Source organism: Temnothorax nylanderi, unplaced genomic scaffold (genome assembly GCF_030848795.1).
Source record: "Temnothorax nylanderi isolate EJ_2023f unplaced genomic scaffold, tnyl_v1.0 TNYL_tig0774_pilon, whole genome shotgun sequence".
Classification (NCBI taxonomy): Eukaryota; Metazoa; Arthropoda; class Insecta; order Hymenoptera; family Formicidae; genus Temnothorax; species Temnothorax nylanderi.
The window spans coordinates 1-69,395 of NW_027249836.1; the positions used below are offsets into that span (position 1 = coordinate 1).

General features: G+C 39.0%; 2 long non-coding RNA genes and 2 pseudogenes across 9 annotated transcripts; all 4 read right to left on the reverse strand.

The window, feature by feature from the left end:
• Positions 1–17,798: 17,798 nt before the first annotated feature.
• LOC139785299 (uncharacterized) lies at positions 17,799–23,373 on the reverse strand (annotated as a pseudogene).
• Positions 23,374–27,751: 4,378 nt separating this feature from the next.
• Positions 27,752–31,761, reverse strand: LOC139785300 (uncharacterized; annotated as a pseudogene).
• Positions 31,762–36,783: 5,022 nt separating this feature from the next.
• LOC139785302 (uncharacterized) lies at positions 36,784–43,157 on the reverse strand. The gene is made up of 2 exons (XR_011721887.1): positions 41,825–43,157; positions 36,784–39,787 (listed from the first exon to the last, which is right to left on the reverse strand). It is a non-coding gene; the product is annotated as an uncharacterized lncRNA (long non-coding RNA).
• A 1,664-nt stretch (positions 43,158–44,821) lies between these two features.
• Positions 44,822–49,115, reverse strand: LOC139785301 (uncharacterized). Of its 8 annotated transcripts, none has more exons than XR_011721880.1 (6): positions 48,862–49,112; positions 48,417–48,641; positions 47,909–48,289; positions 47,661–47,806; positions 47,365–47,579; positions 44,822–47,196 (listed from the first exon to the last, which is right to left on the reverse strand). It is a non-coding gene; the product is annotated as an uncharacterized lncRNA (long non-coding RNA). The 8 variants fall into 8 exon arrangements; XR_011721881.1 differs by having other exon boundaries at positions 48,417–48,601; positions 48,862–49,108; XR_011721883.1 differs by having other exon boundaries at positions 48,417–48,536; positions 48,862–49,102.
• Between the last annotated feature and the right edge of the window lie 20,280 nt (positions 49,116–69,395).

The following is a 69,395-nucleotide window of genomic DNA, read 5'->3' on the forward strand; positions in this document are numbered from 1 at the left end:
TAACATCTGATACGTGACAACGCGAACCTACTGATCCTGTTCAAACAGGATGGTACCAATCTGAAACACGTGTACAACGATCACGTAAATACCGACATGTCATACGATGAATTTTGTGCGTTGTGCCACGATTGTTGGCAACGCAAATACGGGTTCGTAGTGATAGACAAGGACAGCGCGCTTTCGAACGGCCGATACAGAAAAAAATTTAACTTGTTTGCGATACCGCAAAAGCGGTCAGTCGATGTCGATACCTCGTCGAGTTAAAACGTGAGATTAACAGTCTGCTTTTTTCCCGCGATGGCCACGATCGACAGGAGCGAGAATATTCGCGAGCGTGAGAAGATTGTGAAGGAGATTGCGAAAACGAGTGATTCGATTCGTAAGAAACTTCGCGCTTTGAAGACCGGTAAGATCGTGAAGGACATTGAGTTGGACACACACTTTAAGCCTCTCATCGGACCATTGCAAAAGATCGCAAACAACTCGATCTCGGTGAAGAAAGAGGAGCCGACGGAGAGCGACGCTGACGTGAGGATCGAAACGTTACCCTTTCAGCAGCGCAAGAAGGAGGAGAAGGAGGAGGAGGAGGAGGAGGAGGAGGAGGAGGAGGAGGAGGAGGAGGATAAGGAGGATTGGGAAGATGCGGCGTCGAAAAAGAGGAAGCGATCAGAATCCCGGTTGGATCTCTCATCGACACCGCATAAATCTGATCAATCGAAACGATCGAAAGTACTACCGATAACCTCCACACCGTCCACGACGGCGAGAACCGTGCAAGATACAATTCCCAAATTCCTCACAAGCGCGAATGTTTTTGAAACCACGGACGACTCGATCGCGACATCCGTACAAGAGCAGTTGGAAACGTCGAAGGGACGAGAAACGTTTCTACAATCGTTACAAGATCACTTGGGTCCACTGGGTCGAGAGTACATTGGGGCTTTTCTGAGCGCCGATCGAAGTATAGACCCCGTATACGGCGTTTATTTCGGCAAGGACGGAATGATGTTCGGTAATAAACGTTTTGACGTGAACAAGGAGGATATAATAATTATCAATGGCGTACGATATATCGGTACACCCGGTCTTTATGAGTTGATCTTCAAGAGAATTCCCGATGACGAGATCTACACGGAGGGAGATATGAAAAAGTATAAGAGCCTGCTGTTGGAAACGAGTGCTCATAAATTCAAGCATGATCCTCGCGAGCGAGTAAAGAGCAACAGGGGACACAAGTATACACAGGTAATCGCATCGTTGTTCCCTCCCGAATCCAGGAAGAAAAAATCTGGAAAGGGATTATGCATGCCTCACGCGATGACGGTAACAAACAATAAGGTTGACTATGTGCACTGGGACGACCCAACGAGCTGGTGGATCGTCTCCGATTGCTCGACGCTTCGCGCCAAGCGGGTCACAACGGTCACGACAACGAGATCCTATCGATCATCGAGGAACTTCGCGAAGCTGGGCTTATTATAAATTAAACCATACGTCGACGAACCATTCAATCAGCATTGAAATGCCGATCAACAAGTTTGGCATATCACTCGGACGAGGCGAGACGCAGCCGAACTATCAATGCAATGGATTAGTCAGAAATTACGTGCGGGATAACGCTCTTTGCATGGTTGCCGCCAACTTTGATGCAAAGTCGCGCAAGATTCGACGCGTGGCGCAACCGGAAGCTGATGATGATGCGGTTAACAAACTATATGCGGATCAGTGCTTTAAAATGTCGAGCACTCGACAGAAAGAGTTAGACGAGAAGCTGACTGCATTCGAGAAGGATCTGCAAGCGTTACGGATTGCGATACACGAGCTTCGACATTTGACGACCGCTGAGTCAGAAACGAGCAACAACAATGGCTAGCAACAAATGGAATGGCTATGAACGATTAATGGACGACGACGATGAACGACAACGACGAACGGTTCAGGAACGGCTCAGGAATAGCTATCAAGCGGCTAACGAACGACTCAGAAACAGCTATGAACAGCTAGCGAATGGCTATGAACGGCTAGCGAATGGCTATAAACGGTTAGTGGACAAAGAACGGCCAGCAGACAAAGAATGGCTATTGAAGGACAATGAACGGAAATAAACACTATTGAATTGTTTAAAAAAGTTTGAGATATAAATCATAATATAATTTCTTTGTGCATATTATTACACACTGCTAAAAAACATGACATCCGATAGACATAAAAATATCGAGAAGCAACGACTCGTCGAAGAACTGCATGCTCCGGCGAGAAGAAATTTTCCACGAAGACACGTCATAGTTCGGGGATACGACGACCTGTGGCAGGCTGACATTGTCGAGATGCGTCCATACTCACGTTTCAACAAAGGTTACCATTATATACTCACCATCATCGATGTGCTGAGCAAGTATGCGTGGGCTGTACCGCTCAAGAGTAAAGGTGGAAGCGAGACAGCTGAAGTTATCGCCAAGATAATTCGAGAGAGCGGGAGATGTCCGAAAAACTTACAAACCGATATGGGGAAGGAATTTTACAACACCGACGTGCAACGTCTCGTGAGGAAACACAACATCAATCATTATTCCACATATTCGGTGTTGAAGGCGTCGGTCGTCGAGCGATTCAATCGCACGTTAAAGAATAACATGTGGAAGATGTTTACATTCAATGGAACTTACAAGTGGATCGACGAGCTACCGCGTCTCGTCGCGGAGTACAACGCGCGCAAGCATCGAACGATCGGCATGCGGCCCGTCGACGTTACTCCTGCAATCGCTGAAAGACTCTTAACCACGGTGTACAGCGCGATCAAGATCGCGGGTTTGACAAAGTTTAAAGTAGGCGATCGGGTACGCGTTAGCAAGCACAAGACAATTTTCGAGAAGGGTTACACGCCAAATTGGAGCACCGAGGTGTTTAAGATCGTTAAAGTGCAACACACTAATCCTGCAACCTATCTGCTGGAGGACTATCGCGGAAAATCTATCACTGGAGCGTTCTACGAGCATGAGTTACATCGCGCGGCTTACCCGGACACGTATCTCGTGGAGAAAGTACTGCGCAGGAGGGGAGACGAGGTCTACGTGAAATGGCTGGGATTCGATGGCTCGCACAACTCATGGATACACAAGGACAATGTTATTTAATTCATGCAGATTGTATTTTAAAACATATGAAAAAATAAACTATGTAAGAAATATTAAATACATACATGTACAATATTTTTATTAATATCCTTCTAACAATATAATATACGTTATATTACCTTACCTTATATTACATTACGTTACGTTACTATACATACGTATATACATATATACATACCTACGTACATACCTACATACATACATACATACATACATACATACATACATCACATTACATTACGTTACGTTATACTATTACATTACGTTACGTTATACTATTACATTTTATACATACAATACACTACGTTTTTGGAGGGGGTATTTGATAATGCCCCCACGGTAACGTATCGATCGAATCGGGTATAATGTATCGCTTATCGTCGTACGGACTCAGAGCGATCTTCGTCTCGCGGATGGTGTTCACATCATGCAATTTTGATCTTATAGAGAACTGCTGTCGCGTCATTTCAATTTTGTCGCACAGACACCGCGTGTAATCGTCGAACGTTATAGTACGCGCTACGACGTTACTCTTAACGCCTTTTGCTTTTTTTGTATCTTTCTTACCGTCCACTCGCAAGGCGTACATCTTCGCTCTGAGTCCAACAAATTCCGTCATTATCGCGCCATTGTTTTCGTCTTTCATTAAGCCCGGCACCTTCTTGTTCGCAAGCGGTATACCGTACGCATTATCTACCGGATAATCGCTTGTGTCGAATCTGTCGATGTCGCGTTTCATCGTCTCGTACACGTCGTCGCACTCGATGTGGTATATAAGGCTGTCCGTATCAGTGTACATAATTTTACATTTGTCGCGATACAACGGTAACATGTACTCGTGATGAAATTCATACAAACATATCTTGGATATATCGAGGATGCACATACCAACGTAGATTGGTTTGTTGAACTTTACCTCGAGTTTTCGCAATTCGACGGCTACCAGATCTTCCGAAAACACGCTCCTGCTGTGGAAATTCGGTCGCGCGATCATTGCCTCCGCGCCGTATCGTCCGTCCCACGTCGTCAGTAATTTTACATCGACATGATTGCGTACATTTTCCATCGTTTTTTCCGAAAACCGCGTTATTCATTAATTTATATAAATTTTTCTCGAACTCATTTTTGGCCAGTGTTCTAAATTTTGTATTGAGTTCGATGTAAGCGCGGAGCCACGCAGATTGAGCGAATTGCAATACGCGATGTATCTTTGTGACGCGAAGGCCGTGGCGCGTGCACTGCTGTAGGTTGCGATAATGAATGACATAACGCTCCTTATTGTATAAAGTCGCGAGAAGTTTGTTCTCTCGCTTGCCGGGCGGTTTATCGCTCGTTGGACAGAACGGTAGATCAGCGTGCGCGTCGTGTTTATTCTGCGGATACTCTAGATCGACCTCGAGAATATAACCCGTGGACGAATCCAAAGCGATTGCGCTAAAGTTGAAATTCGAAACGTCTTCGACCCATCGAAAATCTGCGTAGGGCAATGCTTCACACATCGCCCAGCCGTACAAGTTGTTTACATCGAAATACATCAGGTATGACGATGGTTTCACCTGATCGTGAGATTGCATGTACTTGTTATTAGCTTGCGCGTATCTACCGGAACATTGACTGAGACCGCCGCGAATACCACGTTCGATAAACATTATCATATTAATGTCTGTGAGCAGTTCGAAATTAATACGTGTATGTTTTGACATAGCGTCCCACGTGAAACCCGGTAGAGTGTAATAATGCGCTGGATCGAGTCCGTAACTCGCGACGCAGCTATCGCGAAAATTTTCAAACACGTCGGCCAACAGCAAGACATCGGTTTTCAGGTATAGATCACTGTATTCACCCAGGGTTCGAACGGAGAATCGCTGCCATACGTTCGCGGCGTGCGCGTAATCGCTCTCGGATACGGTGTCACCGGTCAAGGAACTGTAAAATGAATCGCGCGGTGGTAAACACGTATCCTCCAGCTTTTCGACACAATCAATGTACTCATACGGAAAGACACCTTTTCGCGTCAATAATTCAAAATCGTTGTCGGATAACGTGGAAAATTTTGAACGTATAATTTTTAATTTATCATTATCTAGGAAGGATGACAATTTTGCGAGACTCGCGCTCAGAAATTTATATGAGTCGATAAATCTTAACTTTATATTGTTTCGCGAATCAGATCTTTCCGTGGTGTCTTTCACGTGTTTAGTAAATGAGATGTACTTTTCCTTTGTTATAGGCAGTACATCGATCTTGCCTTCGAACGCGGTAGCTATCTCCTTGATAATGAAATGCGCGTCATAGCCCGACAGATTGTGGAATATTACTGGGATGAAGTGAGAATCCTTATAATTCAAATTGCATGTCGAATGTGCGGGACCTCGGTACCTACCGGTTAAATGACAGTGATCGCGTACCCGCGTGTCGTCTGGCGCGAACGATTTCTCGCACACGTGACATTGCGTCGCACTGTTAAATTTTTTCCACTCGTCTTGCGTGAAATCCGCCATGGGTATATTAGTGGACAAGATAGTCTTTACGTCGTGTGCTAAACGTCTTAGTTCCTCGGCGAACCACGCGACGCAATCCTTATCGCGACGAAATCGATACGCGGATAACGAGTCGTCGTACGAGCACCGCACGTAGTATCCTATGCTAAATACCTCATGGCGTTGGTATATGCCGGGCGTTTCAGGATCCGCTGCCGTCTTCTCCAGGGTACATTCCAGGTCTGCGTATACGATAAACGGAACTCGTTCTTTCCTGCCGTAGTTGTTGAATTGCAGCCACTTGTCGTTATCGCTCGGTAACTTGATCGCGCAGTCGTTCATCTTCCGACAGTCGATGGTGTGGGCTTCCAATTTCTCGCTCGTGTAGAAATAGTGCAAACATCTGTAAATAATGAAATTTTTTATATATTTTTTTCATAAAATTATTTTTATTTTTATTTTTTATTTTTATTAGGATGTATACTCACCGATCGCAAAAGTATTTTTTGTTCCTATTCTTGCTCAATTGTGAGCTAATGAGACGCGATAGGTTCTTGATCCATGCAAAATGTCCCACATTGTTGTCATTCACGTACAGCAGATTTACATGTTTGTCCATCTTTCGGTCGGTGAGTCGTATTGGCAGGATAGCAAGTTTCTTGTTTTTTTTCTGGATGGTATATACATTGATTGAAATGTCGACGTTGAGATCTTCAAATTTTTTAATTTGACGCAACGACTTTGGAAATTCAATGCCTTGTAAATTCAATAGTTTTATAATCAGGGTATGAAGATTTTCTATATGTATGTTCCACGACTGGATACAGCGCGGCGACCACCGACCACGCGAAACATGCATTGTCCGTAGATTGCACGTTAATCACCGCTTTCTTTAATTTAATTTCTTGCGGTAAATCGATGTAACACCCCGCGTGCAATGGATTGTACTTATTTATGTTTAGCATTAAATTATGTATACGTGATAACGCCCACCCGCTATCGCGTTCCTGGAATTCCTCCAGCGTTGCTAAAGTGGGCTCGATAACACGCAACTTATACCACTCTTCCAAATCGGACTCGCGAAGGAGTTCACAGTTTCCCGTATTGACACTTTTATTTGCGCGTTTATCGCCCGCCACAAACTCGCCGTTGAACATTGTGTTTATTTTTACACTGTTATGTTCTTGTATGACGTTCCGCACATGATTGAATACAATGTTTCCCGCGTCCTCGAGAAATTTTTGCGGTTCAATGTAATCGGTATTGATTACCGCACCAGTCAATATGCGGCTTTCGAAAGCTGTATCTATCTCGCGCCATCTGAGTCCTGTCTCACCCGCACCGTATCCGGCACCCACATGCACGAAACGTTGACGTACTGAATCTTTTTTACTTTCGATTTGTGCGATTTGAGCCACCAATGACTGTTGGTCGCTGATTGATAATCGACGCCGTTTATTTCCGCTTTGTTCTTCCAACACTTCGAGATATTGATTGCATCGCTGCTCCCACGCACTAAATTCTTTGATCGAATTCAGTTGATCGGCTTGCTCCAACAACTCTTGCTCCATACTTTCGTTTCCTTCGATCCAAAGATTCTAAAGACTGCTCGCTCGCTTAGCTTGAGAATACTAAGATTTTAACACTATTTTCCGTCGTTTTTATACTTTTCTTCTATCGCTTTTTCTCTTTTCTTAATCATTTCTTCTTCTTCTACTTTTACGTCACAGAGACGCGACATTCCTTAGACCCTTTGGGTCTCAATAAGCAAATAAGCTATTTGCTTATTAGTAAAAAAATTTCATCTGAATGGTAACATAACCCGACCATGTCCCGACACGTAGCTCATCAAAGGACTAGACAATTGTAGGTCATAAATTATGCCTGCCATTCTATAACATTTGCATAAAAAACTCTTCGATACAAAATTTCTTGGAACGCAAACATACTCAGCTATGTATGTAATATAATATCCTATGACTATTACCTGCCATGACTACTATCCCATATCAAAAAGACTAAATTTAATCACTCTAGAGAACGGGAGATTAATTTTTGACCTAATATAATTTTTAAAATATTAAACAATTTTATCGATAGTTCTGACCTATTAAAAAAATATTTATTTAAATATTCCAATCAGGGACCTAAGACAATCTCCCTTCTTTTATGTTGAATATCATCGTACTTTATATGGCGTAAACTTATGTTTGAATAGGATGATCATCTCGGCAAATAATTATACCAACTTAGTTGATTTCTTCGGTGGCAATGTGTCTACATTTAAGTGGAAACTTATTTGTTTACTCTCTTAACATTACTTATTGTTTTCTGATTGTATTTTTATCTATTTTATTTAATTTTATAAACTACATTCTCTCGTGTATATACTAAAGGGTTTTCCGAGTAAATACTAATGGAAGGGAATATTAATCACACATTTGTATTTTATATTTTTAATATTTATTCATTATATAATTTTACAAAAGTTTACCATTTATTATTTCCCTAAACATTTTGTTTCTAAAGTATGGCATGTCGTCCTGCGTAAATGTTATCTCCCTGTTTGCACAGACGTGCTCGGCGAACATGCAAGAGAATACACCACAATCGCTACCATTCGTCTGTTGCGGAATGTTCTTGGCGGAATAAAATTTCCAATCACTCATATCATAAGGTTGTTTCTTTTTGTCAAGACTCTCATTTTGTAAATATAGTTTTAGCGCAGCCAGACATTTCGGATTATCACTGCCCATACTGTCGTAATAAATAATCGTTTTATCGCGGAAATCTACTATTGACATACACCAGTGAACATTGAGATGTATAGGGATAATAATAAGATCATGCGCAAATATGTCCACCTTCCTGGTCCATCGCTTCAGAGACGAGTGGCCGCCCGACAGAAGTTTCGAATAAAAATACGTGTTCATCGCATGTACTTTCGGATACTTGTTCGAAGATGTGCTTCTGGCGATCAGCAGATTCATATAAAAATTAATCACTTCGTCGTTCAGCCAATTTGAGTCAGCCAGCGTATAAAGATCCTTCTGCGTGAGCCTCAGGCCGAATCCTTCCACCGCCTCCATACTGTGGAAACCCTTGACACAAAATTATGATGTTACAAATTTATGTTGCAAAATTATATCACATCACACTCCATTATTTTTTAATATTAATTTGTATATTTACCTTAATAACTTGATTGCATCGCTGCTCATTTAATTCTTCCCACGTATTTAATTCTTCCCACGCATTTAATTGTTCCCACACACTTAATTCTTCCATTGAATTCGGCTGATTGGATTGCACTATATTTTGAAGTTGCTCGCTTGCTTGCTTGAGCATACTATGATTCTAACGCTCTTCTTCATCGTTTTCTTCAATCACTTTTTCTCTTTTCTCTATCATTTCATCCTCTTCTACTTCTACGTCACAGAGACGTGATTTTCCTTAGACCCTTTGGGTACCAGTTGTAAGCTATTTGCTTATCTCGAACTCTTCAAAGAATGTGACAATTGTAGGTCATAAATTATAGCTACCTGCCATCGACGCTCAATTCCATAACATTTGTATGGCTCTTTCATGAATAATTTTCGGCCGGGTATACCTCTACGGGAAAAAAACAAAGAATTTGTTCGTCCCTGTTTTTTTTTTATTATCATTTTAAGAAATATCCCCACCAATCAAAGTATATCTACACATCAGATGAAGCAAATCTAAAAAAATCTTGGATACTTGCTCTCGTGCATTCGTGCGTAAAGGTCTCGTGCTGCGTGTGTATTTGGTGCGAAACACTATCGTGTCTGATATTTTTGTGTCATCAAGTTCATTTTTATACTATAATACATTAAAATGGCCGATCATTTTGATGACATTGTGGCTGATGGAGAAGAAGAACACGCACTGCTGGGTGAAGAAGAAGAAGAAGAAGAAGAAGAAGAACACGCGCTGTCAGACGACGGCGCGTACGAAAGTGCGGATAGTGATGATGACTGTAGAGAAGTCGTTTTTAGAGCCCTGTATCGTCCCGAAATTTTGGCACGGAATGGGCGCACAAAGTATTGCGCCATTTATTTATATTATACGGCCGGTTCGGGTTCAGGACACAAGGATTGTGCGTTATGTATGAATTCATACGCGGACGCTGAAGCCGATCCAGTATATGTCGTTCGAAGGCATATAAGCAGAGCATACAACGCAATACGCCATCGTACCTGCGGAAATTGCAGACAGCCGCTGTATACAATATATCCATGCAATATATGTCCTATTTGCACGAAATAGGATATATGTTGCATGGAAACGTGAAGCCTGATGAAATATCAACGTAAGTATTACTTTTTTAAAATTATTATTATTATTTTTTAAATAAACCATTAATCTATTTTATTTTTTCTACAGTTTCGGAAAGCTGGTGGATCGTGGGAGGGGTTTTAGTCGGTAGGAGTCTGACATAACCGTCCACCTCGCCCCGGGGGGGGGGGGGTATCCAATGCAGGATTTCCCACCGGAAAAAAGGTACTCGGACCCTCAGGAAAAAAAGGCCCAGCGGACCCAAGTGATCATGCGAGCTTGAAAGAGTCTCTACCTACCTCTATTGTTTGAGTCACGTAAACATCGCTATCTATTCGAGATTGAAGCAAAAATGTAAATAACGAATAAAAATTGAATATTAGCATAAATAGTGGCAAAATTATTTTTCAATCCATCTCTTCCGTTTTCATCTAACATTAGCCTCCTCTATATTTAATTATATATATGTTGCGGTAATGTCCTTTTTAATTATATAACCGATTTATTATAAATTTAAAAAATTAATAAAATTATTAAAATATAGATAAAAACTTTTATCTAAAATAGAATAATCGCATCATGGCACGTATGAACTTGTCCGTTCCTGTCTTCCACTCTTTTTTTAAATTAAATTATTATATTTATTAAATTATGTTATAAATAATTATATTAATTAAATTAGGTTATAAAAAATTATATTAATTAATAGGTTATAAATAATTAAATTAATTAAATTAGGTTATAATTTTTTTATAACCTAACTCAATTAATTTAATTATTTATAACCTATAAATTAATATATTTAATTAATGATGCAAACACGCCGTCATCCCCCTCCACGCCAATAACGTCATCCCCTCTCCACGCCGGTGACGTCATCCCCCACCACGCCGGTGACGTCATCCCCCCACCACAAACTGGCCTAGAACTAACATAGTATACCTACTATTACATCTCTCTCTGGCGTCGCGACCACCAGTTAAATATTTTTAATACATTTTGCAATGCGCAATTCTTAACATGTTTTCCACATCGCACAGTATTGGTAACATCTAGATTATTTAAAGATTCGATATCTTCGTAATCCGCATCCAAAGTCTCGATGGTTAAGTTTTTTCTCGCTTTATTCTCAAGCAGATCCACCAGCCATTCTCGTTTCTGGCATCCCTTGACGTACACGAGAGTCGGCATCTCGTCGTCATCGTCGTCGTCCTCGTGCTCACCGAGCACGGCCGATGTAATTAAACGTTTCACCATGCTGTACGGCACGTTTCCGTCTTCCCATCGTAATCCATGGTGATTGTGAATCAACCAGGAAGCACATGACTTGTCGAATTTTGTAAGGAGACTCCATGGCATGGGGCATGTAAAGATGTGATGCGCCAGAACAGCCCCGTTTCTCAGCACCGCTACCTCCTTTACGACAAATTTCATCCCGACGATGAATCCTTGCAGATCGACGAACGTTGGCGCGATCATGATGCAACGAAGGAACGATCCGTACTGTATCACATCGCGATACATCTGTCTCTCTTATATCGAAATTTTTACCGACATTACAATTTACGTGAGTTTGCGCACTACGTTTGACAACGGACAGTATTCGCACATCCACAGTGGCGCTCTTGACGGACTCGTTTTGTCTGGAGCAATCGATGATGACGAAAGGTCCAAGCGTCAGGAATGTAGTCAAATTGAGAAACGTATCGTAGCGATCGTATCCGTAATAAGCTTTACGAAAACGCGCGTACATATCATAAAGAAGGGCGTATCGATTTTTTTCAAAATCTAGATTTAAGTCATTGTATGGATAAGATTCAGAGTTTAGATAAAGCCTGATATTGGTCAAGTTACAGTGATTGAAATAGCCAATATTTTGAGCCATATTATTTTTGCGACCGGTCTGCAGCGCAAAGATAACGTATCGCGGTTTCTCTAACTGAGTCGCAGTCTTGACGGCCCACGAATGCTTGGTCGTGCTCTGCAGCAGGGGGTACTCGTACAGATCCCACGAACGAAAACTGACACTAAGATATCGTCCGCTTCCCAAGGCCCGTAACATGGACAGTTTATTGACCTCGTTTAACGTAACGTGAGGCATTCGCCATTGTACTTTGAACAATTCGATTTCCGGCTCAGTCGTCGGATTTCCTATAATGCAATTGTTATCGTTACGCGCTCGTATCAAAATTAATTCGTGACGAGCGTTAACAATCACGCGTTTGTAATCCTCGCAAAAGCCTAACAATGTGTAGAGCGGAACGCAAAAATTGAAATATCCTTCCGAGCGGGTAGGTGAAATGTCCCATCCAGCATTCCGCAACATCTCCGCCTTGTCGTACGTTATCGATACATAGTTCTTGAGAGTACTGGTTATTCCAGCGTTTCTGCTGCGATCAATCTCCACGCGCCGTTGAGCTCGTATCGAATTTCATCGAACATGAACGCCACGCAATTAGTTACAAACGCTGTCATAGACTCGTTACTCCTTTTCTTTACCACCAATCTTCCTTCGACGTAGAGAAAGCTTTCGCACGGCAACGTGTATAAATCTTGTTGTTGTATGGGTATTCTTATCTCGTCGCTGTGTCCAAACGTCGTATTGGCGTATGGACTGTACGTGTGTGTTTCAATCTTGACGACACTGTCGTCAAAGATCGGTTCACCTCCAATGTTAAGAATATCGACCATGCTTCTCAGATATTTCGCACCGCGAATCCCAAAGATCGTAGAAATTCAACGTTCGATGCGGTGAGCTTCTTTCTCGTCTCTTTTTTAGCTCCACCGAATGTTGATCGGGTGATATCGTCGACCGCTGCCGTAAAGATATTCTTATCTCTCGCGTGCTCCGAGTCGTTCAGTACGAGCATCTCATATGTCGTCCGTACACTCGCGCGCGTTATCGCTGTCGCAGTCGTACGTGCAATCTGACGGTGATCTCTTCTCCTCGAAAATCAATCAATCGATCGTCCTGATCCACAACGCGAATCGTTAGGTCCGTAATGCTCCGTACGGTGATTGGCAGGTAAATGATCTGTGCCAGCGTTTCCGATATCTTATATCCTGGTGGCACGCTCGTTAAAAACTCGTGTATCGTGTGCACGTACTTGTCGTTGCTGTACGCGCCCGCGGTACACTCTACGCGAATGATGTTTACGCTAATGATATTTATCGGTACGTCCGATTCGTACCATTGTCGCGGCTCCAGCACGCGATTCGTTGAAAATCCCAGCAGCGATCCAATGTTGTTCGGTTTGTTAAAGTTTACTCTGAAAGCGCACTTGATCTCGCTCTTCATCGTATTGTTGTTGGCACGAATAATCAACGGATAGTCTTCATCTTCGCCGACGTGTTTCTTTCTCGCGACATTATTGGATTGATCCCGTAAAATGACGCGTCTTAGATACGTGTTTATATCACGCAATTCGTACGATCCTTCGGGAATGGTAATTTCCTTGTCGTCAAAGTAGAATTTATTGTTCGAAGAATTCACGTTCGTTATCGTGTAATAGGTTTCAAAATTTGTCAGGCCGAGCTCGTAATCACCATCGCTCAAGTCCACGGCGGGAAAGTAGCTTACCGCGAGGACGCTACTCTTGCCGGTGAGCGTGAATGTCAGCGACATGTTTGAATGAATACTGAGTTCAAACAGCGCGACGGTCGTCTTTAAATTGATCGTCAACTGTCTGCAGAAAGCGTAGACACAGTTGTCCGCAATTGCTCTGATCGTATCGTTGAAAAGACATGTGATTGTACTCTATCTTCGTCATGTTGTTCTTTAGATACAGCACCAATTCCCTCGGCGGTCGAAGATTGCCAAAACTGTCGAAATATATGGCTCGATCTCCCCTCTTCGCGTACGCCACCCAGTGAGTACCCGGTCCCTCGGCGTTATCCAAATTCACGATACCACTCTCGTTTCGACGCACTCCCTCTGTTGGTAAGGCAGTACGCATGAAAATACCTCTAAAATATGGAATGCGCATACGTTTTGCCAGTTTTTGTAGTTGTACGTTGGTTGTTACGCCCTTGAAAATTTTCAGTATCTCCGCGACTTTTTTTTTTCTTCTTCGATGCCACTCCTTGCCCGCGTTTGTACGGAGCGAGATAAAGTCCATGACCTTTCATGGCGCGATTGTGACGTTTCAATTCTTCCAGCTGACGCTGCGCGGCTTTGTTATCGTTCACGGCCTTTACGACTCCCGCCGCTCCGCCGACCAACGAGCCGAGAACTCCCAACAACGGTAGAATCGGCAATACGCCACCTCGTTTCGCTGTCGGAAGTATTCGCCTGTTCGATACTCTCTTCTTCTTCTTCTTCGTCTTCTTTGTTTTCAAGCCCATTCCGAGCTTCGTCTTAGCCTTCATGGCCACCCAGACGGCTGTAGCGGCAGCTCTCTCTCCGAGAGTCGAATCTTTCGCGGTAATGCGTTTTCGCGCTTCCGCAGCGAGTATCTCGTCCGCCTCGTGTCTCTCGGCGATATCGTTGCTACGCGAATAAGCTATGTCGTGCTCGCGACACGCCGCGTCTAATGGATTAATACCTTGATCGCCTCTCGCCAATCGTTCTTCTAAATGAGTGCCCGGGCCACAAAATTGATAGCCGGGAATATGCAATTCGATCGGAAGTGCGTTTATTGCGCGATTTAACAGGCCTCTACCAATTTTTTTCGTTGACATTCGCCGCAATCCTTTATCATTGGCGCGGGACCGTCGATGTGCGTTCGCAGCCACGGTTGATTGTAATGTTCGTAACAGCGACGATAGGTCTGAACCTCTAAATCCGCCTTTATATGTTCCGGAAGCTTGTCCCACACGCAGTGGACGTGATCACCGCACGTTTGCAACAGAACGGCTTTCGGCACAAATTGCAGCTGTTCGGCGCTCAAGCCGCGAATATCGGAAGGTCTCGACAGTAGGACGAACATCTTTGCTACTAAGCGATTCGCGGTTCCGCTCGCCTATAAATAGGCGTTCGAGTCAGCCAGAGAGTCGGCAGTGTGGAAAAAATGAGATTCGTGCGACAACCGTTGGCGATTCGCGTGACCAATTGCGACGACAGATTACGGTCGATGGGGGGCAACGCGGAGAAACGCAAGCACGGTACGATGTTACCGACTACTATACGCGCGATCATTTGCGGCCCCTCGAATTGCGGTAAAACCAACGTTTTGATAAGCATGTTGGAAAGTCCGCACGGCGTACGTTTCGAAAACGTGTACGTATACTCGAAATCGTTGCAACAGCCGAAATATCGATATTTGGAGAATTTGTTGACATCGATCGACGAAATCGGCTACTTTACGTTCTCCAATAACAGTGACGTCATTCCACCGAGCGACGCGCGTCCAAACTCGATCTTCGTCTTCGATGACGTGGCGTGCGATAAGCAAGACGCGGTGAGAGAGTATTTCTCAATGGGCAGGCACTCGAGCGTTGACTCCTTCTATCTCTGTCAGACGTACGCGAGAATACCTAAACATCTGATACGCGACAACGCGAACCTGCTGATCCTGTTCAAACAGGATGGTACCAATTTGAAACACGTGTACAACGATCACGTAAATACCGACATGCCATATGACGAATTTTGCTCGTTGTGCCACGATTGTTGGCAACAAAAGTACGGATTCGTAGTGATAGACAAGGACAGCGCGCTTTTGAACGGCCGATACAGAAAAGGATTTAACGTGTTCGCGATACCACAAAAGCGATCAGTCGTTGCCGATACCTCGTCGGAGGTGAAACGTTAGCGTTATAGAGACATCGACACTCTGCTTTGTTTTCCCCGCGATGGCCGCGATCAACGGGAGCGAGAATATTCGCGAACGCGAGAAGATCGTGAAAGAGATTGCGAAAACGAGTGATTCGATTCGCAAGAAACTTCGCGCTTTGAAGACCGGTAAGATCGAGAAGGACATTGAGTTGGACACGCACTTTAAGCCCCTCATCGGACCGCTGCAAAAGATCGTCGACAACTCGATCGCGGTGAAGGAGGAGCCGGAAAGCGTCGCTGACGCGGGGATGGAAACGTTACCCGATCAACAGCGCGAAGAGGAGGATGCGATGTCGAGAAAGAGGAGACGAGATAGCTCCTGGTCGAATCGCTTCGGATCGACGCCGCTTAATTTTCTTAAATCAAAACGATCGAAAGTTGCTCCACTAAATGTACCTGCACTGATAACCTCTACACCGTCCGCGGCGACGCGAACCGTACAACGTACAAGTTCCGAATCACTCGCGAGCGGCGATGATGATGATGATGATGATGATGATGATGATGATGATGATGATGATGATGATGATGATTTCGAAAGCGTAAACACAAGTAATCTTGAGACGTCCATTCGAAAGCAGTTGCAGACAGCGGAGGGTCGAGAAATATTTGAAGAATCAAAGCGAGATCACTTGGGTCCGTTGGGCCAAAAGTACATTGGAACTGCTTTGAGCGACAATCAAAAGGTTATAGACTACGTGTACGGCGTTCGTTTCGACAACGATGGAATGATGCTCGGCAATAAACGTTTTGACGTGGACAAGGCGGATAACATAATTATCGGCGACGTACGACATATCGGCACACCTGGTCTTTACGAGTTGATCTTCAAGAATCATCCCAATGACGACATCTACACGGAGGACGATAAGCATCCTACAAGGACGTACAAGAGCATCCTGTTGGAGACGAGTGCTCATAAACGCAAACACAATGCGCATGCTCCATTACTGGGCAACAGGGGATACAAGTATAGATATGTAATCGCACCGTTGATATCTATCGAATCCAGAAAGAAAAAATCTGGAAAGGGATTATCCATGCCTCGCGCGATGACGCTAACCGACAATAAGATCGACTACGTGCACTGGGACGACCCCAACGAGCTGGTGGATCGTCTCCGATTGCTCGACGCTTCGCGCCACGCTGGCAACAATGCTCACGACAACGAGATCATGTCGATCATCGAGGAACTTCGCGAAGCCGGACTTATTATAAATTAAACCATGCGTCGGCGAACCATTCAATCAGCATTGAAATGCCGATCAACAAGTTTGGCATATCGCTCGGAAGAGACGGGGCGGAACCGTACCATCGATGGAGCGGATTAATGAGAAATTTCGTGCGCGATAACGCTCTGTGTCGCACCGTTACGGACTTTGACGCAAAGTCGCGGAAGATTCGCCGCGTGACGCAACCAGAGGCTGACGATGACGCGGTTAATAAACTATACGTTGATCAATTCTTTAAAATGTTGAGCAATCAACGAAAAGAATCAGACGAGAAGCTGACTGCATTCGAGAAGGATCTGCAAGCGTTACGGACTACGATAAACGAGCTTCGCCATTCGACTATCGTTGAATCAGACGCGACAACGAACAACAATGGACAAACGGTTCAGCAGAAACGACTATCGAAAGGCGGCGAGTGAAGAGAGGCAACGGTTAATTGACGACGGCGACGAACGAAAACAAACGATTCGAGAACGATTGTCGGACGGCTGTCTAGCGGTTCAAGAACGGTTGTCGGATGGTTGTCGAACGGTTCAAAAACAGCTTAAAAACGATTACGAGCGGTTTAGAAACAGCTGCGAACTACGCGGAGACAGGAAAGGCTACAAACGGCTAAAGAACGTCGACGACGACGACGACGAATGGAAATAAACGGTTAACAAACGGAAATAAACGACTCAGGAACGGCTAACGAGCAGTTATAAACGGCAACAAAAACATGACATCGCTAAAATCCGATGGACGTAAAAATATCGAGAAGCAACGACTCGTTGAGGAACTGCACGCTCCGGCGAGAAGAAATTTTCCCCGAAGACACGTCATAGTGCGAGGGTACGATGACCTGTGGCAGGCTGACATCGTCGAGATGCGTCCGTACTCACGTTTCAACGGAGGCTACCACTACATACTTACCGTCATCGATGTATTGAGCAAGCACGCGTGGGCCGTGCCACTCAAGGGTAAAGGCGGAAGCGAAACAGCTAACGCTGTCGCTGAGATCATTCGACGCAGCGGGAGGTGCCCTAGTAACCTACAAACCGATATGGGGAAGGAATTTTACAACACCGACGTGCAACGTCTCGTGAGGAAACACGGTATCAATCATTATTCCACATATTCGGTATTGAAGGCGTCGGTCGTCGAGCGATTCAATCGCACGCTCAAGAACGACATGTGGAAGATGTTTACGCTCAATAGAAGTTACAAATGGGTCGGCGCCTTGCCGCGACTCGTATCGGATTACAACGCGCGCAAGCATCGAACCATCGGCATGCGACCCGTCGACGTTATCCCCGCGATCGCTGAAAAACTCTTGGCTACCGTATACAGCGCGATAAAAATCGCAGGTCTGGCAAAGTTCAAAGCGGGCGACTCGGTACGCGTTAGCAAATACAAGACGATTTTCGAAAAGGGTTACACGCCGAATTGGACCACCGAGGTGTTTAAGATCGTTAAAGTGCAGCATACCAATCCCGTAACCTATCTACTCGAGGACTATCGTGGAAAATCCGTCGCTGGAGGGTTCTACGAACACGAGTTGCATCGCGCGACTTATCCGGACGTGTATCTCGTGGAGAAAGTACTGCGCAGGAGGGGCGACGAGGTTTACGTTAAATGGCTAGGATTCGATGGATCGCACAACTCATGGATACATAAGGAAAATGTTATTTAATACGTGCAAACTTTTTTTATTTTTTAACATAAAAAATATGCAATATGTAATACATATGTAAAGTGTTTGATATATAAAATACAAATAAAGTATGTGAAATACACACATGTGCAATATATTTATTAATATTCTTTCCAATACTGTAATATAATACTCACAATACGTTACGTTATACTACATACATTTATACATTCATACGTTATACTATTACATACGTTATACGACATACATACGTACGACATACATACGTTACATACATAACTACTACATACGTTATACTATTACATACGTTATACGACATACATACGTTATACTATTACATACATATACTACTACATACGTTATACTATTACATACGTTATTCTATTACATACGTTATACTATTACATACGTTATACTATTACATTTTATACATACAATACACTACGTTTTCGGAGGGGGTATTTGATAATGCCCCCACGGTAACGTATCGGTCGAATCGGGTATAATGTATCGCTTATCGTCATACGGACTCAGAGCGATTTTCGTTTCGTTCACGGTGTACACCTCGTGCTTTTCCGATCTTATGCAAGCCTGCTGTCGCGTCATTTCAATTTCGTCTCGCAGACACCGCGTGTAATCGTCGAACGTTATCGACCTGGCTACGACATTACTCTTAACTCCTTTAGCCTTTTTCGTATCTTTCTTACCGTCCACTCGCAAGGCGTACATCTTTGCTCTAAGCCCGACGAATTCGGTCATGATCGCACCGTTGTTTTCGTCTTTCATCAAGCCCGGCACCTTCTTGTTCTCGAGCGGTATACCGTACGCGTTGTCGATCGCGTAATCGCTCGTGTCGAATTTAGCGATATCGCGTTTCATGTTCTTGTACACATCCTCGCATTTTACGTGATATATCAGACTGTCCGTATCGGTGTACATAATTCTACACATGTCCTCATACAGGGGAGACATGTACTCGTGATGAAATTCGTACAAACACTTCTTGGATATATCGAGAATGCACATGCCGACGTAAATAGGTTTGTCAAATTTAACCTCGAGTTTTCGCAGTTCGAAGGCTATCAGATTTTCCGAAAAAACGGTCCTACTGTGAAAATTTGGTTTCGAGATCAGTGCCTCCGCGCCGTATCTACCGCTCCACTTTGTTAATAATTTTACATTAACGTGATTTCGAACATTCTCCATAGTTTTACCGAAAACCGCGTTGTTCATCAATTTATATAAATTTTTCTCGAAATCGTTTTTGGCCAGTGTTCTAAATTTTGTATTAAGTTCGATGTATTCGCGGAGCCATGGAGATTGAGAGAATTGTAATACGCGATGAATTTTTGTGACGCGAAGGCCGTGGCGCGTGCACTGCTGTAGGTTGCGGTAGTGTATTACATAACGCTTCTTATCGTATAATGTTGCGAGAAGTTTTTCCTGTCGTTTGCCGGGCGGTTTATCGCGCGTTGGACAGAACGGTAGGTCGGCGTGCGCGTCGTGTTTATTCTGCGGATACTCTATGTCGACTTCGAGAATGTAACCCCTGGGCGAATCCAACGCGACATCCATAACATTAAAATCGGTTACGTTTTCGACCCATTGAAAATCTGCATAGGGCAATGGTTGACACATCGCCCAGCCGTACAAGTTGTTTACATCGAAATACATCAAGTATGACGTTGGTTTCGACGAATCATAAGATTGCATGTACCTGTTATTGGCTTGTGCGTATCTGTTTGAACATTGACTCAAACCGCCGCGTATACCACGTTCGATGAACATGACCATATCAATGTCCGTGAGCAGTTCGAAATTGATACGCGTATGTTTCAACATAGCGTCCCACGTAAAACCTGGTAGAGTGTAATAATACGCCGGATCGAGTCCATAACTCGCGACGCAGCTATCGCGAAAATTTTCAAACACGTCGGCCAATAACAAGACATCGATCTTTAGATATAAATCGCTGTATTCGCCCAAGGTTCGAACGGAGAACCGCTGCCAGACGTTAACGGCGTGCTCGTAATTGCTCTCGGATACGGTGTCACCTGTCAATGAACTGTAAAACGAGTCGCGCGATGGTAAACACGAGTCCTCCAACTTTTCGACGCAGTCAATGTACTCGTATGGAAATACACCTTTTCGCGTCAACAAATCAAAATTTTCTGTGGCTAATTCACAAAATTCGCGTTGTAATATTTGCAGTTTATCCTTGCTGAGATATGATGCTAATTTTTCGAGACTTGCGGTGAGAAATTTGTATGAGTCAATGAATCTTAATTTGATGCAATTTTTTTTGTCTTTATCCTCAGTGCTTTTAACGTTCTTCGTAAACGAAATGTATTTTTCTTTGGTAATTGGGAGTAAGTCTACACGTCCTTCGTACGCGGTAGCTATTGTCTTTATTATAAAATGAGAATCATAACCCGATAAATTATGAAATATTACTGGGATAAAGTGCGAATTTTTATAATTCAAGTTACAATTAGAATGCGCGGGACCTCGATAATTGCCGGTCAAGTGACAGTGATCGCGTACTCGCACGTCGTCTGGCTCGAACGGTTTTTCGCACACGTGACAGTGCGTTGCGCTGTTAAACTTTTCCCACTCGTCTCGCGTGAAATCCGCCATGGGTATATTAGCGGACAAGATGTTCTTTACGTCGTGTGCTAAACGTCTTAGTTCCTCGGCGAACCACGCGACGCAATCCTTATCGCGACGAAATCGATACGCGGATAACGAGTCGTCGTACGAGCACCGCACGTAGTATCCTATGCTAAATACCTGATGATGTTGAGACTTGAACGTGGACGTTGTCGGATCCGCATCCGTCTTCTCGAGGGTACATTCCAGGTCGGCGTATACGACATATGGAAGCCGTTCCTTCCTGCTGTGATTCTTAAAGGCCAACCACTTGTCGTTATCACTCGGTAACTTGATCGCGCAGTTGTTTATCTGCCGACAGTCGACGGTGTGGGCTTCCAATTTCTCGCTCGTGTAGAAATAATGTAAACAGCTGCAAAAAGAAAAACACAATTTTTGTAAATTATTAAATAAAAAATAAAATATTCTATAATTTTTATTAAAAGAAGTATAGGTACTCACCGATCGCAAAAGTATTTCCGACCACGGTGCCTGCTCAATTGCGTGCTCACGAGGCGGGATAGATTTTTTATCCACGCGAAATGTCCCACGTTGTCGTCTCGCTGGTCCTGCACGTATAGCAGATTTACGTGCTTTTCTTTTTTCCGGTCAGTGAGCCGTATTGGGAGAACGGTTGGCGTCTTCTCTCCCTCGATGGTATACACATTGATCGACACGTCGTTGCGTTATTCAAACTGTTTAATCTGTTTCAAAGTCATTGGAAACTCAATGTCTTGTAATTTTAATATCGTTGCGTAATGAGGGTACGAGGATTCCCGATATGTATGATCCTTGGCAGGATACAGCGCGGCGACCACTGACCACGCGAAGCACGCATTGTCCATAGATTGCACGTTGATCACAGCTTTTTTCGATTTAATTTCTTGCGGTAAATTGATGTAACATCCCGCGCGCAAGGGTTGTACTTGTTCACGTTCACTGTTAAATTGAGTATACGCGATAACGCCCACCCGCTGTCGCGTTCCTGAAACTCCTCGAGTTTCGCTAATGTGGGCTCGATAACGTGTAGCTTGTACCACTCGCGCAGATTGGACCGATCGGACGAACGAAAGAGTTCACTGTTTCTCGTGCTGATACTTTTGTTCGCACGTTTGTCACCCGTCACAAACTCACCGTTGAACACAGTGTTTATCTTTACACTTGCGTGTCTTTGCATAACGTTTTGCACATGATCGAGCACGATGACTTCAGCATCTTTGAGAAATTTTTGCGGTTCGATGTAATTTGTATTTATCACTGCACCGGTCAATACACGGCTTTCGAACGCGGCATCGATCTCTCGCCAGACGAGTCTTTCCACGTTTTCGTTACCGCTACTACTGCCCGCCGCGTACTCACCACCGATATGTACGAACCGTCTCTGTAATAGAGTCTTCACACCTTCGAGTCGCGCGATTCTTGCCACTAAAGATTGTCTGTGTCCCGGATTGTTTGTTTCGCGGATTGAGAGCCGCGGACGTTTGGAACGACAGTCTTCTTCGAGCTGCTCGATAAACTCCTCGCATCGCTGTGTCCATGCAAGATATTCGCTCAAGGTAGCGATTTGGTCGGATTGTTCCAACAGGTTGCGTTCCGTTTTATTGATATGTTCCATGTTTTTTAATACTGTCTTTTTCACACTATTTTTTAGATCACGTCACATTCTTCGATGGAGCACTTGCACGTGACTCGCTTACACGTTGGACAACGTCGACAGAAATATAGAATGAAATAATGTTTAAGCATAAGATTATAAAGACTGAAGAAGGGGACATCAAAGTGCCAATCATTAAAATCATTAAGTTCACGGTCAAGAGCTCTTTGAATCGATGTATGATTAGGACCTATTATCTTATTAAAGATATGTAAAATTGATCTCTGTCTGTTCATGTTTTTCATCACCGCCAATTCGACGCACTTCCCAATGCCTGTGCGAATTTGAATGAGCATAGTATCAGTGAGCATGAGCATATCAGTAATAACTTTATTCGCCCAATAGCGATACTCCTGATACTCCGAATCAAAGTCAGGTTTAAAGTAAAAATCATAAAAATAAGAATTATCACGAGCTTCACGAGCTTCACGTTCTTTTGCCTCGTCCCGCAGCCGCCGATACAATTTCCGTCTCACGTTATCCGAATTCCATTCATAAGGATAATTAATATAGTCGATAGCGACTCTTTGTTTAACGCTGCGTCGATCAGTTCCGCGTATACCTAGTTCGCGATCGCGAAGAAACTGCACCGGTGATGTCACATCCGTCAATTTCACTCCTCGATCTTCTTCACGCAGAACATTGGCGACATCGTTTATTAAATCATCGTCAGATTTCGGATAAAGTTCCGAAAACGCCCGACCTCCGATTTCGATGAAACTTTGTGAAAAGCTTTGTTTTGAGTTGAAATGAAAGCCCTTAAAAGGAATTTTGGCGACTCCTATGATAAAGCCATTTTTTAAGATAAAATGATAAAAAATATAGGCTGTTCTTCCGAAAATGTCCGTGCTCCGATTTAGGTAAAACTTTGTGATGAAATACTTTTAAAGCGCGTCACTAATCTATACGCCGAAGCGAGGGAGGAGCTGCCGCACCTCCCCCGAAAGCAGGGGGGGGGGGGTGTGGGTAAACCTCGGTTCGCGTGAAAAGTGTATGCGTGAACTATTTCGGGGCTACCGCACCTCCCCCGAAAGCAGGGGGGGGTGTGGGTGAACCTCGGTTCGCGTGAAAAGTGTATGCGTGAACTATTTCGGGGCTACCGCACCTCCCCCGAAAGCAGGGGGGGGGTGTGGGTGAACCTCGGTTCGCGTGAAAAGTGTATGCGTGAACTATTTCGGGGCTACCGCACCTCCCCCGAAAGCAGGGGGGGGGTGTGGGTGAACCTCGGTTCGCGTGAAAAGTGTATGCGTGAACTATTTCGGGGCTACCGCACCTCCCCCGAAAGCAGGGGGGGGGTGTGGGTGAACCTCGGTTCGCGTGAAAAGTGTATGCGTGAACTATTTCGGGGCTACCGCACCTCCCCCGAAAGCAGGGGGGGGGGGTGTGGGTGAACCTCGGTTCGCGTGAAAAGTGTATGCGTGAACTATTTCGGGGCTACCGCACCTCCCCCAAAAGCAGGGGAGGGGGTGTGGGTGAACCTCGGTTCGCGTGAAAAGTGTATACAGCAGAACAGTTAAATATTAGTAAAGCGCGTCATCTTAACTATGTGGATTATCACATGGGTTCGTGGCGTGCTTTACAAGCTTGTTTATATATACATACTAGCTATTCTGCTATAAGTATATAATAAAAATATAAAATTATTCAATAAAAACAGTATATATTCAATTTATAACATCCCGTACAATTATGAAGGTCTTCGTATATTTTTTATCATTTCATCTTAAAAAATAGCTTTATCATAGGAGTCGCCAAAATTCCTTTTAAGGGCTTTCATTTCAACTCAAAACGAAGCTTTTCACAAAGTTTCATCGAAATCGGAGGTCGGGCGTTTTCGGAACTCCACCCCAGATTTCTCTTCTTCACTTGGCCATTCCATGTTGCGCACATTTATAATGCCCCACTCGCGATAATGTTTTTTTGATCAGATCTTGCAAATTGGGCACATTTTGCATGGATATATTTGGAACAATGGAGTGCGACAATCTCCGCAAAATCGGCCGTTTATTGCGTTGTACGGCTCGGTTACATGCTCTCGATATTCACGTATGTGCTCACCAGTATCTGGTACAGTGATCATACACGAATAACACAGTTTATCCGAACCTTGTATAAAATAAAAATAAATCGCGCAACACTTCGTATGTCCATCCAGCGCTAAAAATTCGGGACGTGGCACTAATTTATTGACGACTTCTTTATGATCGTCGTCTTTATCACTCAAATAATCACTGTCGTCCGTTAACGCGCGATCCTCGTCTACATCCATATCGAAATTATTGTCCATCTCGTGTGCAAATTGGGCACATATTACGTGGAAATATCATGTACAATGTTTCATGACATCTTGAACAACACCGGGTATCCATCATTCCGCGAAACTTAACGAAGTGTTTTCGACGAGCGTACATGTAATCGCCAAGGTCCGATAGAACATCCATGCACGGAGCACATAGTGCAAGTGCACCACCCGTTGAATAATAAAAATATATTACGCAACGTTTTCTACGTAAATTTTGTGCAACGATTTCCCAAGGCAGCACCATTCTATCGACGACTTCTTCATGATCGTCGTCTTCATCACTGAAATAGTCACTGTCGTCCGTTAACGCGCGATCCTCGTCTACATCCATATCGAAATTATTGTCATCTTCTTTATCGTGAAAAATATTCCTCTGTATTGAATACTCGGCACAAAAAATGCAAAATAACCGCTATACTTTTTTCCAATCGATGTACCGACGCGTAGACTTTCAAATCACAGACTGTGATTTTGACTCGCTTCATTCTTCCTTATATACTTTTTCTATTGCCTTTTCCTCTCGTTTCAACTAGAGCATCGCGTATCGTTTCTTCTGTTTTAGTGCATGGTGTGCATACACTGCAGAGAAACAATATCACCCATAGAAATTGAGTCGCGTTGCTGCGCGAGACGGTTAAGTCGCCTAAAATTTATGGTCGAGTATCTACGTCGACCATCGATGCTCGACCATCTGCAGTGTGAGATGATATTCGTTTATAAATTCTGTCATCGACGTTCGTCGATACCCAGAGAAATTGAGTCGCGTTGCTGCGCTTATGCCGTCTAGTTTTATAAAATCTAGCTGCCTGTCATCGGCGCTCGCCTTTGTAACGCGCGACGCCATAACCGAATGGCGCCGCGAAACCCCGATAAGCGACTCTTCCTAGAAAGAAAAATATAGAGGAGAGACCGCGACGGTTAAGTCGCCTAAAATTTTTGATCGAGTACCTACGTCGACCATCGATGCTCGACCATCTGCAGTGCGAGATGATATTCGTTTATAAATTCTGCCATCAACGTTCGTCGATAGCCATAGAAATTGAGTCGCGTTGCTGCGCTTATGCCGTCTAGTGTTTATAAAATCTAGCTGCCTGTCATCGGCGCTCGCCTTTGTAACGCGCGACGCCATAACCGAATGGCGCCGCGAAACCCCGATAAGCGGCTCTTCCTACGAAGAAAAGTGAAAAGGACCGCGGCGTCACACTAGTCGCAGGTCATAAATTATAGCCGCCTGCCATAGGCGCTCGCTCGCATCTGAGGTGTGAAATGACATCTGTTTATAAATACTATCGGCCGAACATCGACGCGAGGCGGCATTTGTTTATCGAACATGCCCCGACGCGCTCGCCTGATCCCCCCCCCCCCCCCCCTTCCCTAGGACCTCCGCGATCCCGAGGCCCCCATCCTCCCCCCCCCCCCGCGAACCCTATGCTGGGAACGCAGGTCCCCCCCCCCGCAGACCCCTCGGCCGGACCGCGGCGCTAGAGTTCCCCCCCCCCCGCCCCGCTCCCCCCTCGAGCACCACGGCCTAGAAGTCTCACTATCTCCCTACTTTCCACGCGCAGAAAATGTAACTTTCACCTTCCGAAAACACGTTTGCCCTCGTAAAAATCATAACACGGCAGGTAACCTGCCGAAACTCCGTTGGTCACATGGGTACCATAAGCAGCGTTTACAATGTTAATAGCGAGTTCGCACAATATACAGGTTCCGAGATATTTGATTTGACGGTTCAACCCCGGCGACGGTTAGGCCCCGGTCTCCCCTACATATTTAAAACTAGCGAAAATAATCGTTTTCTTAAAAAGGATTGCACATAAGTAAACAAAAAAGAAATAGGAAAGTATGCATTTTTTACATGTCGTGTATCTAATGACGCTTATTTAAAACAAAAGGATAGGAAAATGTATTATAGTCACACAACTTGTTGGAAAGATTAAAAAATCTGAGTCCTCACTCGTAAGTTATCGTTTGCACAGAAAAATGTACTTTAAAATTAAGCGTGATTTAAAATTCGAGAACACTGCAATCGTTCAAATATCTCGTGAATACATTTTCAATTGAATAATACATTAAGACAAACAATTTTTACAGTGCGAACATGCAATTATCTTGTTATGTCAGACAGTAATCTCGATATTTCGGATAGAAGATAACTTTATAAATTTTGTAACGTAATTGCAGCGCATTTACAGCTGTAAGCGGCAAGTTATAATTATACAAATGATACATATAGGGGCGGCAGTGTGGTCTAGTGGTAGAGCGCCAGATTCGTAATCTGAGGAACCAGGTTCGAGTCCACTAAAGCCATGTAGTATGGAAAAAGTTTTTTTCCGAAGAAACTGCGCCCTCCGTGCAAGATAAGATCTTGTGCGGAAAAAACTGGGCTCCGTCTTTCGGAAGAGACGTTAAACCGTTGGTCCAAAGGAAATGGATGAGAGTGGGATAGGGTTGGGTACGTCCCTGCAAAAACGCCGTAAGATACTAGACTGTGAACCCTACGGGGATATACAGTAAATAATAGTTTACGAATGATACATATATGGCAAGAGAAGGCATCATATGTTCATGGATGTTTCAATACGTGTTGTATTATATATGTTACAAAATTATATAGTTGTCTTTCCATATACGGACCATCCTTCAGTATACATAGATGTACACACACACACACACACACACACACACACACACACACACACACACACACACACACATATACATAAGTATACATATATCATGTTACATACGTATGTGCACATGTCGCTGTACATAATATATATTTTTCAAAGAAAAAAAATACATATATTAACTATATGTCATCCTCTCGACGAAACATACCCATTACAAAATGAGAAGACGAAGCAAAATTCGTTGAGCTGTTGGTACATATTGCACAAATACACGATTGGTATCACAAATTGACTACAACGTACGCGAGCCAAACACTTCGTCGTCGCACGCAATCTGTTTTACGGGAACGAGAACCAGCACGTGAAATAGGAGCGATAAAATCTCGCGTTTAGAAAAGTAAACAAATAAGCTGCTCCTCCAGACACAACGTTTTAAATGTTCCGATAATCTAAATGTGAATAATTCTAAATGTAAGTATATCAGCTCGTTGTGCATTAGCTGAAAAACGTAAGACGTAAGAAAAATAGGCGTTTAACGGTCAGTGTAAAATTGATTGCGTGTGACATACGCTTAACTAAAGGTTCTTATTTCCTAATATGAAACTTTCCTTATGAGAATAATACCTCTCCGAAATAATACTTAATATTTTGCTAACGCGATTATCTACATATAACACTAAAATTAAAGATTTTTGGTTTTTTTGCATTACGCTAAACCATATTAAATAAGTTCTCTATGCAAAACTGGACCAACGCGGACAGTGTGTCACTACGGCAGAATTGCATTGATAATACTGGCACAGTGAGGCAATGACCTTAGGATTCTCTCTAAATAACTAAGAGTAGTTATTAACATATTTATCTGGAAAACTATATAATCATTTACGTCGCGTAAGTAATTATTATTTTGTTTATCCTATACTAGAGATGGGTGATACAGTCTGAAAGTATCGATACGCATCATAAATGAAAATATCGTCCATCTTTATCCTATACCATCAATCACTTCCACTTAATTCCTATACACGGAAAACTAATATTGCAGACCAACATTTAAAAAATAAAACTTTTAAGAAAGGAAACATGTTGCTACAGCATCTCGACAATATTGCAAAGAAGACCAACATTTAAAAAATAAAACTTTTAAGAAAGAAAACATGTTGCTACTAAACTGATCTGACTCTTACGCAAAAAGATAAATATTCATATTAATTACTGCATCGTTTACAATCTAACGTACGTTTTCCAAAGGCACGTCTTCTTTTTCTTGTTCTTTGTTTCTCGTCATACGTTATTCCTTGGCATGGGCTAACCATATTTTAATCGGAGCTGAAATTTGGTCCTCTGTCACATCAAAAAATGATTTTCGTATCACACCTGAAAAAATAACATTTTATTGTTTATTATTTCTAAATAGTAGAACAAATATGTCTATGCTAATTTAATTTTTGTATAATATTATTAGATTTTTAATAATTTAAATTCAGTTACAAATAATTATATGCTCTATCTCTAATATACACAAAAGATACTTTAATATATCAATATTAATAAATGTTTTTATTAATTAATAAATTAATAAATTATTCGAAAATATTTAGGAACATATCTTTCAACTTTTACAGGAATTATAGCATTCATTAATAAAAAAAATACAAATTGTTTTTAAATATTTTACTTACTTATAATTATTTTGCAAATTTCTAATTTGGAAAATATTTGTTTCTTTTTTGCACCATACCAACTGTACTTCATCGCCAGGTCATTAGAAATCATTAGTTTCATCAGTCGCAAACATGATGTTTTCATGTTTCACATAATACAAATGCCAGTTGTGTCGTCTGAAATATTTGTAAATATTTGAAACAATAAAAAAAACGTACAAAGTATAGAATGTATGGAAATTTTATAATATTAAAAATTAGACATTTGATTTACTTACCATTTCACTTCGATAAGATGCATTATTTTTTAATTTTGTTTCCATCGCTGCAAGATCGTTTTCATCCTTCAATGGCAGATCTTGAAAAATATCAATTTTTTGTCTTTCTTCCGTTTCGAAAGTACCAGTTGAAAGTTTGTCAACGCGCTGTTCAATATTTTTTATGGCCGTGAGCATGGTATTTATTTTCATGTTCATATCCGTTACTTTTCGAATTAAATATTGTGTAGGACTGTTTGATTCTAAAAAACATTCAAAACAGATTCCATTTATGTATGAAAAGAAAAGATAACATTTTCAGAAATTCCACAAATTAAAAATATGAAAAAATGTAATCTGAACTACAAATAAAAAATATAACGCAAAATTTTTTCAGAATAAATAACATTACAACTCAAATATAGATAATAATCGTAAGTAAAATAGGAACTATTCGGATACTTACTTCGTTTACAATTGTCATTTGGTCCTAGTACTTTAGTCTTCTTTGCTGCTAACGACATTACTGAAGCATTAACCTTATCATTATCGCCATCATCACATGATTCTTCATCTTCAGAAATATTTTATTTTGTGGACCTAAATGTAATAAAATAATATTACCATTACTATTTCAATACAATTTTAACATACTGATCTCACATTTACCTACATATAAAACTACAATTACTAGATTAACAATATGAAAAATTCATGAATAATTGTAAAATATAAAGTAAAATAAAAATTACTTGTATACTAACCTTTATTAGAGGTCAAGCTCGGACTTAATACAACATCATTATCTTCATAATCTCGCTCATTACTTTCAATATAAACTGGGTCGTCTTCTTTTTCTTCTTCTATTTGATAATTCCTAGACCCACCGGGTCTAATGTATCCAGAACCAACAACTGGTGGTGGATCTAAAAGTAATGAAACAATGTAACCATTGTATATATTATTTATACAGTTTTCAGATAGATAGGCTGTGTTCAGCGAAAAAAGCAGCTCACTGAGTGCTCACTGAGCTGCTTTTCCGCTGAACGTACCCATAGATATCTAAAATATAGATATACTCAGTTATAAACCCAAGACAGCCACTTATAAATTTTTTGTGTAAATCTCATTTCAACAAAAATTATACTTACGAAAATCTTTCTTTCCTACATTGTAGTGATTGTTTGATGCAGTATTTTCCATTGTCTTTGTACTCTGTCTCTTATCATATGATCTGTCATCAAAACCTGAAAATCATACAACAATACGTTACTGAAACATTATTCTATTATTTTTTAGTGTATTAATATATATATATATATATATAAGCAAATGTCCCGACTGACACATAAATGCCCAGCCCAAACCCCTAAACTTAGAAACAGGAAATTCGGGGAGTATATTTTTTCCGTTTAAGCTAGTGCTTTATAAAGTTCTTACTTTTTTGTGCATTTCCGGTTTTTTTCAAATAAATATTTTCGTTTGAAAACTTCGGTACTTTTGGCATGCTGTCTAATATAATACTGTCATCTGACAGTTCAATATCATTGCTGCTCATTGATGAGTTCATATCTTTTTTAGCTCTATTTTTTCTTGTTCTCTTACGAGATTCATCTTTCTCGGTATTTGATGTAAGATCAGACTCTTCTTCGGCTCGTTTCAACTTTTATCTTGCCACGTCATAACTCACTGCAACAAAATAACATAATGGAAATAAAAACATGTACCATTGTCCTATAATTATTAATAGACATCAACAAACATTAATATTGCATGTGGAAAACAAATAATAATACACATATATTTCAGAAACAAATATAATGTTACTTACTATATGTCCCATATATTTTTCGAATGGAACATTTTGTCCATGTAGATTCCGGCTCCTCCATACGTTTAACTGCTTTGTCGTGTCTTGCAGTACTAGTGTAAATAGGCCAAAAGGCTTCCGTCAGATTTTTAGTCAACCAATTCTTTGGAACTACTGAGAGTCCATCTTCAAATTCAACGACTACGTACATCTTCATCGTGCCAGCAATTCTGTTTCAATACATATTACATTTTGCTATGTATCAATGGAAAAACTGCATATTTGTCATTTCCATGCGGCAACTTCACATATTTTCTAATAACATTTTTAATGGTCACGATTTCAATTCTGAGCATGAGTGCACATTATAAATTCCAAGTAATGATGATGAACAAGGAATATTATATAGGTCGTTTTTTTTCTAAAAATTCGCGACCTATAATGACTGGAATATTTCGCTCTGAACAGTGTGCTATATTTTCTATACATACAATGGCACCACAATTTAAGCCGCAACAACTATCCGCGAGTGTCCCAGCTTTCAATGTAATTCCGTTATACTTCACAATTTTATATTGTGGATTGTTACAATTGGAAACAAGTGGACCATCATAACGCAAATTTGTTAAATTTGGATGTACCAAAACAGAATGTGATGAAAGAGAAGTTGATAGTGATAAATCCGAGTTTATTTCTTTTTTCAAAATATCTCCGCACAACTTGAATGCCACAACTTACAGGTTCACTTCTCCTAACTTGGCCACCATCTAGAAATTTTTCTTTTCTCTTAGATCGTCTGCTTCCTCGCTCCACACATACTGCTTTCCTCCTATATTCATCTTTTATATCCTACTTTAACTATAACTATAACTAACTATAACTATCTTCCATCTTCTTTCTCTATTCTTGCACGCTCCTTTATTTTTCTCTGTACCTCTCTCTCCGTCTTCGTCAGATCATGGTCAATATAGATTCTGCCTACCGCTTTGTCCTTTAGTTTTTTCTTCTCTTTCATTAGCTTCTCTTTGATTTCCCAGTCCTCCAATTCTATTATTACCACTTCTCTTCCTTCCATTCCCACGGTTTGAACACTTCTTAACTCATTTTTTACCTTAAATTCTTGCTCTAGCAATTCCCTAGCTACGTCTTTTATGCTACTCGACTTTGTGTTTGAATTCAACCCTCTTATTACTATCTTGTTCCTTCTCTCTCTTTTCTCTTTTTCTTCTATTATTCTTTTCGATCTTCTGACTTCTTGTCCTATTTCGTCCCTTGCCTCCCCCTTCCCTTCTCGCGACTCTTCTTTTCCTTTATTTTGTTTTACTAATTCCGCTACTTTCTCCACTATTTTTTCTATATTTTCTCCTTTAGCAACTCCGGTGTCTCCTCTCCATCTCTCCATCACTTTCATTCTCTCTTCCATCTCTACCAGCTTCTTCTCCATTCTATCCACTCTCAGCTCCCAGTTTTCTTTTATTTCCTTTATCTCGTTCCTCAGTCCTACCATTTCTATTTTAAGTTCCCTCAGCAACCCCATCAGTGTTCCTTCTTCCTTCTTTATCTCCCTCTCCTCTCCTGTCTGCTTCAAACCTGGTGGTGTTCTATCCATCATATTACTTCTCTTAAATGTTTCATCCGCCATTCTCTCCCTCTCTTCTCGTTTCCTCTTGATATGTTCCTTCTCTTTCTCCTTATCTCCACCTCGTACGTAATCCAGTATGCTCAACGAATCTGCTCTTTCCCTTCCTTTCAGATCCCTCGCGGTCTTCTTTTTGCCTGTGCCTTGCACTTCATTCGGCATGTAGACGGAGCTTAAGCACGCCTGCCCAGTACCGCCTACTCTCTCCGCCGCGAGTCGCCACCCGTCCCACCGATTCGCCTGCCTATCTACCTCTGTAAATTAACCGTGCCTACCGCGTGTTGCTACCTTATCTTAACTTAACCTATTCTGACTCCCTTTTTTAATTCTTGCTTATACTCCTCTTTGTCACTTTTCGCGTCGTCCCCTCAATTACGTCGCTTCCACCCCTCTCAACTCACCCTCTCCTGCCCCCGGCACCTTAACAAACTATCGCCTACTCTAAATATTCGCTAGAATTATCGCACTCATACACTCTCTGACACTCATTCGTCCACATCCGCTAACCAAGTCCATATATGTCCTTATATATAATCTTATATAATCATATATGACCATATAAACTCTTATCAGGCCAAAATTCATATATGATAAGATGGCTTCTTATATGAGCATATAAGACATTATAAGAGATATTTTTTATCGCCGTTACCACGCGCCGGGTAAGCGTGTCTGATCGCGCGGGCACGGCCCCGCGGCGCCGGCCAAACACAAACTATTTACAGATTCTTGTTCTACGACCCAAAAAACATAAAAAAACATTAACCTAAGCCATCAACCTCGATAAAAATGCTCAATCGACCTGGCGCATGGACTAACTCGCACACTGCGGTTCTCCGCGCGCGAGCCGAGAAATCGCCTGAACATCCGGGCCCTACTTATTAATATAATATAATATAATATTAATATAATATTCATAATTAATATAATATTCATTGTTATTAAGTCACAATATTTATATTGTAATTTAAATATCGATTATGTTCTTCGTTTGCTTCTGTTCTTGTCGTAAATACGACTTTTTTTACTAAATTGCGTGTAGCCACTAAAATAATAAGTTCAAAAAAATATTTCCGATATACAGTCTTAAAGTTTAAGAACCAAGCTACAACATCCCATAAGTTATTTTTTCAAAAAAAATTTTTTTCTATTACTTTTTCGACTTTGAAAATAGAGAAATTTTCATATTTTCCAGTTCGACATTTATTTTTATATACTTTTTTGAAAAATACACCTGCTTAATATTTTGTTTTTCAAATAAAACTTTTATCATCTTAAAGTACATATTTTCAGCTTTAAAAAACCCTGTTATTAAACTTTAATATCTATTTCCTAAGCAATAATATCTGCAGTCAAACTTGTTGATCAATTTTGAAATAACGAAATTTCAAGAAAACTATCAACTTTGAGGTCCCAACTTTTAAAAAATTAATTTTTGTAATTTTTTTCACTTATTATGTTATTAGCACATATTTTAAGAATATAATGCTTTAGTTTAGAAGTGAAAATCTGCAAATTTAAATAAATGGCAATGATATTAGTAAAATAAGTTAAAAATTTCACATCGTCTCTCTTCAAATTCGATTTAAATATACTCAAAATGCTTTCTCAATTTTTCTAAACCACTTGAAAATTAGTAAATTACGTCTACTTTCGAATGCTTTTTGTAAAATTTGATTCTATCGACCCAATCAAAAGTTACAACCCTTTTTAAAAAGTGCGCGCGCGCCCGCGTACTCTGCAGGCGGCTTCACACGGGGCGGCATCGACGCACTTTGAAGCGTTAATTAAAAAATTATTACTCCTACACATATTAATATTAAGAAAACTTTAGGTATGTTTCTTTAGTAAAATTTTCTCCTCTTTCGATTGGCATGGTTTATTTTTTCATAAAATTAATGTTTTTTTAGTTATACTAAAAAAACCGATTTTTTCGGTCTTTTTTGTTAAATAAAACATTTAGCACAGGGTTTACGTTGGTAAACTTTTGGGACATGTTTTCTGAAACCCAAAAGAACACTTTCCAAAAAAGTTTACTCTTCGAGGATAAATTTCCAAGTGTTTTCCTACATTGACTGGACTATTAACAGTAAGTGAGAGAGAGAGAGAGAGAGAGAGAGAGAGAGAGAGAGAGAGAGAGAGAGGGAGAGGAGGAGAGAGAGGGAGGGAGAGAGGGAGAGAGAGAGAGAGAGAGAGAGAGAGAGAGAGGAGAGAGAGAGAGAGAGAGAGAGAGAGAGAGAGAGAGAGAGAGAGAGAGAGAGAGAGAGAGAGAGAGAGAGAGAGAGAGAGAGAGAGAGAGAGAGAGAGAGAGAGAGAGAGAGAGAGAGAGAGAGAGAGAGAGAGAGAGAGAGAGAGAGAGAGAGAGAGACAGTACACACGTAGGCGGGAGAGGGGCTACGGCAGGGAGGGAGGGTGAGGGTGAACCTCGGTTCGCGTGAAAAGTTAAAAACCCGTTTTTTCTTCTTTCGTCGCTTCCTATGAAAAGTTACATTGTGTAAAAGTATTTAATATTTGTAACAGAAATAATTTGTTATACAGAGAATTGTTAGGATATTGAAAAGTGGCACCTCATGACGCCTCCTTTCGCGTGGAAAGTTTATGCGTGGAGGCAGTAGGTTCCACTCCCCTGCGGGGAGCTCCACTACCGTTAAACTAGACACACAGGCCGGTATTCATAGTCGGTTCTTATTTTAAGACCGGCTTAAGTAATGTCTTAAGATGCTAATACGCTTTGTGATTGGTTAATGATATCTTAAGATTGTACTTAAGACGATCTTAAATATAAGAACCGACTATGAATACCGGCCATAGCGTGCCTTGCAAAGTACATGCGTGAATTTTCCACACGTGGTAAATTGCAAACCATACAACAATATTGCTATTATTTACATTTAAAAATCGATATCTCAAAAACTATGCATCGTAGCGCATTATGATTTGCGGCATTCTTTTTCTCAGCGAAAGATCCATCAAATACAACTATCAAATTGAGGGGCCCCGGAAATAACATTATCCCCATAAATACGATAGAAAGATACATTTTCCGCCCGCATATAAAAAGCACCGCATAAACGGAGGAATTATATTTATCGTGCAAGAAAACTGCGTAAGTGCAAATTCCTTCCCGTGTACCATTCTCTCGCGTTATGCATACGTTATACATAAATTCTCCCACGTTTTTAATACAAAAATGAATGTTGATTATCTGCCAAAGACATAAAAACGTGTAGTACAAGTAATCTATTTTTTCTTACTTATTTATTTACATTGAATGGTATATGTCTGTTATATAACGGAAAAAATATCTGCGTTTTATTCTGTATTTTCAACGTTAACGTGATTATATCTATTTAATTATGAGAGCAATTAGTTATTATAGGAACGATTTACGTAAACTTTAATAAAACACTTTATAGTTCATAAATTCATAAATTATATAATGTTATTAACGAACGACGAATACAGTACTTTGATATCTGTTTTCTCTAATTTTTCTTTCCATATCTTACAGGTAAATTGCGTACCATGGTCACTTAAAATTGATTGTGGTTTTCCGATATTTGGAATGTATTCATTTATAACTTTACTAATACACGTATATGCCGTCGCTTTCTTTATTGGATACAGTGCTACATATTTCGTAAATACGTCTATAATCACAACATTAAGTATTGAACACCTCCTCTGGAAGAGGCCCATATAGATCTACTGTTACTAATTCTCGTGGTGACGATGGAATAATTGCTTGATATTTAAAGCTAAATGTTCTTACTCCGCTTACTCGATCGTACTTATTACGATAATCTGACTTCTTTTCAAATTTATTTTACATGAACCATTTGTTTAAATAAATAATGTAGAAAAAATATTTATATGACATTTATTTAATATCTATTTTGCATTAATTATTTAAAATAATGATTTGTAAAAAATTTACTTGATAGTTATTTAACATCACTTGAATATTTATTAATTTGTGGAGAGCACAAAGCTTATTCACACGCGAATCTCAGCCGCGTAAAAAAATGCCACGTGGAATATTCCGTGTAAATCGAGTAAGTGTATATATAGAATCTGCGTATCTATGTTCAGAATGTATTAGCATATATTAGAATGTTTATAGATAAATATCACAAAATTGACCGATGCGGCGGAAAACAAGAAGATTATCGCATATAAAAAAATCAGCGTCGTAATACTTGACTATTCGACGCAATACTTTTTTATATTAAGATAATTCCTGTATTTACGCCGCACAAGGATTTACGCCCAATTACTCTATTATGTGCCTTTAAAGTATTAAGGCTCCTGGATGGTCACCGCGGCCATATTGAATTCTTACTATCGAGGCAAGGAAAACACCCAATTTTGTCGTGCATGCCATTTTCAAATAAAAAGACATTTCAATAAAATATCACTATAGATCGTTTCAGAACACTTCCGAAATTGACCGAAAACTATCCTTTTCCCTCGACAATAAACAAACAGCCATAAAACGAAGCCTAAACATACGGGAAAACAGCCGTTTAACGACTATCGAAAGGAGGTGAAAACGTTCGATCCTTCCGCATGCAAATCTTACTTTACGTTTGTCCCTGGTCTCCCCTACTATAAAAAAATTAGAATGTGAAATATTTGTTCTTTGTATTTAACAAAAAAAACTTTTAGAAACCCTTGCATTTTTGCTATATATTATATAGGGGTGGAATATGTCTAGAGGAAAGTCCCCTATTATGAGATACGCTCCTAATATGCGATAACAAGGTTTCTGCTAAACTAATAGGTTCTATCTGTTGGTTCCATCATGAACTTATTGCTCTTAGAGTAAAACCTATTTAGTAGAAAATTCATTATTTGATCGTGCGTGCACTCGCCTACTACATTTTTCAATTCTGCACATAAACTTCCGGCAATCATGCAAAATAGATGTTGTATCTCATAATAGGGGACTTTCCTCTACGTTCAAGAAACGTATATAAAACTAATATGTGCTACCTGGGAATTAATTTAAAGAGGGGCGTCGAATAAGGTTACGATTACCCCTTCCACAGAAGATATAAAAAATTAAGAAGGGATTGTTACAACAACAATAAAAGGAGGCAATAAATGAACGGCATACTCAGTCCACCAAATACCACTCCATTGAAGAGGAGTAGAGATCGTGAGTAGAGATCGAAACCAGTTTTAAAATTTAAACTAATTTATAAGTATAATATCTTTTAATATAAAATTCGATTAGTCACATTCACAACCGTACCTCAGACTCGATTGAACAATTTTTAATTAAATATAGTAATATCTTATTTTCTATAACTTTTGCCTATTTCCAAAAATCTGACAAAAAGTGAAAACTCAACTTTATTTGTAAGGAAATCTTGAAAATTGTAACGAAAGTTCCTTAACCTTTAGACCGCCGGCATTTGATGAGCTTTAATCCTCTTAGAAAGTCCTCAAATTGTTGTGCTTATATCTTATATATAACATATACAAAGTTCCGATCACACGTAGAGCCTATATTTAGGCTTTCCGGCGATCTAAAGGTTAAGGTAGTCGTCTCGTCAGGGCATGTATTAGATAAAGTTTTCGATTTCGGATTTTATATCAAATTATATAATCAGCTTTGCAGTCGATTTTTTCTGTGGCTCCTTACCGACTATTTACTCTAGAAAATCGATCTCGAAAATCACAAATTTTGCATTACTTCATACAGACGGCCAGAAAAAGAAGGCTCTATCACGGTTTCAATCACATATTTTCGCATTTTTCGATTAGATGAAGTGAGAAAAAACATTGCTTTTTGTACATTAGATTTCGAAGAATCCGATGCAACCATAAAATATATAGTTTACCGGAGATTTCGCTGCTAATTTTTTAGTTTATTTTAGTGAAAATGCGGTAATCGAGCAGACATTTTTTGGTCGAGGTTAGGTTGGGAAGACTTGGCAACGCCGCTGGCTAATCACTGTAGTTGCAGGTTATGGGGCTCGTCTTTCTTAGCCGAATTGGATAGTGATTGACACCCCTGTCATACGTTTTGAAACCCTTTCTCAGTAATTGACGTAAAATGCGACGTTGCCAAGTATTTTTCTCACTTGTAACCTTTCTCGACGACTCGCATGATCAGCTGATCAAAACGGAGTCAAATGAGAAAAATCACAGAATTTGGAAAAAGTAACATACTTTGTCACGTATGAAATTTTACACCATAATTCATAAAATTATTTTTCCCTTAGCAAGAATTGCCTGAAATATATTTCTGAACGTGAAAACCTACAAACAGTCACATGACTAGCACGTAGCGAGACGACTACCTTAAGGGGAATAGTAAGGTTTAAACGGCCAAAAATTGGGTAAAATTCAAATGTCGTAATGTCGGTTGTGGACAAACAAATAAACATACATAAAATTTCTTTTGAAGCATGTTAGTGCTTTCTTAACGAACTAAACGAAAAGTCGCACGAATATAAATAATTAAGGGTGATATTGATGATTAAAGGCGACCGCGCGATTTGCGAACACTGCTCTGTTCTTGCCACGATTCCTGATGAACGAGCTGGAATTTTTCTATTTTTTTGTTGGTGAGATTCCCCTCTATAGACTGAACCTAAAGTGTAAAAAAAGTACGTCAAGATTACAACAATGGCAGCCAAAAAAGACAAAATTGCGAAAAATTTAAGTTATTTGTTGTTAAAACAGTTACAAAAAATTAATTTTTGTGAGCTAAAATAGGTTTAGTTTACGGAAAAATTCTTTATCTTCATTAAAAAAAAAATCAAGTCGATATCTGCAGCCGTTCGTGACTTATCGTTGCAAAATTAGCGAAAAATGCCATTTCGAGAAAACACGGGTAAAGTATAAAAATCTCGAAAAAAATCTAAGCAGTAGTATCTTTATTTCCAAAAAATTATAACCCAAGTGATACACATCACAAAATTATGTTACCTTATCAAAGAAGAGTCGCGCTTCAAGTGATCTATTACAATTACAAAAAAGAAATGATATCTCTTTAAATTACAGCGCCAATTACAAAGAGAATATATATATTGCCTCAAAAAATAATTGTTGCACTACTTTGAAAAATCTTTACATGGTGTCAATTAGAAAAAGAATGTATGATAACAATTTTATAAGATTAAAAAATTTCATTTAAATTTAACAAGGGAATACAAGATATTTAAATACAAAGTTTACATGTGTATTTTCTAGTGGTCACAAAGAATTACAGAAGAAAAGTACAAAATAAAAATTTTTTATTAAAATATTTAATCCAACGAGGGAATACAAGGTATTTAAATACAAAGTTTATATATGTATTTTTCAATAGAATAAAAGATTTAATCACAAAGAATTACAGAGGTAACAGTACAAAATAAAAATATTTTATTAAAATACATAAATTTTTCTTGTAAAAAAACTTGGCGCTGCTAGACCTCGAAATTTTAAATAAATAAATAAACTTATCCTATACTTAATTATAAGCCGCATTATTCGCCGTCGTCACGCACACCCATATCACTCGCTCGCACATACACACCACGCTGATAATCATTTTGTTACTCCCGTAGCATTCTTCTCTGAATTATTTTTATTTATTGTTGTCCTTATTTATTTAAAATTTCGAGGTCTAGCAGCGCCAAGTTTTTTTACAAGAAAAATTTATCTATTTTAATAAAATATTTTTATTTTGTACTGTTACCTCTGTAATTCTTTGTGATTAAATCTTTTATTCTATTGAAAAATACATATATAAACTTTGTATTTAAATACCTTGTATTCCCTCGTTGGATTAAATATTTTAATAAAATATTTTTATTTTGTACTATTCTTCTGTAATTCTTTGTGACCACTAGAAAATACTCATGTAAACTTTGTATTTAAATATCTTGTATTCCCTTAATTGTTAAATTTAAATGAAATTTTTTAATCTTATAAAATTGTTATCATACATTCTTTTTCTAATTGACACCATGTAAAGATTTTTCAAAGTAGTGCAACAATTATTTTTTGAGGCAATATATATATTCTCTTTGTAATTGGCGCTGTAATTTAAAGAGATATCATTTCTTTTTTGTAATTGTAATAGCTCACTTGAAGCGCGACTCTTCTTTGATAAGGTAACATAATTTTATGATGTGTATCACTTGGGTTATAATTTTTTGGAAATAAAGATACTACTGCTTAGATTTTTTCGAGATTTTTCGAGATACAAAGAGTACGTCTACCACTTGTTACTTAGGTTTTTTCGAAGTATAATACTACCACTTTCTTTTTTTTTCGAGGTAACAACATATATGGGAGACCGGGGCTAGACCGCTACCGGGGTAAATCCGCTAAATCAAATATCTCGGAACCTGTATATTGTGCGAACTCGCTATTAACATTGTAAACGCTGCTTATGGTACCCATGTGACCAACGGAGTTTCGGCAGGTTACCTGCCGTGTTATGATTTTTACGAGGGCAAACGTGTTTTCGGAAGGTGAAAGTGAAATTTTCTGCGCGTGGAAATATTGTAATATCTGCAATAATATTTGCTCTCCAAATCTCGAGGTACGTGATTATAAAGAGTAATGCATGCTGAACACGAATCCAGTGTAGTTTTTTCATTATCGTTAATGTCTAATATTTCGTGGGCGATCAAACCTGAAACTTATGTTTGGGGCTTATCCGCTAGTAAGCACCCGGGGCTGGTCCGCTTGTCTCGTCACTGTGGCGCGCCGGGCGCACGACTTCAGCTCACGGCGATTTCAGGTTAGGTTTCCCTCGAGCGTGATTCTGTCTTCCCTTGCACGTGCGTCAGTTTGTGTAAGAGGGAAATGGTACGCACTTATCATCGCAAAACGGGTGTTTTGGCCGACCGAAAAGATGGCGGACCGTTGTTTTCGAGATCGCTCGCGCTCACGGCACGTCGGCGAGGTTCGGCGAGGCACGGCACGGCTCTGAGATCCCGCGATTTCCGCGCGAGAGTTGACATGCCGCGCGCGCGGTAGATCGTCCCGACTCCCGGCCGCGGTAAATTGTCGTTGTTGGTCGTTAAGTCAGTAACAGTCGCGCGTGCGACCGCATCGTCCAGCGTTCGCCGCATCGTCTCGGCGTCATTGTCGCCGCCGTTGTAGTGGTGGTGGTGTCGGTGGTGGTCATCGTTGTCGTCGTCGTCGTCGTCGTCGTCGTCGTCGTCGTCGTCGTCGTCGTCGTCGTCGTCGTCGTCGTGGTCGTGGCCGTTGTCGTCGTGGTGGTCGTGGCCGTCGTCGTCGTGGTGGTCGTGGCCGTCGTCGTCGTGGTGGTCGTGGCCGTCGTCGTCGTCGTCGGCGCGTCGAGGAATCGGCGCGAGGACGCCGTCGAGTCGGTAAAATGGTCGCGCTCCACCGCGAGCTTTTCTAACCCCCCTGTCGCTATTTATCGCTCCCCTGCGAGAAACGCGGCTTGGTTAGGTTGCTCGAGGGTCCGCGCTGATCCTATGGCACCGGAACGCCGTCACGCGTGTTACCCGTGGTTGCCCGCGTTGACAATGTGACGTGCCGTTGGGGAGTTTACGATTTGGTTAACCTCTGTATTCACGTGCCTAAATTGTTTTATGGAATAGGTAAAACAATTATTTTTTAATAATGTTTCGCATAAAAATTTGAAATAAATTTTTATATTTTTCTCTTAAAAAACAATTATTAAAATGTATCCTATCATTTTTCAGGATTAGATGTTCGTATATATATTGAAAATGCAGTGTAACGGATTAACCCCGGGGGGGGGGGGTAGCGGTTCAACCCCGGCATTTTTGAGATTTCAATTTTTGCACCGTTGTCGTTTTTGCTCTATACCGGTTAAACAAAGCGACGTAGATAAAAATTTCCTTAATAAATTTTGTAGCTAAAGGTTCACTCTTTACAGTGGTATACCACATTTAACTTCAATTATTTATTTTGTTGTTAAAAATCGGCTCCGAAAAAAAACTAACGGTCTAGCCCCGGTCTCCCCTACACGATTCCAACACAATCTTGACCATCGGAAGACTTGACAGTTATCTAAAAAAAATAAGAACAAATTTTAAAAAATAAAAAAAGCTTTACATTTTTTCTTACTTTTTAGAGCTTTTTTGAAGTCGGTTTTATTAAAAAAATTTTTTTATTTTATACTTTTTTAATGCTTTATTCATTTAACATGATTAAAAAATAATATGTAATCTCTTTCAAATATTATATATCTTTCTACTTCTTTCTGCACTTTTTCAATCAGTATCTCCAATATTTTTGCAATATTTTAACCATACAGGATAACTCCATCTGTTTTTGTTACATATAAAATTTTATTGCATTGTCTTGTATACTCTCCTTTGGTTTTAGGCTGTGTAATTCCTTACTTGTTGTCGTAATTGGATATCATTTGAGGATAACATTTTCTTGTAATTTTTATTTGAGAAAAGTCGCTATTTTATAATTTAAATAAATCTTCGGGTAATTATGAAGAAAAGTGGCTTCCTCACCGATTTGTCTAAAACTTAATAAATATTGTGTAGGTCTACCTAGCTTACTGGCTGAAAAAGTGCAAAAAAGGGAGCCTTAAAAAATCTTTATTAAAACTTCCTATACACATAAAATCCCGAAAAGACGTAAAATGTAAGTGTAAGAAAATCGACCAATCCCAATCAAGTATTGTGCTGTCCGTAATCCCAGTAAAAGAAAATATTAGATTAAAATTGATCGATTTTCTTATGCTTATTACCTTTTATGTCTTTATGGGATTTTATGTGTGAAGCGGGGAGCACACACTTCTGCACAACGCATAATGCGTAAGCATAAGAAAATTGATTGGTCTATTTCCTTATGCACATGTGTATGGACCAATCAATTTTCTTATGCTTACGCATTATGCGTTGTGCAGAAGTGTGTGCTCCCCACTTGAAGGTCTTTAAGCCCCGGACACACACTTTTTCGTAACAGTAACAGTAAAGTTTCGACCAATCGCTTTGTTCGATTCGGGAACATACGGTCGTACATACGTTCCCGATTCAAGCAACGCGATTGGTCGAAACTTTCTGTTACTGTTACGAAAAACTTGTGTGTCCGGGCCCTTAAAGGCTATTGCACATAACAAAGTTTAAAGGTCAATCCAGACAAACTTGCATAGCGCATAAACATAAGCATAAGAGAATTGATTGGTCCATATGCATGTGCATAAGGAAATAGACCAATCCGTTTCTTTATGCATATGGTTATGCACCTATGCAAGTTTGTCTGGATAGACTTTTATGGCTTCTGCCCACAGAACACGGAAACGCTTGCCGCGCGGCAAGAAGCGATCGACACGGTAGCTAATAAACTTTTGGTTCTTACAGAAAAGTGACACGTTGCTTGGTTACCGCGTCGCTCCTTGCTGCGCAGCAAGCGTTTCCGCGTCCTTTGGGCAGAAGCCATTAGTCATAATTGTAAGGCCATAAGAAAATAGACCAATCACACTCGATTATTCTTCAAACGCAAGGAGAAAAATCGATTATGATTGGTTTATTTTTTTACGACCTTACGATTATGGCTGAATCTTTGTTACGTGCAATGGCCTTAAGTTTGATCAAAATAAGCTCATAATCGTATTCATATATCGCATCGTTTATATTAAAGGAAATTCAAGGTTTATTGTACTAATTGCCAGTTTACGTACAGAAATGTTTTATTTTTAAATTATGATCAAATTACAATCAATACAAATATATCGGAAACAAGCAAGTTAGAGAATATCTCAGTTTTTTTGCTACCATAAGAATATTCAGATAAAATGACAGCTATTTGTTAGGTGTCGATATATTGCATCAACCGCCATGTGTTTTTGCAAAATTCATGAGATACGTCCTATTAGTTATTATCATATCCGGAAGAAGAAACAACTGTTTTAAATTGATAACTGATTTTTAATAAATGTTGATAATCAATTTAAAACAATTAATCATATCTATTTTATAGCTTAGTATAGTAAAAAGCTAGTTTATTTGTTCACATATCCACATTTCAACTAATTGTAAGTAGTATTATAGTAATAAAGGTATGCACTAAGTCTGTACTTTAGCTAGATATCATAAAACATGTATCATTCTTTCTCTCTGGTACATCATACATTGGTATTACTAAGTATAAATTTACATTCTTTTTAACCCTTAAATGCCATCCGGGGTCCAGCGGACCCCAGACCCTTTAGAATGATATATTTTCAAATGTTCCCGCCAAAAATGGAGCTCATATTTATTTATTTATTATTTTTTATTTTTTTTATTTTGGAGCCAATATTTTAACTGTTGGCGATCTTAATTTTTTATACTATGTTGAAATTGAAATTTTAACAATATAAGCATTTTATTCTCTTTTCTAAGCCTTGAACAACATTGAAAATAATTTTCATAACTAAATATCAAAAAATCAATAAGTAAGGAGACATTTTTCATGCTGAGGTCTTTCAGACCCCATGTGTCATTTACGAGATTCTTGAGAGGTGTGGCATTTAAGGGTTAAATCGTACGAAACAATGCAGAAAAAAACTCGATATCGAATCTTAAAGTTTGATATAGTGTATGCTTAGACTGTAATAAAAGTAAAAATATATATGTATATTTATATATTTATTTATATATATATATATAGATTTACTTATTTTAATTATATATATATATATATTTATTTATTTATTTTAATTTTATATATATATATATATATATAATTAAAAGAAAAGAAAAAAGAGAAAAAAAGAAAGAAAAGACGCTAAATTACATGAAAAGTGTATTCGGAAATAAAAATCAATTCCTTATGTACATCTGATCATGTTAGATTCGAACAAATGATTTTTGTCATCATCATAATGCTATTAATCAACACAGCTTTAAAACGTAAAAATCTAATGTTGTTAAATAACTCTACTAATAATCGTAAATCAAAAACTAAATTTTCTCAAGTAAATAGAAAGGAACACCTTTGAACCAGAATTTCTTGAAGCTGCCGCCTACCATTGTTACGATTAAATAATAACAGAAATCCATTTTCCTTGTGCCGCATCAAGTTACATCTTAGTTATGTCGCATTCGTTTTTCGGTTTTCATAATCACCTCCGACAGCGCGTATCAAAATAATCAACGAAATTATCGGATCAAGTAATAAAGTAATAAAGTATCAAAGCAACAATACATATTTTACCTCAATACGGAACATTCGTGAAAAGTATGTTGAATAATTTGCCCATCGGATTAAGACTCTATTAAGCTAAATTAAATAAACTCGATATCGGAACGATACCAGAACATCACATTGCGAATACCAAATTGTATATATTGTGTAAGTACTGAGCGACATATCTAGATGAAAAATCTATCCAGAGCAATAATTGACGTACGAGCCGCACGTTATCCAGTCTAATATTGGATCGTTAAACGTTAACGAGTGACCAAGATATACCATACGGTACATCCACATAAATTAGAAGCTTGGTATAAAAATGAGGCACAATCAAGGAATCCTTCTTACCAAATGCTACTCCTCTATCTCCTAATGAATGTATCCGTATATCAAACATGACAGTGTAATTACCATCATTAAACTAAACCATGCATGGATATTAATATTAGGTGTCCTTAAATGTGTTTAAAGAGAATGACGATTTCTTAAACAACTGTCGTATTCTTATGTCGGTAACAAACAGTCTTAACAACGAGCGTAGACTAATCATGTCGCGTTCCATAATCGTGTAGTCCTTGTATCGGTATGCGTCACATTACGAGCTGGGAATTAATAACTCTCATCAGGTATAACATAGCAACGTTAGTAGCGATTGACGATTAGCGACAACGCAACGTAGTTGCTCAGCCACTGTACCATTAACAAGAGCTTCTTTAGGCTTATTGCTCTGCTGCATACGAGGAGGATGAGACCGATGTTCTTTTTGGCCTTTAGATCCTTGCGAACTGTTGTTAAACGTAGATACGTCGTTCACGGGTGTTCCTTCCTTGCTATTCATGGTCGATTAGTCGCATGGGCTGGCATTACTGCCTAAACAAATGTATATAGATTAACTCTAAATGTATTCATATATATATACAAATATGCGCGTCAGCCTACCGATCAAGCACGTCTTTCACACACGTACACACGCACACGTGTACACGCGCACGCACGCACGCACGCACACGCGCGATCAATAAGTATTATTATTATTACCTTTATCAATGCTTGAAACGTCTTGGCTGTTTAAAACAGTGTCTTCGTCATCAGTAGTACGACGATATTCGTCTCTACGATCTCTACGCTGGGTTGGAAAACGACCTTGTTTGCCACTCATATATCCCGAATTATCGGCACCTCTCTGATAACCGCCTCTTGGCAGTAAATCCCGAACGCAATCTTCACTGCTGTCCAAAGTATCTCTACGTAATCTTAAAGAACGTATTCAAACAAATTAGTCGTTATAATGCAGACAAAAAAACTTTTCCAAGAAGGCAGACGTATAACTTTACAACTTAATGTGCCACGTTGATTTTTACGCGCAGACTGTGAAGAAGTTGTTGAATTTGTAAAAGTGCAGCAACCAAGTCATAAGAACGCTTCAACATTGCAGTCCTTTGATTTATCTTATACTGATTTTCGAGTTCGGTTAGACAAGCTGCAAATTAAAAAAATCAATAAATAACATATAAACAGATTACTAATTATAACCACACGCACAATCTAAATATAAATGTAAATATATTAATAAATAAATTACCTTAACAATTTTCCTTCCTTAATCCAGTATTGATCGTGATAATATTTCTTAGTTTTGACATATGCAACAAATGTATTTCTCAAGAACATCCTTTTCCTTTTCAATAAAATTACAATGTCCATGTTGCCAGCAGAGACAGAGATCATTAAACCATCCTCTTCCATAAAACCACATGTGCAATTTATTATTTCTTTTCTCCGAAGTTGTTCTACTTTTACCAGTTTTCAATAAAATTACAATGTCCATGTTGCCAGCAGAGACAGAGATCATTAAACCGTCCTCTTCCATAAAACCACATGTGCAATTTATTATTTTCTTTTCTCCGAAGTTGTTCTACTTTTACCAGTTCGCCGTTAATCATCATCATCACCCCTTCGCTCTCTGTAATAAGTCATCACATTTATATAAAACAATAAATAACGTATAAACAAATTACTATATATAAATAATTATAACCACACGTACAATCTAAATATAATAAATGTAAATATATTAATAAATAAATTACCTTGACAATTTTCCTTCCTTAATCCACAGTTCTGATCGTGATAATATTTCTTAGAGACGGCCGTAGTCGATATGGATTTTGACATATGTAACAAATGTATTTCTCAGAAACATCCTTTTCCTTTTTTAATAAAAAATTACAATGTCCATGTTGCCAGCATAATATATTAACCTCTTAAGGGGATGCTAAAGCCGTTCAAATTACCGACAAAAACAGTCAAAGCTCCTATTTTGAAACGGCTTTACAGATCGCAAAATCCTTTTACAGGAGTAAAGTAGAGGTACTAATGAAGGGCGGGATTGTCAAATAATTAGTAATAATTGAAAAAATTTTTTAAATGCTGTCACCTCATAACCTTATTTTCTAATATAAACAGTTGTATACGTAATATGTACGAAATTAAACTTTCCCGCCCTTCAGAAGACGTGCACAAACAATAACGTACCTTTGAAATTGAGATTGAAAGCCTAGAATAAAAATGGGAGCTTTGAAACGATCGTGTATATTTTTCACAAAAATATTCACGCAGAGCAGCAATCATGTCACAGCAGTAGTTCACGGATCTTGCGAGAGACGGCGCGATGGCGCACGCAGCTGTGGGCAGTTTCGGGGTTGGCTACATTGTCTGATTCCTACACAGCAATCGAACCAGGACAGATATATGATACAGATATCTCGTTAGGCATTTTTACATTTTTTTCAATTATTACTAATTATTTTACAATCCCATCCTTCATTAGTACCTAAACTTTACTCCTGTAAAAGGATTTTGCGATCTATGAAGCCGTTTCAAAGAACGAGCTTTGAAAGATATGTGGTACAGATATCTCGTTGAGCATTTTTACATTTTTTAAAATTATTACTAATTATTTTACAATCCCACCCTTCATTAGTACCTAAACTTTACTCCTGTAAAAGGATTTTGCGATCTATGAAGCCGTTTCAAAGAACGAGCTTTGACAGATATGTCGTACAGATGCCTCGTTAGGCATTGGGCGCGTTCAGCAGACCAAGCCGCTGAGTAGCAGTCGAACGTGATTGGCTCTTACTTTTAGAACCAACCAATCAACGCAGAGTGTTGATCAGATGAACTCAACGACATATCTGTTTAAACTCGTTCTTTGAAACGGCTTCATACATCGCAAAATCCTTTTACAGGAGTAAAGTATAGGTACTAATGAAGAGTGGGAATATAAAAAAATTAGTAATAATTTAAAAAAATGTAAAAATGCCTAACGAGGCATCTGTACGACATATCTGTCAAAGCTCGTTCTTTGAAACGGCTTCATAGATCGCAAAATCCTTTTACAGGAGTAAAGTATAGATACTAATGAAGAGTGGGAATATAAAGAAAGTAGTGATAATTGGAAAAAATGTAAAAATGCCTAACGAGGCATCTGTACATCATGTCAACAGGTGTGTCTGCTGAACGCGGCCATTTTTACATTTTTTTCAATTATCACTACTTTTTTTATATTCCCACTCTTTATTAGTACCTATACTTTACTCCTGTAAAAGGATTTTGCGATTTATAAAGCCGTTTCAAAGAACGAGCTTTGACAGATATGTCGTACAGGTGCCTCGTTAGGCATTTTTACATTTTTTCCAATTATCACTACTTTCTTTATATTCCCACTCTTCATTAGTATCTATACTTTACTCCTGTAAAAGGATTTTGCGATCTATAAAGCCGTTTCAAAGAACGAGCTTTGGCAGATATGTCGTAACAGATGCCTCGTTAGACAAGAACAGATATTTCTCGTATTATTGGCCGCGTTCAGCAGACACAACTGTTGAGTTCGTCTTATAACACTCTGCGTTGATTGGTTGGTTCTAAAAGTAAGAGCCAATCACGTTCGATTGCTACTCAGCGGCTTGGTCTGCTGAACGCGCCCATTCCTTTCTCTCCTATGTATGTAATTTACATGCACCCATTTATTCCTCTCTCTCTCTCTCTCTCTGTCTCTCTCTCTTTCTCTCTCTCCCTCTCTCCATCCCTGTCCCTCTCTCTCTTAGTATACTGGATAGCGTATTAGTATGGTAAAATCAGGATTTTTTGGAAGCGGTGTTAGGATTCCAGGGTATATTTGAAGAAAGAAAAACGGTAATGTTATTTAGGACAAGAAACTGTATTTATTATTTCGTTGATAAAATGTTGGGAAATATAAACGAAAATACATATATAAATGAAATATATTATTTTTTTTATTGTTACTGTCGAAAGTAAATAATATTACATAAAACCAGTAATGCAATTGAACATAGATATACATACACACGCACACGCATACGCAATCGCATATATATATACATACGCATACGCACATACATATTATTTTTATTATTTTTTCTGTGGGCCCCAGGCCCCGTCCACGATGACGATATCACGGACATGGAGACGTCTCCAGGATCATGCTCCGATTACTTTGTACTAACAATAAGAATAATTCTGCATAAACTTTTTTTACTTTGTGCCTTTATATCATATGTATTTTTCAAGCAAAGTGCATTTACACACACACACACACACACACACACATGTGTGTTTATATATGTATACATATATCTTCCATCGCGTAAATTCTGCAAATGAACTTTGCTTGAAAAATTCATATGATATAAAGGCACAAAAGAAATTTATGCAGAATTATTCTTAGTACAAAGTAATCGGAGCACGATTCTGGAGACGTCCCGTGTCCGCGATATTATCATCGTGGACGAGGCTCCGGGCCCAGAGAAAAAATAATCGTACTAACGATAGACCCCCGATATTGTCGTACAAAATGTATGTCTACCTATCCCACTATCCCTAGCTTCTTCTCCTCTGTATATTATAATGAAAAAAACGTATCCAACTGAAAAAGGCCCGTTTAGCGACATATAGGAAGCCGATGCCAGTCTCACGCGAAAAGCGAACGTCGAATTTATAACACAATGGCTGCGTTCGGGAAGCGCGCTATTAGCGCTATTGCATCATTCTATCTTTATCGTTTATCAGGTGTAAAACAAGGATAAAATAAGCAAATAGCACTAATAGTGTCTTCCCGAACGCACCCAATAAATTAGTATTTAGCATCTCGAATTTCTATCAAGAAACGAGACAGGTCATTTTTTTGTTTTCTAACCGAATTTCACTAATATCTAAACGTCAGAAACGCACGTGGTCCGAGTTAGCACAGTCCGACAGATTTCTTCCTATAGACGGCATAGTTGCCAAAATATATTTCATGCGTGAAAAGAAAATTAATCTGCAAAAATCAAATAATATTATAAGCGCGAAAAAATATACACGAAGAATTTATTTTGAGAATCAGAAAGATTAAAAAAACGCGACAAAGTTTTTTCCCTTCGGATGAAATTCCAACGTGCGCTTCTAAGGTCAACGCGCATCCTTTGCTAAACGAATAAATTCATACACATTTTCCTGCCAGATTTTTATTGACGTGATGCAGACGGGTGTACAACTGAGCCTCAATAAAACGCGAGTAATCGTAAATCAATTATGCGAAAGATATTAGATCTTATATTCGTCAATAAAGTTATAAAATCCGCAAACAATGCAAAAATTTGCGCATAGTCCCTCGTGATCAAATATAAATGCATCGCGTCGCTTCGCTAATGATCGGATAAACACTCTCGAAAACGCAACAAAATATTTGCTCCACGAAATAAGCTCGCACAAATCGCATCTGACAAAACTGAAATTTAACAATTATATATAAAATCAAAAGCTATAAATTAGTTTTTTGTTTTGAACAAGAGAAGTTGAGACACGTAGCGATAAAATTGAATGAATTCTCAACACGATAAAAATAAGTTTAATAATTTTCTTCTACGGTTTTCGTTTCCTTTTTAAGAAATAAAGATGTTAAAAAAAATCAATACAAAGTAATACGTTACAAAAGTTTCTCTTGGTGTAAATTTTCAAAAGGAGGAAAGCAAGTTTGAAAGAATAATATGATAAATCAACATTCTCTGAATACATATTAGAAACCATTTTTTTTATATACAATTTCTTTTATATTATCTGGTACATCTTTTTTCTAATTAGACTGATTGCTAATATATCTTTTAATATGCATAAAAATATATATTTAAATTCTTAGTGCTTCTGCATGATAGTGCAATAATTTCAGATTTTTTGCCATCACCTATTACTTCAGACTATCAATCTTACTGAAAAGGAACCTGCGTAGATTTAATCAAATAATGGAGAATTATGAATAATATGAGGTTTCCAACGCTGAGCTTTTTATGTAAACTCTTTCAAATGATCTATCCATTCTTGATGGGGTAAAATAATAACTTCTATAACAAATGCAATAAATATTAAATTTATAGTATTGATTTATATAATTAATTTTATTCTGTCTTTATATAGAAAAATATACACTCAGTCTTAGCATCAGAGTAGAGGGTAACGCAGCTGATGAACAGTATAGATATAATAACAAACTGAATAAAAATCTTATTAATATCATTATGATATAATAATTAAGATTTTTATTCAATTTGTTATCTATACTGTTCATCAGCTGCCGTTACCCTCTACTCTGATGCTAAGACTGAGGTATATTTTTCTATATAAAGACAGAATAAAATTAGTTATATAAATCAATACTATAAATTTAATATTTATTGCATTTGTTATAGAAGTTATTATTTTACCCCATCAAGAATGGATAGATCCTTTGAAAGAGTTTTACATCATTCATTTACATTACAAGAAAAAAATTATTAGACGTGCAAGAGATGCAGTAAATTTCCAAGTCTAATAAGTACCCGCGTCAATACATACTATGTATACTAATTCACATTCTCAATTATGCTACTGTTATTATTTGTCATCAGACAATTATAAACATACACATAATAATTAAATACATATTATATATATATACGCACATGTGTGCATAAGAATATATGTAATTTATAAAAAGCGGGTGCTTATTAGCCTTGATACGTTACTGCCTTCTGCTACGGACGGCCAGAAAGCATTTTCAGGTTCAGGCCGTATTGCTAAAGCCCCTTGCACAATAGGCGATAGCAATAGCGATAGCGATAGCGACAAAGTTGCCGACAAAACTACAGTAGTGCGATTCTGTAACTCGTTATGAGGTATCGACTATCGTTGCGCAGATATTTTATATGGTAAAAAAGCTGCGCAATTGTCGTTATAGCTCATAACGACGGCATAACGAGTTACAGAATTGCACTACAGCTGTCGCTGTCGCTATCGCTATCGCCTATTGTGCAAGGGGCTTAAGAATCCATAGACGCGGCAACGCCGCGCGGCGTTGCCGCGTCTATAGCATATGTCTCTCTACCACCGTGCGTGTGAGCAATTCAGTGGTGTGTGTACGTGTACGGAGTTTCGCGTTGTCACCACCAGTGGTCACCACCTTACGTGGTGGCGTTTTCGCGTCGGAGTTCGGCCTTTGCTTTAGTTGACATTACCGACGTCGAGGAAGTTCGGCCTTAGCTTTAGCATCCCCTTAACGACACGACGCGAGCTGTCACATCACGACACGCACGCACGAAGCTCGCACGAATCTCGCGACTCGCGATCGCCCGGCTTCGACCGGCCAATCACCGGCACGGAAAAGCGGCAACACTACGTGCGAGATATTCGACTCCAAACAACAACTTCTCGCGTCTCCATGACTTTTTTTATATAGGAGGAGGATGGATCTTCCCTTAGGAAAATTTACTTTAAAAAACTTAAAATAAACTAGAAAGTTTACCAAAGAAATTACTATTGATAAACTATTGATAAACTATTGATAAACTAGAAGTGATTTCGAACCAAACTTTAAGTATTTCTATAATATACTTTAAAGGTTACTTTAAGTTAACTCATGCAATTACTATTAATCACCCAAAAAAAAATATTCTGTCATTTAGTGGCTCCCGCTTGATTTTAGAGGATTTTCCTCTGAAATACGGTCTCAAGAAGATATTTTAAAATCTAGAGGAATATCCTCTAACCATGAGACACTAGACTTAAGATTGCAGTCCTCTTAATACTAGAGGACACTGATTTCCGATATTCACCCGGAATAAAAAAAAATTATTTATTTCGAAATTTTATTATTATTTTATAACTGCATTACTGACATTTAAAAGTATATACTAAAACTTATTTTGTACAGTGATTGTGTACTATAAAAATTTATTAATTATTATACATATCTATATATATAAAGGAAGATGTCCTGACTGACTCACTGACTGACTCATCAACGCCCAGCCCAAACCCCTGAACCGAATTTTTACCAAAAGTATATGAAATAGGGGTAGAATTTTCCGGGGAGTGCCACTATGTGTATGGTTTTTTGTTACCGATTTTCTGGAAACCGGTTTTTCTAATTTATCTAATTTTTCTAATTTTTCGGGAAATAATTGACCGAATCTCAAAGAATTATAGATCAAACAGGGGTAGAATTTTCCGGGGAATGCTATAAAGTGTATAATTTTGACGGAATTGAACTTCAGTTGATAAAAAAGTAATATTTTTCAATTTATAACATTTTAGAGAGAGAGAGGGAGAGAGAGGGGGAAGAGAGAGGGGGAGAGAGAGAGAGAGAGAGAGAGAGAGAGAGAGAGAGAGAGAGAGAGAGAGAGAGAGAGAGAGAGAGAGAGAGAGAGAGAGAGAGAGAGAGAGAGAGAGAGAGAGAGAGAGAGAGAGAGAGAGAGAGAGAGAGAGAGAGATTTATTATGCCCAAGCAAGGCTAAAGGGCAAATATACATAATTACACAGTGTATTGCACTAGCAGACTAGAAATGCAATGAAACAAGGAAAACTGCAATATTGGATAGTACCAATAGAATAACTACGGTATAAAATAACGCTCTTAAAACTAATACAACAAGTAAGAAATAAAACTAAGAACTAACGCACTTAAAACTAATAATAAAGAAAGAAATTGAGGAAAGACAGACCAATGCATCACAGTTCGCTAGCAAGCAGAAACTTCTTAAGAAGATTCTTGAAGGAAGGGAATGAAGAAGCCGAAGTGATATTACAAGGAAGAGAATGCCAGAAATAGATCGAGGAAAGATGAAAAGAGTTTCTGTATGTGGTTGTTCTATGGGAAGGAACATGAAAAGTTTGTGATGCATGGCGGTCGGATCTCCTCAACGATGGATCAAGTAAAGTGAAATGCTCCCTCAGATAAGAAGGAGAAGACATGTAAAGTATACGAAACGTTTGGCAGCCGAGAAAATACAATCTCCTATTCTCGACTGAAAGCCACTTCAGTTGGCGTCTAAACGGAGTGATATGTTCATCACGCTTAAGATCGAAAATTAAACGAATACAACAGTTGACAAGTCTCTGTAATGCATTGTTCAACTCTCCACTCAAGCCATGATAAACCAGACAGCAGTAGTCGATATGAGGCATAATTAGAGACAATACTAGCTTTATCCTTAACCCGATAGAAAGAGAATTTTTATTAAACTTAAGCTTGTACAAAGCATGATGAACCTTCTGAGAGACATGTAAGATATGTTTTTTCCATGATAAATTAGACATGAATGTCACGCCCAGATTCCTCACTTCACTTACAAAGGGCAAAGGCGTCTGGTTTACAATAATAGGTGGCAAGCAGTCGAGGTCAATATCATTAGTATAAGACCTACTAGCGAATATGATTACCTTTGATTTAGCCGGATTAAGTTTAAGACCATTCAAGTTAGCATAGTTGAACAACGCATTTGCATCTCTTGAAATAAGCTCCAGAGCATGACGAATATTAGCCAAAGAACATTGCAGATATATTTGTATATCATCAGTAAATAGCATATGATAAACAAAAGACAGGATTCCACCAATGTCATTAATGTAAAGAGCGAATAAAAGTGGGCCAAGTACAGAGCCCTGAGGAACGCCTGAAGACGTGTATAACCATTCAGAAAAATTACCCTCATCATCCACTACAGCTTGATATCGGCCAGTAAGATAAGAGAAAATCCACGCGAGAACCGCATTAGTAAACCGATTTCTTTCAACTTGATGAGCAGTCTTAGATGTGGGACAGTATCGAATGCCTTACTAAAATCAAATAGAATCATTAATGTAATTAGTCTATTGTCAAGAGAGAGAGAGAGAGAGAGAGAGAGAGAAAGAGAGAGAGAGAGTGTTGGGTATTATCTTTGATGTGCGCAGGTTGAGAAATTAAATTAGCCGAATAAGAAAGAACACAACTTTAATTTAACTGGAATACAATTACGATGTCACGTTCGCATGTCTTCTCACGAACGCTACCAAAAGACGAGTGCAATAGGCGGGAGTTTTTGGCGCGCGCTGAAGAGTATACCAACCAAAAAAAACTATCACGAAACGTGCGCGTGTGATTGTTAGCGCCGCTGCGCCCAGACGAATCTCATTGGATATTATCACTAGAGACGCGCGCTTATTTAAACACGAAAACTAAAATCTATAAGAACTTAACACTCCCACCTTTGAGTGTTTAACGATATCGTGTATCTATTCGCAGGAATACAAAATTGTAATTGTATATGTTATGTCTACATAAGACATAAACCCATTTCAGATACCAAGTATACGAATCTCTTCTTCGGTAACGCTTTTGTAAACAGATCCGCTATTTGATTATGTGTACATACATACATTATATCGATTTCACGTTTGTTGTATTTTTCCCTGATGAAGTGAAATTTCACATCTATATGCTTTGTTCTACAATGGAACTCAGGGTTACGAACGAGTTTAATAGCGGATTGATTGTCTACGTAAATCGGAATTAGATCATGAGTGTACCCTAAGTCACGTAACATTTTTTGAATCCACGTTGATTCCTTAACTGCTAAGCATGCCGCAATGTACTCGGCCTCTGTAGTACTAAGGCTAACGCACGTTTGCCGTTTTGACATCCATGTTATTGGACCATTTGACAATTTGAAAACATATCCGCTTGTTGATCGGCGAGTGTCTACATCCGCGGCGTAATCCGAGTCTGAATAGCCTATCGGGTTTAAACTTTCACATTTTGAGTACATTATTCCTAAATGTTTTGTATGAGATAGATACCTCATTATTCGTTTTACCGCATTCCAATGTTGATCGTTATACTTGTCTAAATATCGACTAACTATATTAACCGCATAAGCAATGTCAGGTCGAGACACAATCGATAAAAATAACAATGTACCTACTGCTTCGCGGTATGGCACTACAAATCTCATGCTTTCTTCGATATTAGCTGCTTGTAACTTTACATAAGGATCCGCAGGGGTTGTTGAAGGAACCGCTTCTGTCATGTTGTATCGTACCAACATACGCTCAATGTACAGCTGTTGATTGATGAATATTGAATTCTCCCTGCGATTCCGATTTACATGCATGCCCAGGAAGTACTCTGAATTACCAATTGTTATTTCAAATACATCTCGTATTTGCTTTAAAATATCATTTATTAATTCTTCATCCGTGGCTACAATTAAACCGTCATCTACGTATAGTGCAATTATAACTTTACCGCGCTCATCTATACGGTAAAAGACACAGGGATCAGCGTCGGACTGTTTGAAACCAATTTGTTCCAAGAACGCTTTGATCTGTTTATTCCAGCACCTTGCTGATTGTTTAAGCCCGTACAATGATCTAAGCAACTTACAAACTGCGTTTTTATCTAGAACTTTAAGACCTTCCGGTATTTGCATGTAAATTTCCTCTTCGAGATTTCCATTAATAAAGGCTGTCTTCACATCGAATTGCCCAATCTCTAGGTTTTCTTGTGCGGCTATCGCTAAGAGAATTCGTACAGAATCATAACGCACTACAGGTGAAAATACCTCGTTATAATCGAAGCCTTTCTTTTGTGAATAACCTTTAGCACAAAGACGTGCCTTGTATCTCACTTCGTTCGTATTTGGATTTTCTTTAATTTTAAACACCCATTTACATCCGATGATGGTTTTATTCGCGGGCAAAGACGATATTTCCCAAGTTTTATTTCGTTCGTGAGCTTGAAGCTCTTCGGCGATCGCGTTCTTCCATTTTTCTGAATCCTTCCCTTGCATCGCTTCTGAGTATGTTTTCGGTTCGATGTAAGATACAAGACATGCCGAATAACGCATTGGAGCTTTGATCGATTCACGGTCTCTAAATTCATATCTCTTTTGAATTATCTCAGGATCGAGTTCTTGTATCTCATCATTCGCGTCTTCATGATCAAGAGAATTATTATCGTCTATCGCGTTTTCATTATGCACGATGGCGTCGCTCTTAATAGTAATAATAGAATCGCTGTCGTGTTTTGGCTCTACATTTCTACTGGTTTCATTAAATATCACATCGCGCGAAATTATAACTTTGTCGGTACTTGGATCATATAATCTATAATTTTTCGAATCGCCTTGATAACCTACAAGAATACATTTCTTTGATTTCGCGTCAAACTTCTTACGGAATTCCTTTGTAATATGCGCGTATGCTATACTTCCGAAGATTCTAATATGCGCCAAATCTGGCTTCTGTTGCATCCATAACTCGAATGGTGTCTTGTCACGAGACATTGATGAAACGCTTCTATTCAGGATATAAACTGCTGTGTTTACAGCTTCTGACCATAGTCTATTAGATAAATTCTTCGCGAGTAGCATAGTTCGAGCGCATTCTACTATCGTACGCATTTCACGCTCAGCTCGACCGTTTTGTTGATGTACATAAGGCGCTGATGTTTCGAGTTTTATTCCATGTGACGATAAGTACTCTGTCATTCTTACATTGCGGAATTCTGTACCGTTATCGCATCTAAGAGTTTTTATATGATATCCGAATTTATTATAAAATGTAGCTTCGAATTCCTTAAAATATTTGAATGTGTCACTTTTATTTTTTAAGAAATATACTGTACGAAAACATGAATGATCGTCCTTTAAAAGTAGGAAATACCTTGAGCCTCCCACCGAATCAATAGGCATTGGACCGCATAAATCCGCGTGAATTAAATCACCTACTTTAGTTCTTCTTGTTCGAACGTTTTTAAATGGTAATTTATGTTGTTTTCCTAACACGCAACATTCACAGAAGAATGTATTATGATCATCTAATTTTATCCCGTTTACTAAATTTTTGTTGATCATTTCCCGTAATGCCTTACAATTAATATGCGCGAGTCGCTGATGCCATAAGCTTAAGTCATTCTTTTCGACGACATTCGCTTCATGTTTCGTAATTACCTTGAATATCATTCTATATAGATTATTCTCTTCACGCTTTCCATAAGCTACTAAGTCTTTACCTGAAAAAATAAGAACGTTATCCAAAGTCATATGTAAATTAAAGCCTTTCTGGGTAATTATTCCTGTCGAAAATAAGTTTTTCTTTAAATTAGGTACGTAAAGAACGTCATCAATACGACCGTCGATCCATTTTCCGTTTACGCGTTTTTGAATGTATATAGTACCGCGACCTTTTACCTCGCATGTAGAATTATCGCCTAAACGAACCGATTCATTTATCTCTACAAAATTATCGAACCAACTTCTTTGAAAAGACATGTGTTTACTCGCTCCGCTATCTAATAACCAAATATTTTGTGTATCCGCGTTCAAAATATCTTTTTCGACTTCCGTAACAATAAAAGCACCATGACTGTCTGAGTTCGATTTTTGTTCATTTGATGTTTGACCCGCAGAATTATCATCGCGTTTATATCTCGGTGTATTTTTCTTTTTTCGGCAGTCTCTCGCGAAATGACCTAGTTTGTGACAGAAATAACATTCGACAGATTTCTTATCTTTAGCTTTAGGATTCGGATTATCGGATTTCTTATTACTAATTTGCTTATCGTTCCTTTTTCCGATGCTCATGGTCGCAAGTGCCTCTGCCGCCGTGTCCGTGATCGTCAGACGTTGTTCCTCCTTTATCAGCCGTTCAATCAGGTTAGCTCGAGTCTGGCTCTCCACGGGAACGCTGTCCCATGCAGTGATGAACGGGTTGAATTTCTCAGGAAGCGACATCGTAATTTTTGTATTGATGGCCACGTCGGATAATGCCTCTCCTACGTCGTTCAGCTGCCTGGCAAGATTCTCAATTTTGGAGACGTGTTGCATCACCGTGTCGTTGACGCCCATTTTGTGCTCGTAAAATCGTGATAATAGTATGGACTTATTTGCAGCACTGCGTTGCTCATAAATACTGCTCAGTTTATGCCACATCTCGTTCGCTGTTTGACATGTAATAAGATATTCCAGTTGCGAGAATTCCATCGAGGAGGCAAGAATGCATTTTGCTTTCGCATTCTTAGAAGCCCAAGCCGTGTGTGTTGGATCTCCTTCCGCCGGTTTTAATGTCTTCCCCTCGACAATGTCCTTGAGAGAACTAGCCTCGAAGACTGCTAGCATCTGGAATTTCCAGAGCTGGAAGTTCGTTCCGTTGAACTTAGTGATGTTCTTCAAGTCGAACGAGTCACTCATGGTCGAGAAATATGTCTCCGTTTAACACCACGATGATATACGTTCTCTATATATGCTCTTGTCGGCTTAACCAAACTTATGTGCTTTCTCGATGTGCGCGCTCTGGGCCCATAACCTGTTGGGTATTATCTTTGATGTGCGCAGGTTGAGAAATTAAATTAGCCGAATAAGAAAGAACACAACTTTAATTTAACTGGAATACAATTACGATGTCACGTTCGCATGTCTTCTCACGAACGCTACCAAAAGACGAGTGCAATAGGCGGGAGTTTTTGGCGCGCGCTGAAGAGTATACCAACCAAAAAAAACTATCACGAAACGTGCGCGTGTGATTGTTAGCGCCGCTGCGCCCAGACGAATCTCATTGGATATTATCACTAGAGACGCGCGCTTATTTAAACACGAAAACTAAAATCTATAAGAACTTAACAGAGAGAGAGAGAGAGAGAGAGAGAGAGAGAGAGAGAGAGAGAGAGAGAGAGAGAGAGAGAGAGAGAGAGAGAGAGAGAGAGAGAGAGAGAGAGAGAGAGAGAGAGAGAGAGAGAGAGAGAGAGAGAGAGAGAGAGAGAGAGACTATTTGCGTGTCTTATTACATATGTCCTCCGGGGCGAAGCCCGGGTAACCAGCTAGTACATTATACTATAAGTGATAATTAAATATTATCAAATTATTAATTATGCTTTTAAAACTTGCTATGTAAATTGGATAAATTTCTTAGAAGCTAAATGATCACAATTCTATGAAATAAAAACTAGAAAGAATTGATGAAATTATAAAATCTATGGTGTCCTTTTTTTTTTAATTTTAACGTAGGGAAAACTCTAATCTTCAATTGGCGGTCCGAAATCACACCCAACTTTAAGAGTTTTTCTTCGGATGATGGTTAACCATCAAGTGATAGTTAACCTTCAATTAATGATTAATCCTTAAAAAATGACGGTATAAACCCTAAAAATATAAACCCTCAAATGAAAGTAACAAATATGGCGTTCCAATGAGAATCTCTTAAGGAGGGTGGTTAGTCAAATCAATTTGATAAGAATTAGTTCAATGGAGAATATTCGTCTATGGGAATCTGTCGTCCATATATGCCAAAGTTGAAGATAATCGTCTGCATGGTTGTCGAGTAATTAATTATTGAAGTTATACTCTTGTCTCTCTCTTATACACGGGCGACACAGCAAAAATGTTACCTAACCTGTAATGTAACTCTCGAAAGCATAATAAAAATGATAATAATTTAGTGAAAATAGGTGCAAATAACTCTTTACATATTTAGGAAAAACTTTCTCGAAGACTGAAATGATTCGTCTTTATAGTTATCAAGAAATTGTAAAAATAAAAAAAACAGGACCACATTTATTATTTCCACATTTCAATGTGGATAATAACGTATTTGGGTTTCAATTGTACAAACAACTCTTTTAAACCTTAAGAAACAGCAATTAAATGCATTCCACATATTTATTTGCTAAAATTCGTTTATTTCACGCGACGAAAATCTAACCTATATGCTTTCCCCCTGCCGCGCCGCCTGCCTCGCACCGAGAACTAACCAACCTCCTTAAGGACTCCGCTCGCTGAACCGGATTCCTCGCCTCGATCCTCCCTCTCGGACGCTAGCTGCCGCAGCTCTCCCTTTCCTGGCGGTGAGCTCTCCCTGGTGATCCGACTCTCGCTCGGTTAGTCTCCAGAACACGCGCCGCAACGATCAATCCGTCAAGAAAGAAATAACGGACTCGACACGTTCGAAGAAACGCAAGCAAGTGCGGCCATGACACCTAACGAGTGAGGAAGGAGGCGGGGGCTCTTTGAGAGTGGCGACTCGCGCGTCGCGCCATCTAATGTGAAACGATCGGGCGTTGTAAAACGCGAAAAGAGTTCGAGCGCAATATCTGAACAAATTATTTAATTTTTAATAAGTCCAATTATTAATATTTATTTTCATAATTGAACTTATTTTTTATTTTGATAAATGTAAATACAAATATCTTATTGTATTAATATTTAATATTAATAATTTAATTAGTTGCTTAATTTAACTTCTTGTTTAATAAATGAGCGGATGTAGTACTGAAAATATACCTATTATATAATATTTTAATTTTCAAAATTGTCAAATTACAAACAGGAATTTTGTTGTGACTTTTACAGTTATAAAGTAACTATTTAATGGAAATGGAAGCCTAAAAAAATTAATATTGTAACGCAATTATTATAATGCTCAAATTATAAAATATTTACATTATCCATGTCTGCCAATACAATATAATTTTTTATTCATATTGCATTCTATATAATGGCAATGTTATTATATATTTGACAGGCAAATCAAAATAGCTTTGAAATCGATATCGAAATGATGAAATATCCATGTCTTAACAGAAAATACATAATTTGCCTGTTTTTCGATACATATATATTTAAAATGATTAAAAACTCACATAGCATGCATATCAAAAAGACGTCCCGAAGATATCCCGAGAAGATATCCTATCTCCTAAATATATCTTCGGGATATCTTCTGGACGTCTTTTTGATATGCATGCTATGTGGGAAGCCAATGACCTACATAACTAAAACTGAAATTATAAAATATATGTTACGATGTAGACAGTATAAAATAATTAACATAATTAAACATGCAGATTTGTGGTTGATAATGACAAAATTCAATAATAAACCTATAACCTAACAGACTACAACGCAAGACTAACATAACTCGCAGGTTTATTAAAATCTTATGAATCACAATTTTTGATTAAATATGAATATATGATGGGTCAATGGGAACACTTTCAATTAAATAAAAATTTAATTGGGTGTTAATTAAAATTTTATTTGTTTCAAATACAAATAAAATTTGAACTCAGGATGGTTAGATGCTTATTAAATATTAATATGATCCATATATGCGCCTGGACAAGTTAAATCCAATAGCAAGATCTTATTTAAATTTAATTTCGATCGAAATTTGGAACATATTTAAATTTAATTACTTTTATATTCAATATTTGGTTTTTATTTGAGTTTAATTTCGTTCATATAAATGACTAATATAAACCATATTTAAAACATATTTAACTCTTTTCCGCGGGACATTGAAATTACTGATCATATGAAGTATCTACAGCTGTTTGATGAACATCGTGAAGCTATTATGACAAAGTTTGCAGAATATAAACAGGTTGACGTAGATAAATATATCGAAGAGTATAATAGATTATTTGAGGAACTACAGAATGAGTGTGATGAGATTGACGCCAGACAAGAACTGGTTGTACAAACGATGGCCACTACCGATGCCAATAACGATGACATTAACAGCATTAATTTTGGGAATTTGACGGCAGTTGTGCGACAGCGCACTAACGTTTTGACCACACAGGAGTTTTGTGAGAAGATGCGCATGACCAATCCAGAACAACGAGACTTCCTGCTTACGTTGCTGAATGCATTAATAAATGGAGAAAAAACCGTGCAAGTGTTTTTTACTGGTGTGGCAGGCAGTGGAAAAACATTCACTCTGAACTTGGCTAAAGAAGTGACAAGTAGATTTGCTCAAACACACACTACAAGAACAAATGCGTACGTGACATGTGCTTCAACAGGTAAGGCAGCAGTAGCGATAGGAGGAACGACCGTACATTCCGCTTTCAGGATAGGAATATCAAGACGAATTAACGCAGGATTGTCGAGAGAGACAATACAAACGTATCGCAACGCATTTGCGGGTGTCAGAGTTGTAATCATTGACGAAGTTAGCATGATAGGTGCAGATGTACTTGATAAGATACATAGTAGAATGGGCGATATCACGGGAAACTTTGATGATCCATTCGGCGGAATGAATGTCATCTTCTGTGGTGATCTAAGACAACTTCCACCCGTAAATGCTACACCAATTTTCAAACCACTAAGAAATTCTCTAAACAGTGCTGCTCTTTGGCAGTCGCTTAACTTTTATGCTTTAACAAGAGTTATGAGACAAAGCGATCTAGTGTTTTTCCACAATACTCACCAAGATTGGTAACGGAGAAAGATTGACAGATGATGAGACAAAGTTGTTGGAGAGTCGTTTCAGGACAGTAGAATGGTGTAACGAGCATGTTCCAGGTGCCATACGACTATACCATCGCAATTGCGAGGTTGACAAATATAATGTTGAAGTAATAGAATCGACGTATATTAGCGAATGCAACGATATAATTCAAGGTTATTGTAGCGACCAGGAGTTGGCTAGTGCAAAGAAGAAGCTGTACAAATTGAGTGTCACTGAGTGCGGTGGATTGCCATACATGTTAAAACTATGCGTAAACAAGCCGTTTATGGTAAACAGTAATATTGACGTAGAAGATGGAATAGTGAATGGCGCAATTGGCGAACTAAAATATTTGGAATACGACGAAGAAGACGAGACAAAACTAAACAGAGTGTGGCTTAAATTCGAAAACAATGACATTGGAGCGAAGTTGAGAATAAAATCTAGACCGTTGGTTGTTAGCAAATCAGGAGTGTTGTCTAATGATTGGACTCCAATAGCAAAGAGACATGCAACCATCTCCATTACAACAAAAATTAAATGTAAACGAATACAATTTCCGTTGTCACCGGCATGCGCAATGACTATCCACAAATCACAAGGAGGAACATTTAATGAAATCGTTTACAACTATCACAAGAGTCAGGACCAACAGCTCGTGTATGTCGCTCTATCGCGAGTTACATCTATCAACGGATTGTATCTGACGAACAATACAGACGATTATAAATTTTACCATTATAAAGGAAATAACTCGCCAAAGATAATAGAGCTCAGGAACGAATTGCAACGTTTGGGAAACTATAAACTCACAACTGTTTGCGAAAAAGCTAAACAATTTTTATGTAATGCTATTAATTCAGTAATGAGCTATAATGTTCAGAGTTTGAGAGCACACAGTGCTGATTTAGAAAGAGACACTATTTTACAGAACATCGAGTTGCTAGTTTTGAATGAAACCTGGTTGAATAAAGATGAACGAGTAAACATTGAAGGTTTCAAATGGATAACCCAGTACAAACGTAAAGATGTGAGAGCAGGCGGTGTTGCAATATACGAGAAAAACGAAGCCCAAACGATGGCAAGGCCTCATAGACTAATAAAAGTTGATGGCGAAAATGAATTACGATTATCGGATGCAGACAAATACGGAGACATATGCGCAATAGAGGCGAAAATTGACAATAAAAAATGTTTATTGGTGTCTGTTTACATAAATCCAAATACCTCAATGGAGAACATAATAGATTTTATTTCACGAAATTTACTTGCTTATTGCTCCAATGTTTGTAATTAGGTTCAATATTAGAAAATAAAGATTACAATGATACACCCATCATATTAGCTGGTGATTTTAATTTGGACGTGTCCAAGCGAGAAAACGAAAAATTCTTAGAGTCCATGCGCAACAAATTTGGTTTGCATTTATTATCAAACAAATCATCTACAACAATGGGAGGATCTTGCATTGACATGGTGTTCACGAGACATGTAGATAACTTAAGTTGCTATAGATATATTTCTTACTTCTCTTATCACAACCAATAATAGCAATAATTACTTAAAACGATGATAATACGCATTCAAGTTCTAATAGTATTAATTTGGAATCAGCATTAATATGAATTTAAAATACTATGTTTGAAAAATGTCCAGAGAATGATTTAAAAACGCATTTTTATGGTAACTTTCGAGGTTCAAAGGCATGGCTTCACGACAAGTCATTGTGACTCATTGGCAACATTATAAATAACTATTAATGACACAAATGCGTTTTTTAGTTTGAGATTCACATTATCAACGTAAGAACAATTTAGAGAAATGTAAATTAAGAAATACAGAATTTTTGAAGAAATTAACCGTTTTATTTTCTCGATTGCAATGTGAAATCTGAATCGGATATAACGTGAGAGGCTACCTCGAATTTTGTCGGCGGTACGTGAGGAGGGCGAGAAGTACTGCGGCAGAACATCGGCCAAAGACGTCTTCTCAAGGAAGTTTTGAAAGAAGACTGCCTCGCCCACGGTTTTTTGAACTGTGGTTTTTCCCGTGGGACATAGAGCGAATGCTGGGGCAGGGACTTGGGGAGTCTGTTTAGACGTTGGGTCCACAAAGTTTACCCCCCCCCCCCCCCCCATTGTCCGAAGATTTGGCGGAACAAAAGTTATGATACGTATTCTCAAAAAAGGAAAAGAAAATTTTGAAATCAAGAATCTGAGATTCTCATGTGAGTTTGAACAACGAGTATCCTGCGAGAATTAAATAAGTTTCTTATTCGAACATAATACATGTTTTTCGAAAATTACTGAGAGTATACTACGTTTTCTGCCATTGATCTTCTTCGAGCATCTTGCGATTCATGTTTGATTTCTCTAAACATCGAATACTTTATATAGATTGGCGAAATTTGCAACAAATTGGGGAGAACTGGAATATCGCAATGAGTTCTTATATCTTTAGTTCCCTTTTGAAATGTAAGTAAAATTAATATAGACGAAAAATATAACAATATTTGAAGTTTCGAAAAATATCGTTTTTCAGATATTGATTGATATGTTAACTGTGAGACAGCTATAACGAGAAAAAAACAAACGATCATACAATTCTTTCAAAAAAAAAACATCATAAAGTGTACAGCGAGTTGGACAAAGATTAACATGCGAGCATTCTGTAAGCTTTATTATTCAAGTAGCGTGGCATTCTAACTTGAATTATATGAGTATCTTATGTTTTCTGACATAAAAGTAAATATAGAAAAACATTTATTGTTTATTTCTTTAAATAAATTTATGTTTGAAAAAATCAAACTAGCACAGTAAACACTGTGCCGCAAACACGTAGAACTACGTCTACTGCACAGTATGGGCACAGCAACAACTGTGCCGCAATCAACACGTAGCACTACGTCAACTGTCAATGATGATGATTGACGTGATTAAGGAAGGCCAAGGCCCACACCGGGATGTAGCGCCGAGTTCATCATCAGTGACAGTTGACATAGTTCTACGTTGTTGCTTAAAAAATAAACAAAAATATAAATCAAACAGGCACAGTAACAACTGTGCCGCAAACACGTAGAACTACGTCAACTGTCACTGATGGTGAACTCGGCGCTACATCACGGTGTGGGCCTTGGCCTTCCTTAATCACGTCAATCATCATCATTGACAGTTGACGTAGTGCTACGTGTTGATTGCGGCACAGTTGTTGCTGTGCCCATACTGTGCAGTAGGACGTAGTTCTACGTGTTTGCGGCACAGTTGTTTACTGTGCTAGTTTGATTTTTTAAACTGAATTGTTTCTTAGAATTTTGAAAAATTATATATTGTGCTGGTTATGACACATGTAGACTATATATAACACTTACATCAAATTAAGAAGTAGTCTACCACGTAAGACGGTTGGCTCACGATCCAGAGTCCCGAGTTCGAATCCCATTAAGGTGTGTTTTTCAAGTACGAGAAAATATTTATAATCATAGGTTGCATCTTAAGAAACAAATTTAGTTAAAAAGTAGTAATAAAATTTCAAAATAAATGATAATTTTTTTTTTATGTCGGGTGAATTTCCTCATTAGAGTTCAAATTGACATCGATTCGACATTGTTTCGACATTGATTCGATTGCTAATTTTTCATAAATATCAAATAATTCTTCAAACAAAGAGGTTGGAATCCCTCCGTTTGCAGACTCTATTATGACATCAAAAATGTATAAAAGCGCTCTAATCGCTCTAGTTATCATACGAAATATATCGATTTTTCAAAAGATTTCGATGTCGATGAATGCTCGAAACTTTTTTTTTTTTGGTTTTTTGTTTACGCGGAAGAGGGGAAATGCCTCGCGCATGCCCGGCCCCGGCCGCCGGGTTATGTGGGGCTTGCACCCACTAAAAACCCCTCTCCCTAACATTCAGCACATCGGACCACAGTTACGCTGCACGGAAGACCAGACGTATACATCATACAACGTAACAGTCCACACCGCCAGGCGCTAGGAAAAACGTAACACTGCACAAGAGACACTCGGAAGTCACAGGAAGAGGGGCAGTTTGTCCCCCAAAAGAAAGATCCCCAATCAAACGCCCGACACGCGACACCAATGATGTGAGGGCCCCGTGCCCTGCAACATCCAGGGTCCACGCACCGCCATCCGACCGCCTCAGAGAGCCCCCATGATAGTAACCGCGGGCAGCCACATCATTGCTCCCCTCATCGGCTGCGGGACCGTTCGTTCAGGAGAGTCCGCGCCCCCCCCCCGTAAAAGCAAGTACACGAAAGACGCGTACTAACAAAACGTACAGGAGCTCCCTCTATCCGGAGAGGAAGTTCCACAAAAATTTTGCGCGAAACTTAATTCGCAAGGACAAAGGGACACACCAGACGAAGATACGTGCGTTGTAGGTAATCCGCGTACAAATGAAGTGGAGGGATCCTCGCTAGTAGGGTTGCAGCCTCATACGACACAGTCCGGTATGCCATAGTGGTGCGT